Genomic DNA, 72,089 nt, shown 5'->3' with positions numbered 1-72,089 from the left:
CATGTATACACTTTTTAACTCAAAACAAATTCGGTTTAGTCCTAGAATCGACTAAACCTGTAGCTCTGATGCCAATAAATGTAACACCCATAACCCGTATAATTATACCTATACAGATTATAGATATCACCCGAATTTCTAAAATCCATTTATCCAATTTAAAAGCGATTTAAAATTTATTTTCTTAAAATGGTAATTGATATTATAAAAATATCATATCATATAATTTATATTTTGTTATAGCAAATTTAATTCAAAATATTTTTTTTATTTTTTTATGAATAGTGATGAATAGTACCATGAACAGTGATAAACAGTACCGTGAACAGTGATAAACAGTACCGATGCGCTACAATAACCTCAACAGTGCACCGATGCATAAAACATCGAATTATAATTGTGTATCGATGCACTTCTACAGTGCATCGATGCGCTACAGTGCTGCTACAGTAATTTCAGCATTTTACAAAACTCATAAAATTACCATTTTATTTCCAAATTTGTTCAACAAAACAAATAAAACATTAATAATTACATGCCACTAATTAAGTCTACATTACATCTTAGGATGTCTTACTGATATAAAAATATACTTCTTGATACTTGATGTCTCTTTCAACTCCTTATTCCACTGCTGACTTTTTACCTACGCGTGAAAATCATCACACGCTAAGTATATACTAAGTGAGGCAATTATAACAATAACAGTGCAATACAACTCATGCATGAATTTCATTGTCAAAAACAAATGCCATTAAATCATGTTACATACATGTCCAATATTTTACCATACTCAAAATAATATAGACTTTCTTACCATTTATCACATAAAGCTAATAAGCTTATTTTATCAATATACTTGACATTATTCCTTAAGCTCGTAAGCTTATTTACATACTTACCATAAAACCATAAACAATAGCCCAATATATAATAACCCTGAGGACCCTGGGTATTCGAGTAACATTTACACCTTAATGCTACACATAAGGTCGTGCCCACCATATACACTGAAGTGTATTGCACATAAGGTCGTGTCCACCATATACACCAAAGTGTATTACACATAAGGTCATGCCCACCATGTACACTTATTGTCCTTACACACTATAGTGTAATATAAACCTGCATGTGCTATACTCTATGGCATGCCAACTATACCCTGTCCCTCAATGACTTACTTGGGCATATAGTTTATTTTATTTAATCAATCCATGGCAAAGTATATTATCATAATTTAACATTGGGCAGTTCATACCCGAAAACATTCATGGTAAAATATCACATTTTTCATGATCAATGCATTTTAATTTCACACTATGACATATCCATGTCATATTGAAGTTATAAAAATGACATATATCATGCTGATATAAACAAGGTCGACTTATCGCAAGTCTTCCTAATGATGTATACAACATCTATGTATAATATCATGCAAGTATTGCACTCACCTTGACACTTTATATAGTCTACAATATGATCCTCACTAATTGTCCACAATAAACCCTTTTCTAATTTGACTTGCTTCGATCACAAATCAATCACAATCTGTATTAAATCACAAATTCATATCAATACTTATGTTAGTATTGTACTAATATAAACACATCTTATAACAATTCCATAATATACTTGAAACTCATTTTCTACCAAGTATTTAACACTTAATAATTCCTTTTAACATTTGCATCAACTTTTCCAATTTTATAAAATGGTCATTCAACATTTTATCACATACATTCATTTAAATTCCCAATCAACAATTTCCAGCATAGTACATCAATTATACAACACTTATATAACAACCCCTCAATTTTCCATAATTTACGAATTGATCTCCAACTTTTCAAAAATTACAAAATAGTCACCAAATTTTCTAAAGCTTGTAGAATACTTCCTTCATCATTTTCAACCCATAAATAATTTTTTCATAATTATTCTTACTCAAACAATCCATGGCCAAAACTTAAAGAACAAGTTTTAGAAAGATTAAACATGTTCTAATCATCATACATACTTGAATATGAATCTACAACATGTAAATCATCAAGATTTATCATCAATTTCATGAATCCTATCATGAACATAAACCCTTAGATTGGGATCTTTGAAATCCAACAAGATTAGAAAACAATATTGGTACCAAATGATAGCATTTTTCGCTTAGATCACTTTCATATCTCACGACATAACTCCAATTCCAAAGGAATTAGCTCAAAAATTGAAAATAAAATATTTTTCTTACCTTGAAAGCTTTCTCACGTCCATGGAGAAGAGAAGAACACTTTGGCATGATATGTTTATTTGATATCATGCTTATCATCCTTTAAAAAAAATTATTTAAATCATTAACTTGGAAAATAACAAATTACCCTTAATAAAACTTTATAATCACCATTAAACCAAGATACACATCCTTATCATCTTCAAAATCAATTAAATATCAGCCTTGTCATCTTTTAATAGTCAAAGATGAACAAATTAGTTTTCCACTTTACCATTTTGCCCTTGAAATTTCCAAAATTTACAATTTAGTCACTTTAATCAAACAATTCAACTTAAACATGTAATTAAACATAAAATATTATTTTCCAAAATTTTAAAAATGTGAAAATAATATTTTTTATTTCTTATTTTCGTTACCCATTTTTAATTTTTCTAAAATAACATTTTGGTCCCTAAACTTTTCAAATTTTATACTTTGGTCACCAAACTTTACCAAATATATAAATTGATCACTAAATAAATCCATTTATGGAATAACATTGTTTTTGAGAAAATTACCACTTAATTCCTTAACATTTTCCCAAATTTCTACTTTGACCATCAAACTTTCAAACTTTTTATTTTGTTCATTATTTAAATTTTTGGGGTATTACAAGTACAACTAGAAATAATAACATATAGGATAGCATAAAAGTAACCTTGTTTGATGCTCAGGAAACAACCAGGACACCTGAGTTTCTTTAACTAATAAAATCGTATCAGTTAGATATATCTCAGCCAGTGTCAAGGCACTTTAGTTGTCGACTAGGCACAAATGCCCTAAGACTCGACGGAGTAAGTTGGTCAGGTGTATGTTTTTCGATGTAGTTTTGGATCACACCCCAAATACCCAAGGGTGTTTTAAGAGGGTTAGAGGGTTGTATGCTATGAGATGAAGAACCCTTAGCCATACCATGGTGCCTACTTCAACAGTTCATAATAGTATTTTTCTCATGTCTTTATACCTATGCCACTAGCATGTTCATTTAGTGAATGAATATAGTACAATACAATTATTAGTGTGGCATTGAGCTCATAAGCTCAACGTTTGAAATGTGTTTCTTTATGCAGGTTCCTCAGAGACTGGTTGAGGAGCATTATCATCGCCATCAGTTTCATATCATTCGAGGCATCATAGCACATCTTGAGTTATTCTTTGAGGGCATGTACTATTTATAGACCTTTTGTATTCAATCGAAACTCTATTTTGTTAAACTTATTATTGTTATTATTTTGGATATTTTGGGATCCCTCCCGTATTTGTAAAAGTGATTATTTCATTTTTATTTTATATCTTTATGGATGGTTTAAAATGACGCTTTACAGTTGTTTAAAAAGAAAATTTTTAGGGATGTCACTTCTGTTGTCCCGTGTGACACTTTAATACTTCGGTATTCAGGTCGGACATCATTAGTATATTACATTGCTTAAATGTGAATTGGGTGAGTGCTTAATTTTTGCAAACACATTTAGCCTTATGAGATTTTCTCTTCGTTTATTTAATTTGTAATTAATATTTGGGAGAATGTGTATTCAAGGTTTTGATATAAACCTTGAAGTGTTTGTAAGATTACACCTTGTCCTTAAATGTGGATTTGAAAAATTCTTAGTGTAGATGCTAAGGTAGTGTTCATAGATTCGGTTTAAAAGTCAAACCACTCTAAATCATTATGTAAATCTTTCTATTTTTTAATGAATTCTATCAAAATTTTTAAAAGACCAATCCACCCCCTTTTGACATATTTTGATTTATCTATAGAGCTAACAATTAGTATCAGAATGGGTTTCTATCGATGGTTTAATAACCTTGAGAATTTCCTAAGAGGTATCTATCAAATTCTACATTCAACCAAGAAAGTTGACTTCAATCTTCGGGTCCTACTACATTAAGGTTTACAATCGGTTAACAAGCACCATATTTAATATGGAAAATTATGCCTATTGGAAGAATACAATGAAGTTTTTCATTCAAGAAGATGATTTAGGAGCATGGAACTCTATCATGAAAGGTTTTAATACTTCAACCAATTAGATAGAAATTAGAGTGAAGAAGAAAGAAGTTCTAACTAAATTGCAAGGCCATGCACATTTGGCCGAGATGAATATGGAAAAGTCTATTCTTATTCCAATGCCTAGGAAATTTGTGATAAACTTGAAGTCACTCATGAAGGAACCAATGAAGTGAGAGAAACTAAAACTAGTATTATCAATCACAATTACAAAAACTTCAAGATGAGTCTGAATGAATATCAAATCTATGACCAGTAGATTTTTTGTTATCGTCAACTCTCTCAAAAGGTTTTAAATGACGCTTTACAGTTGTTTAAAAAGAAAATTTTTAGGGATGTCACTTCTGTTGTCCAGTGTGTCACTTTAATCCTTTGGTATTCAGGTCTGACAGCATTAGTATGTTACATTGCTTAAATGTGAATTGGGTGAGTGCTTAATATTTGCAAACACATTTAGCCTTATGAGATTTTCTCTTTGTTTATTTAATTTGTAATTAATATTTGGGAGAATGTGTATTCAAGGTTTTGATATAAACCTTGAAGTGTTTGTAAGATTACACCTTGTCCTTAAATGTGGATTTGAAAAATTCTTAGTGTGGATGCTAAGGTAGTGTTCATAGATTCGGTTTAAAAGTCAAACCACTGTAAATCATTATGTAAATCTTTCTATTTTTCAGTGAATTCTATCAAATTTTTTAAAAGACCAATCCACCCCTTCTTGACGTATTTTGATTGATCTATAGAGCTAATAATTGGTATTAGAGTGGGTTTCTATCGATGATATAATAACCTTGAGAATTTCTTAAGAGGTATCTACCAAATTCTACATTCAACCAAGAAAGATGACTTCAACCTTCGGGTCCTACTACATTAAGGTTTACAATCGGTTAACAAGCCACCATATTTAATAGGGAAAATTATGCCTATTGGAAGAATACAATGAAGTTTTTCATTCAAGCAGATGATTTAGGAGCATGGAACTCTATCATGAAAGGTTTTAATACTTCAACCAATTAGATAGACAATTAGAGTGAAGAAGAAAGAAGTTCTAACTAAATTGCAAGGCCATGCACATTTGGCGCAAATGAATATGGAAAAGTCTATTCTTATTCCAATGCCAAGGAAATTTGTGATAATCTTGAAGTCACTCATGAAGGAACCAATGAAGTGAGAGAAACTAAAACTAATATTCTCAATCACAATTACAAAAACTTCAAGATGAGTCTGAATGAATATCAAATCTATGACCGATAGATTTTTGGTTATCGTCAACTCTTTGAAAAGATTTGGAGAGTTCATATCAAATGTGAAGCTTGCTAGAAAGATGGTTTATAATATTCTTAAATCAAGACAATCCAAGAAGACTACCATTGTTGAAGCAAATAATATAATATTCTCATTCTAGATGAGCTCATTAGATGTTTGCTTACTCATGAAATGACAGTGAATGAAAAAGAAGAACAAAATAAGGAAACAAAGAAGAAAAATGAGATTTCCATTACTTTCAATTCCACAAATGATAGTTAAAAAGACTTAAGTCAAGAGGTGAATGAAGATGAAGAGATGACCAAGCTCTTCAAAAGATTCAAGAGATTCATAACATCTAAAGGAAAGGATGCGAATCATGAATCAAAAAAGGATCTCATCATATACTGTAATTATAAAAAAAAAAACGGGATATGTCAATTTGATTGTCCACTATTGAGGAGGAAATAATCAAACATGCAAAAGAAAAAGGCTTTTGTGGCTACATGGAGTGTTGAAGACTCCACTGATGATGATCAAAATGATAAAGTAGCCAACCTTTTCCTCATGGTCATCCAAGAAGATTCAAATGTATCTTCTAAGTCAATGAAACAAATTAAAATTCTTTTTATGAGTTACTAGATGGTTATGATGATTTAATATTGAAATTTGAGACCATGATTTACAAATACAAGAAAATAATTTCTATTTTCAAAAATGAAATGATTTTTTTTTTCAAAACTAAACTGGATTTTGAAAGCAAAAATGAGAATTTGAAAAAGGATTTGGAACTTTTAAAATTGAAAAATGAAAAGTTTGAAAAAATATGATTTGAAAATTAAGCCTAATAGTTTAATAAAAGAAAAATAAATTACTTTTGTTTATCTCTATGATGATAAAAAGCACACATTATCGTTATCATGGTCATAATTCTAACACTTGTCTTATAGAGAAAGAAAAATTTATAAAGTAAGATAAGTATGGGTTTATAAGGGAACTAGAGGCATTGAAATTAACACTCAAGGACCCCAAGTAATTTGGGTATCAAGTAAATGTTGCTTGTAGTTGTGTTAGAGCAATGATGACCAATTATGTTGTAACAAGCAATGTCTCTTGTGGGTATCAAGTAATTTGGGTATCAGGTAAGTGTCTCTTGTAAGGTATCAAGTAAGTGTCTCTTGTAGGGTATTTAGTAATTTGTTGATGCGATTCAAATGGTAAACATTTTTTTATTTCATGCATTTATTTGATTTTATTTGTTTATATGCATGACTAAGTGTCGCCACATAGTGCTTAATTGCAATTAGTTAGGGGAGTTATTATTGCTTGAGTTACATGCCTAATATGCTTATGTTGATGATTTTGGCCTTAAAATTGCAATATTGTTTGTTGATGTGAAATCATGTTCCCATGCCTTAATTTTTCATATATGTTGATTTTGAGAATATGATGGTCAAAGGTATCTAAAATGATAAAAATGCATATTCAGGACTTTTAAAGCCATTGTATGCTTTTGTGACTTGATTTAGACTTTAGTTATAAAAATTATGGACTAAGTTGATCAATTACAAAACTTGCATAATTTGATGTTTCAAGTTGACATTCATTCACATCTAGCATCATCTAAGTCATTAAAATTAATTTTCAATCAATAATATGACTTAGGTTGCATCAATTTCATTTATTGTCTCATCCAATTTAGTCCTTGAATAAAAATGAAAAATTATAGAAAATGATTTTCTTTGAATAAATAATTGATTCCTTGCATTTTGTAGAAAAGGTTCGATGCCTTTTCTAAAAGGATCAATCATTTTTTGTGATAGATCAACCCCTTTAGGACAAATTTGTTGGTGAGATCTATTTTAACTCTATTAAGCGACATATTAACTCTCACACTCCCATTCTTCGAACCTAACACTCCAAATTCTATTTTTTACCAAAAGCCTACAATCTTAATCGATTACAAAGGTGTTTGACATAAATTTCTTCTCTCTTTCATCTTTTTAATGCATCATTCTCATCTTTTGGAAAATCAACACATTTTGGGTAAGATTTATAAAAACCCTAACTTTTTAATTTTTTTTGTACAACAAATCTAGTTGAGTTAGGTTTTAGAGAACGATTATTCATTGCAAATACTATTATTTTCTTGCATGGAGCATTACCCATTTCAAATTTTCCCAAAAATCTAAACCTTTCCTAACACCCATATGGTGTTTGATAAAAGTCCCCAACCATAAGAACCTTCAAAGCCATTCATCCATAGTCCATTTCTTTTCCCAAAAACTCATTTTAATTCTTCATACAAAAATTTTAAGACCTCTTAAACCATCTTTTACCTACAAACTTCATTTATATCAAAATCTTTCAAAATACTTAAATGAATTGCAGAGAATGACGAACGACCAGATTGGAGTAGCTTAATAATTTAACAGCACAAACATATTATTAAACATTCGCATAACTTTTTAGTTTGGTGAACAAACAAGATAGCAACTAGTGAGAGGATGGCCTCACTTAAGTATGTCCAACTATGTTAGGGTGTATTCAGGCTACCTTAGTTATCCTAGAGGGGCTTTTTTAGTTCGTAAGGCACTTTAGTGGCTAACTAGGATTAGAGGTCCAAACACTCATGAGGAGTGGGTTAGTGAGGTCAGTGTTTTGTGGCCTTTGGTCCATTAGATATGCATGTATAGTTGTTAGTACAACAAATATCCTTAAACCTTGGCTCGAAGGCTTTGTGAGATCGAGCCAATTCTTAAGTTGAGCGGGAATTGTATCGATGCTATGTGACACCAGGTTCCCCTCCATAATCTACTTGATGACTATGTGAGGACTAGGAGATCATTCACTAGCTTAGTGGGAATTGCACTAATGTTATGTGACCCCAGGTTCCCTCAGTTAACTAGTGTCTGATGGATATGTAAGACTAGATACTAGTCAATTTTGCATACAAATAATGCACAACAGAATTAGTTTTGCATTCAGATAATGCATAGGAGTATTAAAGGTACATTTAGATAATGTGTATTATTTACAATCATTATGGTTGGAGATTCTTTAGAGGTATACTCATGGATAGGCACTTAACAGATGATTAAGGGAAGCGTGAGACCCCTATTTCAGTAGTTGAACAGAAAAACCAAAAGTAGGTAGAACTTGATATCGAGCAAGCCTGTAACTATTGCTTAGTCTCATTTCTTTAGTATGCTTGTGTTAATGAAACTCTTAATGCAGCTCTGGATTAGTGATACTACTAGGCTTTATAAAATCAGCCTTAAGATGTTTCTGTTCACACGTTTTTAGCTTGGGTCGTTCGTGGAGCACCGTTGCTATAGTACCACAATCATCGGGTCAGTGACAAAAATGTAAGAATTTAAAATTTAGTGGTTTGATTAGAATAATTTGAAAAGTTAAGGATTTAATTGTGGATTTTTGTGTAGGGCTTGATAGCAAATTTGGATTAGTAGAAAGGGCATTATGATCTTTTCATTTTGAAGGATATTTTTATCTCCTTTATTAAGGGGTAAGTATGTGGATAAGGGAAAAAGTCTGAAAATCCTTTTCTTATCTTCTATCGTGCCCGTAAGCTCCACTTCAAAGGTAAGAATTTGATAAGTTGTTCGTTCCTTCAATTTTTGGGTTGGTGTTGAAATTTTGGATGTTATATAAGCTTAAGGAAAGCTTGTAAGGGATTAAAACAATAAGAGGAATAAATTAGAAAAGAATTTGTAAAATGAGTTTTGAAATTAATTATTGATATGGGGTAGTTTTTGGAGTTTTATGGATATATTTGACTTTTTAATGATCTAACTAAAGAGTTAGGAGTCTTAGAAATGATTAAGAATTTGTTTGAAATCATGGTATGATTTTTAGATGTAAGAGTTTCAGTGAGATTTTGTATGTTTAACAATAGTAAATGAAGACAAGTTGGTTTGGATGAATGAAGTTGAGTTTAAAGGTAAAGAATGAGGTAAAAGTATGAGATTAGTTATTTTTTTGCTTAAATTTTGAAATGAAAATGGCAATTCTGGGCATGGGGTATCGGTACTGTAAGAACAATACCGATAATTCAAGGAAAAATCAGTTGAATTCGAAGAGTAGTATCGGTATTGGTTGAGGAAGGTATCGATATTGTTATGGGAGTATCGATAACAAGGGTATAGTATCGATACCATTTCCAAGATAAATTTCCAGAATATCAAAATGGTATCGGTACCGTAGGGGTACCGATACCATAGAAGAGAAGTATCAGTACTGTAGTGGGGGTACTGATACTATTGAGCATTAAATGAGAAATTAAATGTTTTCTTTCAGCTTAATTTATTGTGATTGAATATAAGTGATTTGAATTTCGATATTTATTTTCGATTGTTTTGTGTAGAAATTGAACAAAATCAACTTCCGCTCAACTCGACATTATAAGTTATCGATCAAAAGTGTTAAGACTTCGTTTAGGACTTCAGTGAGGCAAAGGTGAGTGCAACTTCTTGGTTTCTTATTAAAATTGAGGAAGGCTTGTGATAAACTAACTTTAGTGTTTTCGATCAAAAACCTTTCAATTTATTTTATGTTATATTTTTATAATATTTTATTCAATTTATATTATGTAAGCTATGTTTTATGATTATGTGTATATGATTATGGAAATGTGACATGTGAACATGTGTATCGGAAAATACTCAAGGTGAAAGTGGCTATGTGAATAAGAGATACTTCGAATAATGAATGATAAATAATTATGTGGTTAAAAGCCTAAGGTATATGAATGAGGATTAGAGGTATAGTTGGTATGCCAAGAGTCGAGGGTTCTATGTGGTCCTTTGGGACAAAACTATGTGATCCTTCGGGACAAAACCTATATGGTCCTTCGAGACAACCCTATGTGGTACTTCAGGATAATTATGTGGAACTTTGGTGCGAATTACGAGCTGTGGTGACAATATTAGTGCACAACCTCAATGTAATCAAATACCTAGAGTTCTCAGTATTATATATTGGGCATTTGGAAACAAAGTTATATAAAATGAATAATATACAAAAGTATACCTTCTTGTTATGAAAATAATTTGGAATTCTTTATGAAATGTTTTGAATAAATAAATAAAGATTTTGTTTATAAAGTTTAGTACTCTTTAGTATTTGCCTCACTAAGTCATCGACTTAGGGTGAGATTTCCTCACGCATAGGTTTGAAGAAATCTGAACGTTGAAGTTTGTTGAAGATACCATACTCTCTTAAAGATCATATCAAGACAAATTAAATGTAGGTTTTCTGAAATTTTGTTAAGTGTTGGCATCTGCTATACGTTTAAATTAAAATGCTCTGATCTATTTCTGTAAACTCATACTTTTAAATTTATGTAAATTATTAAGGACTTTTATTTAAGTATGAATGAAAGTTTTATGCTATGTTTTAAATTAAAGGATTTCACATTGTTATAATGAATAAAAGTTAAAGGTTTATTTATTTGTTATGAATCAATGTTTTGAAAAGTCAATGTGACACCTCGGACTCGTATTCGGGTCGGGTACGGGTTAGGGGTGTTATATTTAATGATATCAGAGCTATGATTTAATTGGTTTTAAGTTTGAAATAAAGTCATTTTTATTTTAAAAAAAGTATATGCCAAATATTAGTTAAGTCTTTCTGATCTGATAAGGTGATTAGTATGCTATCCTTACTAATATATAGTGAATGAATCTTATTAGATGCCGGATTTTGAGTGCTCTCGAAGTGAAGCGGTAGATAGAAATGAAGGAAGTAGTAATTCACCTGCCCCGAGCAAGTAGGGTGAGAAACATGCATATTAGGAAGTGTCTGTACAAGATCAGGGAACATTCTTCTAGACATTGGACGTGATTCTAATCCCTTAAATCCTAAGATGAATGTGGCTATGGAGCTTAGAAGCTTAGGAGAGCCCAAATTTAGAGGAGAAGCTGAGGAAGGTTCAATTGTTGCCGATATGTGGCTCAATGACCTTAAGATAATGCTAGATAACCTCCATTGTTCTGAAATGGATAAATTGGACGGTGTAGTTTCGTTACTATAAGGGCAAGCCAGAATTTGGTGGTCTAATGTGACGATAAGAGCTGTAAGGGACCAGGTGACATGATTATTTTTCTTGGAAGAGTTTAAGAAAAATACATTGGGGATCAGTTCATTCGTTAGATGAAGCAATAATTCATGAGCTTAAAGCAAAAGTATCACATTGTATATGAGTTTGAGTGTGAATTCAACAAGCTGAGTAGATTTGCAGTAAAGTTAGTCCCTACGGATAAAGAATTCTGTGATTGGTTTGTGGAGGGCTTACGCCCTCGATTGAAAGGGTTACTGTTGGCACTCAACCTCTCTTCATTCCAAGAGGTAGTGAATGGAGCCAAAGCCTTGGAGTGAGCTCAAAATGAGAGATTTATGGAGCAAAGGACACAATGGAATAAGAGAGATGGTACTTCGTGTAGTGCCTCCCAATCAAAGAAGGGTTAAGGTTCAAGTTCTTGACCTTAGAGTAGAGTGGAGTTAGCTTCATCCTCAGGTAGAAGATCAAATCATGGAGGAGCCAGACAAACTCACTTAGTATAGTCAAGAGTGGATAATCCAAATCAATGTTAGCACTGTGGAAAATCTCACAGTGGCATGTGCAGAAGAGTCTCTAGAGCTTATTTTTAGTGCGGAGAGGCAGAACACTTTATTCGAGACTTCCCATTGATGACGGGAGAGCATGCTCAAACAGAAAGATCTACTACTATACCTATGAGAGGTAGAGGTAGAGGTAGAAAAATGAATCAGTATGAGTCGACCACTCAACCTAATGTGCGTTCCACCGCTCGAGTGTACAATCTGAAGACCAGTAAAGATTGTGATGATCCTAAATCATTGCAAGTACTTTTTAGATAACTGGTAAATATGTTTTAGTTATGATTGATCCGTGATCGAATTATTTTATATTAGTAGTAAACTGGTGAAAGACTTGAGAATTCCGTTATAACCTATTCGTAACGAGGTGATTGTGACTAATCTATTAGGACATAGTGCTTGGGTGAGATAAATCTGTCGAGGGTGTTCTATATAGTTCAAGGAATTGAATTCCCTGTTAATCTAATGAAATTACCCTTTAAAAAGTTTGAGGTGATCGTAGGTATGGATTGGCTTTATCATTATCATGCCAATGTGATTGCCGACTTAAGCAAGTTTTGTTGAAAAGTCTTGATGGATTGGAAGTTAGTGTGGTCAGCGATAGAATCAATCCCTTAGCCAATGTGATATTAATGATGTCGGCTCAGAAGTTAATGCTATAAGGATGCCAAGCTTATATCACCAATGTGATCAATACTACAAAGAAAGAAAGTTTGATGATATTCCGACTATTAGAGAGCTTCCAAAAGTGTTTCTGAAAGAATTAACTGGGTTACCTCTAGATAGGGAGGTTGAATTTCAGATTGAAATAATGTCAGGATCAACACCGATTTCAATGGCTTCTTATAGGATGGCCCCAAAGGAATTGAAAGAGTTAAAGATTCAATTACAATAGCTTTTGGATAAAGGATTTATCAGACCTAGTGTGTCACCTTGGGGTGCTCCATTATTGTTTGTAAAGAAGAAAGACGGTTCGATGTGACTTTGTATCGATATCGGTAACTTAACAAGGTGACTATAAAGAACAAGTATTCTCTTCCAAGGATTGACGATTTATTTGATCAACTCAATGGAGCTATAGTATTTTATAAAATAGATTTACGCTCAGGGTATCATCAGTTGAAGATTCAAGAAAAAAGATGTTCCAAAAATGGCGTTTAGGACTAGGTATGGTCATTACGAATTTGTAGTAATACCATTCAGGTTAACTAACGCACTTATAGTGTTTATGAACTTTATGAACAGAGTTTTCCAACCGTACATTGATCAGTTCATGGTCGTTTCCATTGATGATAATTTAGTGTATTCTAAATCAATGGAGGAGCATAATGCCAATCTTTGTGTGATTCTTCAAACGTTACAAGACAAGAAGCTTTATGAAAAATTCTCTAAGTGCGAGTTTTGGCTAAATGAAGTGGCATTCCTTGGACACGTGGTTTATGCGAAGGGAATTCAAGTCTCATAAGGTTAAAGTTATGTTAGATGGAAAATTTCGAAGAATGTGTTAGAGGTTCGGAGTTTCTTGGGTCTCACAGGTTATTATCGAAGGTTTGTCAAGAACTTTTCGATGATAACTCTGCCTTTAACCTGATTGTTAAGAAAATATGTGTCTTTTGATTGGACTCCTGATTGTCAAAAAAGTTTTAAAGTATTGAAGAAAGTTTAACAGAAGCTCCGGTGTTAGTGCCACTGGAATCAAACAAGGATTTCCCGATCTTTAGTATGCTTCCCATAGTGGTTTGGGATGTATTTTAATGTAAGATGAAAAGGTTGTTGCTTATTCTTTAAGAAAACTTAAGCCCAATGAGAATAACTATCCGACACATGACATTGAGTTAGTAGCGGTGGTCTTTGCATTGAAAATTAGGCGACACTATTTATATGGTGAACGTTGCTACATTTTCAATGACCACAAAAGTTTGAAGTATTTGTTGAATCAAAAGGAACTAAATTTGAGGAAAATGAGATGGATTGAATTACTCAAGGATTATGTTGCGATTATAGATTATTATCCCAGAAAAGCCAATGTAGTAGCTGATGCTCTTAGTCGGAAGACTTTTGTTGCTTTGCGTAGGTTAAATGCCCGAATTGTGTTAAATGACAATGGTGCATTGATGGCTGAGTTAATGTTAAGACCATTATTGTTAGAGCAGATTAAAGAGTTGAAAAAGAAGGATGAAAAGTGTTTTGCCTAGTTTAAACAAATTAAAAAGGGTGAACTCAAGGACTTTGAAGTAAAGTCGAATAGTTTTTATACTTCAAAAAATTGAGTTTATGTTCCCAATGATGATGAGTTGAAAATAGATATATTGTATGAAGCACATTATAGTCCATTAACTATGCATCCAGGAGGGAACAAGATGTATCAAGATTTGAAAGATCATTTTTGGTGGCCAGGCATGAAAAGAGACGTTACAAAGTTTGTGTCCAAATGTCTTAATTGTCAACAAGTAAAAGATGGACATCAAGTGCCTTCGGGATTATTGCAACTGATTTTAATTCTTCAGTGGAAATGGCAAAGAGTTACGATGGATTTTGTAACAGGATTGCCGCTATCACCAAACAAAAAGGATTAAATTTGGGTAATTGTCAATTGTCTCACAAAGACTGCACATTTCATTCCAGTGCGAACGGATTACTCAATGGAAAATTATGCGAAATTATATATCAAGGAGATAGTGAGAATGCATGGTATTCCAATTTGAATAGTTTCTGATAGAGATCCTAGATTTACTTCAAGATTTTATAAGTTTTTTCAAGGAGCTTTTGGTACTTGATTGAATTTTAGCACTGCATTTCATCCTCAAACTGATGGCCAATCAGAGTGAAAGATTTAGATTCTGGAAGATATGTTGAAAGCTTAGGTGATCGATTTTTCTGGATAGTGGAAAAAGTATTTCCACTTACGGAATTTGTAGAAAATAATAGTTACCAATCCAACATTAAGATGGCACCTTATAAAGCATTGTATGGAAGAAAGTGCAGAACACCACTTAATTAGTATGAATTAAAAATCGGGAGGTTCATGGCCCATACTTGATTAAAGAAGTTAAAGAAAAGGTTCAGGTGATCCAGCACAACCTTAAAGTGGCATCAAATAGACAAAAGTCATGCGTAGATTTGAAGAGGAAAGAAATTGAATTTCAAGTAGGCGATAGGGTTTTCTTAAAAGTATCACCTTGGAATAAAGTACTTCGTTTTGGATGTAAAGGAAAACTCAATTTTAGGTTCATTATGAAGTTCTGAACAGAGTGGGTCCAGTGGCATATCAGTTAGTGTTGCCACTAGAGATGAAAACTATTTACAATGTCTTCCATGTATTTATGCTTCGGTGATATCGATCAGATCCTGCGCACATCATACTCCAGACAAATAGAAGTTCAAACTGACCTTTCATACGAGAATGAACCGATACAGATTGTAGCATATGAAAACAAGTAGTTAAAGAACAAGACGATTAAACCATAATGTAGAAGAAACTTCTTGGGAGCAAGAAGAAGATATGAGGAAACAATTTCCCCACCTCTTTGTGCAATGAAAATTCGAGGAAGAATTTTCTTAAGGGGAGATTTATAACACCCCAATCATTGGGTCAGTGAGAAAAATGTAAGAATTCAAAATTTAGTGGTTTGATTAGAATATTTGAAAAGTTAAGGATTTAATTGTGAATTTTTGTGTAGGGATTGATAGCAAATTTGGATTAGTAGAAATGGCATTATGGTCTTTTCATTTTGAAGGATATTTTTATCTCTTTTATTAGGGATAAGAATGTGGATAAGGGAAAAATTCTAGATATCATTTTCTTGCATTCTTTCGTGCTCGTGACCTCCACTTCAAAGGTAAGCTTTTGATAAGTTGTTTGTTCCTTCAATTTTTGGGTTTGTGTTGAAAGTTTGGATGTTATATATGCCTAAGGAAAGCTTGTAAGGGATTAAAACAATAAGAGGAGTGAATTAGAAATGAATTTGTTAAATGGGTTTTGAAATGAATTGTTCATATGGGGTAGTTTTTGGAGTTTTATGGATATATTTGACTTGTCAATGCTCTAACTAAAGAGTTAGGGTCTTAGAAATGATTAAAACTTGTTTGAAATCATGGTATGATTTTTAGATGTAAGAGTTTTAGTGAGATTTTGTATGTTTAAGAATAATAAATGAAGACAAGTTGGTTTTGATTAATGAAGTTGAGTTTAAAGGTAAAGAAGGAGGTAAAAGTATGGGATTAGTTAAGTTTTTGGTTAAATTTTGAAATGGAAATGACAATTTTAGGCATGGGGTATTGGAAGAACAATACAGATACTTCAAGACAAAATTAGTTGAAATCGAAGAGTAATATCGGTACTGGTTGAGGAAGGTACCGATATTGTTATGGGAGCATCGATACCAAGGGTACAATATCGATACCATTTCCAAGATAAATTTTCAGATTGTCATAATGGTATCGGTACCGTGGGGGGTATCGATATCATAGAAGAGAAGTATCAGTATTGTAGTGGGAGTACCGATACTATTGAGCATTAAATGAGAAATTAAGCGTTTTCTTTGAGCTTAAGTTATTGTGATTGGATATAAGTGATTTGAATTTCGATTTTTATTTATGATTGTTTTTTGTAGACGTTGAAGAAAATCAACTTCTGGTCAACTTGACATTATAAGTTATCGATCAAAAGTTTTACGGACTTCGTTTAGGACTTCAGTGAGGCAAAGGTGAGTTCAACTTCTTGGTTTTGTATTAGAATTGAGAAGGCTTGTGATAAGCCAACTTCAGTGTTTTTGGTTGAAAATCTTTCAATTTCTTTTATGTTATATTTTTACAATATTTTATTCAATTTATAATATGTAAGCTATGTTTTATGATTTTGTGTACATGATTATGGAAATGTGACATGTGAACATGTGAATCCGAAAATACTCAATGGGAAAGTGCCTATGTGAATAAGAGATACTTCGAATAATGAATGAAAAATAATTATGTGGTTAAAAGCCCAAGGTATATATATGAGGATTAGAGGTATAAGCCAAGAGTCGAGGGTTTTATGTGGTCTTTCGGAACAAAACTATGTGGTCCTTCAGACAAAACCTATGTGGTCCTTCGGGAAAATTATGTGGCACTTTGGTGAAAATTATGAGCTATGGTGATAACATTAGTGCACAACCTCAATGTACTCAAATACCTAGAGTTATCAGTAATATATATTGGTATTTGGAAACAAAGTTATATAAAACGAATAATATACAAAAACATACCTTCTTGTTATAGAAAATAATTTGGAATTCTTTATTAAATGTTTCGAATAAATAAAATAAAGATTTTGTTTATAAATGTTTAGTACTCTTTAGTATTTGCCTCACTAAGTCATCGACTTTCATGTGATTTCCTCAAGCGTAGGTTTGAAGAAATCAAAAGGTTAAAGTTTGTTGAAGATAACATACTCCATTGATGATCAGATCAAGACAAATTAAATGTACGTTTTCTGAAATTTTGTAAAGTGTTAGGATGTACTATACATTTAAATTGAAATGCTCTGAGCTATTTTTGTAAACTAATACTTTTGTAATTATGTAAATTATTAAGGACTTTTATTTAAGTATGAATGAAAGTTTTATGCTTTATTTTAAATTAAAGGGTTTCATATTGTTATAATGAATAAAAGTTAAAGGTTTATTTATTTGTTATGAATCAATGTTTTGAAAAGTCAATGTGATACCTCGGACTCGTATTCGGGTTGGGTACAGGTTAGGGGTGTTACAGTCATAGTAGGACTTCCAACATCCCATTCAGTGTATTGTATTGTAGCTTTAGTGGGCATATGTACTCATAGGACCTTACTCATATATTCAGATTTATAAGAAAAAAGTTTCTAATATTTTGATTTAAACAATATATCATGGAGCTCCGGTTTATAAAATCTTTTAATATCTATTTTGTATGTTGTATGATACCATTTAGTATGTTTCAAAAGAAAATGAACATGTTTTAAAAAATAGGGGTTGTCTCGACAACCCAATGTGGTACTTTAGGCCTATTCGATTTAGGATGCTACATTTAGTGTATTAGAGCTTCAAGTTGAGTTTTTCCTAGGACCCAATGGTTATTTATAACAAGGTGTAGCGAATACATGCCTCTAGGTACTAAAAGTACTCGTGTAAGTTTGGAATCTTGATGGTACTTCCTTTCTTTATTTGTGGTCTCGAGGGTAGGATGAAGAGTTGAGCCTCTCATTTTGATAGTGACAGTAAAGAGTTCCTCCATAGGGCAAACGATCAGGTGTTCCATTGGGTGTGGGAGTCGTAGAGGTGATGTTCTTTAGAGGTTTAACTTCCACTCTTAGGGAGATAGTGGACGTTATTCCTATAGCACATACTATTAAGCTAGGCACCTAGAGTACGCCAGTGTTGATAGAGTCCTCAATACAGAGACTGGGTGGTATAAGACAATCAAATTCTATGGCTCAAGTGATGATGATATGATTTCAGCAGATCAGTGGTTGAGAGACACCATGAGGACTTTGAGGTAGTTTTAGCTTACCCAGAGGGTAAGTTAGAGTATTTTACCACTTTGCTCAAGGAGATACAATCGATTGGTGGAAGACTATAGAGATGGCTATACAACCATAGTTGACTACATTGGATTAATTCCTAAACAACTTTAGAGGTGAGTGTATCGACAAGGAACACATAGTTGATTTGAGGATGCAATTCTCCCAGTTATTTTTGGGAGACCGCTTAGTGTACGAGTACGAGAGATTCCCTTGTGGTGCAAGAGGTTCCTTGAAGACTTATATTGATATACATGAGCAGTTGGTGGTGGACTAGCCTAGGGTATTTCTAGAGTTGACACGGCAAGCTAAGGCCTTGGAGAGTGTATAGAATATGAGGAAGACTTTACTAGACGATTCAGACATGCCAAGTATGAGGACTCATATGCCAATAAACCTATCTCAATCAGTGACAAAGAGGACCAGAAGTTCGTGAGAATAGAGAAGAGTGACTTCAATTTTGTCACTATAATAGAGTCAGAGCTCAAATGTAGGGTCTCGTAGGAGAACACCAACTTCATCGTCTGTCATGAACTCTAGAGGTTCTGGTAGACTTTTAAGGTATCCAGAGTGTGAGCATTGTAGAAAATTAAGGAAAATGCTTCAAGCTTTCTAGTAAGTACTATATATACGGATCCTTGCACATATAGTGAGGTATTTCCCTAGTTCAGATATCGATGTCTTAGCTTGACTTAGGGAGCAACCCAAGTGGTTCAGTAAAGCAGAAAGCTTACCTATAAGGGTGTTGGTTCTATGCTCGAGCTGGAGAGTAGAGGAGAAAACTAACATATTCTTGATTTGATGGTACACGATCTTTTTTGTTAGATTGTAAAGAGGCAGGGTCTAGTCATTGATATCACATATGAGATACCAGGTATGTTTTCAGATGTCTTAGTTTTTTCATGTTGCATCAATAGGCATAAGTGCATGCATTATTTTGTATTGTCAAATGATCTAGCCTGGAAAATTATTTTTATAGAGGATCTTAGCATGAATATCCAAGTGTCGAGTTGGTGGATATTAGCATAATAGGTAAAGTTTACTTTAGAGATTCTTTAAGAGTCGTAGGTTCAGAGGATTATGAATAGATGGTTGTCCCTTATTGAGTTGAGGCCCAACTCTAAGAAAATATTGAGCCACATAATCTAAAATCCTTGTCTATTCCGTTAGGGAGACATTTGTGTGGTTGTTAAGGTTAGAGATTAATATGTCTTGTATTGCTAGAAGAGGGTTTATATGATCGACCCATAGAGATTTAGTAACCCCAAGTTTAACATTAAAGATAATAATTTTCATGAGATTGTTAAGAATACCCAGGTCTCTCTAGCCAGTATGTTGAACACCTTGTTCCTATAAAATTTAGGATATACCTCAGCTAGTGCCAATGTACTTCAGTTGATAACTAGGCGCAGATGCCCCAAATACTCTTAAGAATTAAATTAGCAGGGTGTATGTTCTGATACAGTAGTTTCAGATCTCACCCTGAGTTTTAAGGTACTATAGGTAAGTTAATAAGTTGTAAGTCTCGAGGTACAGTAAACCCTCTAACATCACTAGGTTTTCTTCATACATGAACAATAAGTGAATTATCTAATTGAGCTAAGCCCTGTCAGTAGTGTCTTTATGTTGGGATATGAGCACGAGTTATATATCACACATAGCTATATGCAGCGTAGCGTAATATCACATATTTTAGTGCTTCAGATTAAAGGAAATCAAGTATGTTAAACATCATTGGATTAGCATTAGTCATCATAGGGTAGCTCTATGATGGTAAGCGTTAGCGAGTACGAGAAGTAGAGTATCAAAACCCTTAAGTCAGAGTACGATTTCATGAGATATCTGCTTTGTCATGTAGGCTCTCTAGGAGAGCTAGAAGTTGCTAATTTCGTTGGGTGAGTGGCTGATTTTCTGTTGTGGGTACCTTAGATGTCGTATTACATGGAAGAGCGTACGTGATCCGCAAGAAAAATGAGAAATAGTCAGATAGAGTGCATAAGTATTGAATCATAGTTACGTGATAACTCTCCAAAAGTGTTATTCTTAGTAGCCTTTTTCACCTAAGTTTAGTTTGAACTTGAGCATTTTAGGAGCATTCTAGGATCATATTTGTTTAATTTTACATATTTTGCATATTGAGAATTTTGTGGGTTGTCTAGGCCTAAAGTTAAATTTTGTGCTGCAAAACTGTTACACTAATGTTGTAGCATTGTTGGAGATATTGAGTTGATGTTGCATCAGTCAATGAATCTCTAGATGGTTAAGATAACTTTCTGGATAAGACGACTGGCTTGAGCGGCTGTCATGGGCTAGAAACCACCTGAAACGTGAAGCAATCTATTGGAGGAAGAAAATTTCCGCAAATATATAAATGGGAGTACTTTGCAAGCTAGGAGGATGATTGGAAGCCATTAGAAAAGTACCCATTTTCCACATTACTCCTTTTTACGCCATGAAATCTTAAGTCCTCTTGCTAGGGATTGCTACAACATAAGAAGAGCTCATTGAGCATCGTCGATAGTTAGTAGATCGCCATTCAATGCATTCTATTGACAGAATGAGTGACTTGGATATTCTTTAAACTTTGTGGATGACATTTTGGATTAATTATTTTATGTTTATTTTTTTTCTACTTTTATGTGATTTTTGCTTAATGATTACTAGTAGAAATATTAGTGATTAAATGTATGCTATTTTCAGTTATTTTTTAAAAATATATTTGATTGATTTATTATTCACTTTTGATAGCATTGATATTGCTGAGTAGCAGTGTGTATGTTGAATAGTGTACATCCAATGGTTTAGGTTTGTTAATACTTTGAATCCTTTAATTAATGAAAGTTGATTAGAGTATTTCAAAGGGTTTTAATCATTGCTAATCGCATAGAGGTAGTATGCTTTACTTACCTGAAATATGATTTGCATTTTATTATTCCTTGCTATTGGATTGTCGGGATGCCATTCTTTGTAGTGTTGTAATATGACCTGATGTTTCTTATTTTGATTTTTATATCCTTTAAATAACATCTCTTTATACCCATAATTTCTTTAATACTATATTCTAATGAAAAATATTTTTCTCCATGTGGATATGATATTTGTAGCTCTTTGAGCTACCACTTTATTACTTAGGAATTGGGGTACTTGCACTTAAGCTATAGCATTTAACATAGCATCATTATATAGCAAAAACATAGAGATCAACGTTAGGAAGTTGAGAATCTCCATCGCATCTTCAATAGTCAACAACAAAAACCATGTTGGCAAGTGTCATAAGATCTCGGGTATAAGGTGACGAGCTACTTATGTTTAGTAAGTAAAAAGAGGTTATCGAGTTATGCAATGAGTTAACTCGATTAAGTAAGGTTAGCCAAAGAAGGATTTAGTGATGTAGTTGTTTCGTGGAGTAACATTCTCCTTGCGTAATGTTCTAATTATTTAGTGTTAGGATAACTAGAGTAAGACTTAAAGGTTTTGCGCTTCTCGAAGGTTGTTTTTTAAGGATGGAAAAATTAGTACCCTATAAAAATGGGGTTATTTAGATCATTTTGTGAGTTGCTAAATTTCAAGTCATGTTTCAGGGGCTTCTTCAGTGAGAAGTAGGTTGATATGAGTTTAGGTGCTTAAAGATTTCTAACAGTTTGACCTAAGGATAGTTTGTTGCTTGGAACGAGTAAATTTCGAGGATGAAATTCATGAGAGAGTTGTAACACTCCCAAATTTTGGGCTAGTAATTTCGGGTTTACCCGAGAGGTAAGTGGACCCTGTGAATCCCATAATTTAAGTCGTTTTGATGAGTTGGGCTTAATTGGGTTGGACTTGGGCCCAATTAGCCATAAAAAGAGATTTTTGAATGGTACAAAATAATGAAGTATTAAATGTGCAATTCCACCCTTCTTAAAAGATGATGGCTTTTTGTAATACCCCAAACTTTGGTTAGTGACTAAAATATAATTTTCTAAAAGTTTAGTGTCTAAAATATAAACTTTGAAAAGTTTAAGGTCCAAAATGTAATTTTGAAAAGTTATATATAGTTTAGCACATAAATGAATAGTTTAGCCCAAAACAAGAATTTTCGTGGTAACACTACAAGAAAATATACCTTTAATGACACACGAACAATGACACACGCTAATTTATGACTTGCAAAAAAATTGTGTCATAAAAAATGTCATGTTTTTTAAAATCTGAACAATTTATGACTTACAATAATGTGTGTCATATTTAATAGTCATAATCCAAAAAATTTAGAAAACACATGGAGTACACTTTTCATTGTGAGTCATCTCTAAAAGTCATCTTTTAATTTATTTGAGTTTCTTCAACCCTTTTTGTATTACAGAGCCCACTCGAAGGCTGAAACTATCTCAAACCGACACCATGGGTTTAATAGACACGCCGACGATAACAGAGAATGGTTCAACACAATCCCACATCGCTGTAGAGCCGGTCGGTGATAATAAGAAGCCTCTGGCCTCCTCTAACAGAGCGCTGGAGCCTGAAGCAACGAAAAAGAGGAGGTCGAGTATACTCCCTATAGGGTAGGTACTCGCGTTATGTGCTGCTGGAGGGACGACAAGTATCATCCTGTCGAAGTTATCGAACGCCGCAAGATGTTTTTTTGAGCCTAATGATTATGAATATTACTTTCATTACACCGAGTGTAAGATTTCTGTTCTCTCTAGGGTTTTTAATTAAATCTAATTACTTTAGGTCTCTATTATTGGATTGAAAATTTTAGAATTATTTATGTTGGGAACTTTGGAAATTGTTATGTTTTTTTTTGTTATGGTGATGATAGTTAATAGGAGGCTAGATGAATGGGTGAAACTTGAATAGCTTGATCTAGATTCTGTGGAAACAGTTGTTGATGTTAAGGTTGAAGACAAGGTAAAGTTTCTTTTATAATGCCAAGCATTATATTTTAGTTTCTTCTCTATTGTGTTATGAGGGTGTATTTATGTGAAGATTTTGCTCATGGGGTTCTCAGGTTACAATCTTAAAAATGACTCGCCACCAAAAACGTAAGATTGATGAGACACACGTCGAGGTTGTAAGCAAATGCACACCTTTTGCTCGGTAATGTGTAAAGATCAGAGGCTAATTTGAAATTTCTACTTATTGCTTTTGTGAAATTCTGTTATATGTAACTGTATGTTGCTTTCTTTTCTACAGGGTCATGAAGAACTAGATGCTGCTAGCTTGCGTGAGCATGAGGAATTCACAAAGGTGAAAAATATTTTGACCATAGAACTTGGAAGATATGAAACTGAGACATGGTGCTTTCCCCCCTTTCCACCAGAATATAATGATTCATTGAAGCTGTACTTTTGTGAGTTTTGCCTCAACTTCATGAAATGCAAAGAGAAACTTCAAAGTCATATGGTGAGCTTTGCTTCAATGTAGTAATAAAAATTTCCCCTTATAATACTTAGGGTTGCATTAGTTTATAGTACCTTAATTGTTGACTATATTCTAGTTTCTTTATGGTAACCTTGAATATTGTAATGTGATTTTACTTTTTTTTAATCATGAATATAAGTTTTGTTTACCACATATTTTTGTTTTGTATGTTTTGGCCGAAAGTAACTGAGTGTCAAATGATTTGATAAGTGATGCCTGGCATTTCTTCTCTCCATGTATTTTGTGGATTGAAGTCAATGATATTGTCTTGGCAAGTGATACTTCTCATCTTGTTGCTGCTTTGCTTACTTTGTGCATAAGACAAGAATTATCCTTCTATCGATCCTCTGATACTATACAAATTATGTAGGTGTAGATCTCTGAGTCGAGGTTTTCCTCGTTTTCTTTCCTTTTTGTCCTAATTGGTTAAGATAGAAACAATTATGGGATGTGTAGTTTGCTTGCTAAACTGCAAGTACCTGGTTTTTATATATGATTGATTATCAATATATTTTTTTCTTTAAGTACCTGGAAATCATAAAAACTTAGTTAATGGTGCCAGTGTTATTCTTCATTTGTTTCCCAAATGGTTAAGAACGGAGCTTGTGTTTTAAGATCAGTATATGAAAAGAATAATCTTTATTCTCCATGTCTTCAATTAATATCTTAAATTGCATTCCCTGTAGTGTAATCGCCTATCTTATGACTTGATAGGATGGAATGTTGTACAGATGTAGGATATTGCTGCCTTGAAAAAAAAAAGCTTTTGGAAATTCTTGGTGATATATATTTGCGTGTGTGTGTGTATTGTCTTTGATTTTACCCCCATTTCTAATTGTTGCAAGTTACAAATGGGACAGACATAATCAATATTAACTCTCTGTTTAATTTTTACTCCGTAGAGGAAGTGTGATTTGAAGCATCCCCCTGGGGACGAAATATATCAAATTGGTACACTGTCAATGTTTGAGGTATATTCTTGAAAAGCTTTTACTGCAGCTACTTTCGGTTCCAAATCTCAAAAATGAAAAATGAAAAGTCTTTCCTCATTCTAGTTAAGTAAAATCTATATGATTCTACTTTTCTTTGAACCCACATTATTGCTTTTTCTTTTTGTAAGTTCAATTTTCGCTGTTTTTGGTTTTTACATAAAATCAAATGATCATAAGATTTTCTTGAAAGATATTTTGAAAAAAGGTGGTGTATTCTTTTTTCAACTTCCAATACAAGCATATAAATGTTTTTCACCATTTTTCGTTTTCTTTTTCCTATCCCTTTGTTGTGTTTTCCTGCTTAAACATATCTTGTTATAGAATGCAGCGGATCTTTGCTGAAATTGGTATTCCTTTGTTCAAATATTTTGAGACAGGTTGATGGCAAAAAGAACAAGGTTTATGGGTAGAATCTTTGTTATTTAGCAAAGTTATTCCTTGACCACAAGACCCTTTATTACGACATTGACCTATTTTTATTATATGTTTTGTGTGAATGTGATGATCAAGCTTTCTATATGGTTGGATACTTCTCCAAGGTAGCTTGTATGTTTTTGTTGCATATGATTTAATGCGGTATGGAGTTAAAATAAACCTTATAAGTCTGTGGTTGTTTTAATATTTTTTATTGCAATCTACTAACTATAATAGCATCATATAGGTGATTTGATTTATAGAACTTATTGTCTATCCGTGAATTATAGCATCATTACCGATAGTGTGTTAGTTAAAAACTTTGTAGTTCTAATATCCGGCTTTGCTTAAGATGTTGTGAATCTTTCTTATTTCTTAAATATATATATATATATATATATATGTATTTCATTGTTTACAGTATTTAGATTGCGTTACCCTAACATAAATAAATATATTAGCATTTTGAATCTAATCATACAGGAAAGCATTCAGAGGAATCCTATAATTTGGCATGTATCCTCACCCTTCCTCCATATCAAAGGAAAGGCTATGGAAATTTTTTGATTGCATTTTGTAAGCTCTATGCTTGCTATTTTTTTTATGATTTTCCCCTTGTGATCTATCCTTTGGAATTTCATCCTATCGGTTATTAACTAGAGCTTTATTGCTTATTTGTCTTCGTTTTGGACCACATCATATGAACTCTCAAAGAAAGAAGGTAAAGTTGGCACACCAGAAAGACCACTTTCCGACCTCGATCTGTTGAGCTACAGAGGGTACTGAACAAGAGTTCTTTTAGACATCTTGAACAAACATAAACGAAATATTTCCATCAAGGTATCACTACTGAAGCCATATATCAAGTCTAGTGGGTTGTGATTTATGCAATTTCTTCTACTTTATCAACTGTGAAAACTTTAATTCCATAATAAAGTTAAAAATATTGTCATACATCTCCTTTTTTTTTTCTTTTTCAAATTTTTAAAAATTTATTTTAATATATCCTAGAAGGGTATGCCTAGTAAACCTGCTAGTGGATTTCAAAAATTTGGTTAGCAGTGGATGTGCTGCTGATATGAGTGGTTGAGTAGACTAAAGCCTACACGGTAAATATTCTTGAGTTCAACTCAACTGGACCAAACTATCAGAAAATTAAGTTGCAAGTTTGATTAGGAAGACCTCATCTCCTATTCAATAATATATGAAAAGAGAAATTTTGAGATATTGGATTTGAAAATTAGAACATGCTAAGACTACTCAAACCACTTCAATTTGTCCTGCGGACATTAAATTGAATATGGGTATGTTTTCAGTCAAGCTTGTGTAGATTTTAAAGTGTGTGTGGTTGCTTTCACTTCAAAATGATTGGTGATCAGAGAATAGATAGGCCTACCTAGAAAATATAGACAATCATCCTTGAATAATATTACAACACTAGTGATTTTAGATCATCTTCCCATATCGAAAATATAAAAAAAATTATGAACATGATGCTAAAAACATGCATAAATTGATTGGTTTGATGATGCTTCTGTTTAGTGTGATAAATTATTATTCTTGTTTAGCTGAATGTTTATATCTACTATAAATTCTTGGTAAATTTTGGTTCAATTGGTCACTAAATTATTGACTATTTCCTACATGAACCTATTCACTGTAGGAACTTAATGATATGACAACCATAAAGGCTGAGGATATATTGACTACTCTTCAAAGTGTAGAACTGATACAATACAATAAGGGGCAACATGTTATATGTGTCGATCCAAGGTGTTGGATTGTCATCTAAAAGCTGCAGGTCGTGATCGTCATCTATGTTAGTAACCATGTTTAGAAAGTGTTTGCACGTATGGTTGATATACAACTTAAAAATGTGGAGTCCGTGAAAGTGCAATGTGAGGACGATATGTTTGGGTACGAGAGTTTCACGTACATAACTTGGGAAGATTTTGAAGTGGTTTTTACTGTGGCTGAGATGACTAGTTATGTGATTACTTGTTATATGATGTAAGTTCTTAATTTTAATTTTAGTAAAACATAATATATTTAATCATTTTAGTTTTTTTATGTTAATATATAGGGAACTTGTTTGAGGAAATCAAGAATGGGCCAAAACGAGATCATGGAATTTGCTTTCTGCCATCAGGATGTAAGGCGAAATTCAAAAATAGCGATGAGGCAAGTCGAAGCGTTGCAGATCGATTGTCTCTAATAAAGGAAAATGACATCGTCCTAGTGCCATATAATCCCGGGTTTGTTTTTTCATTTGATTATCAATATATTTTAGTAATTGTTTGTAGTGTCCCCGTTAGTCGGGAGGTACCGAGTGTGGATATTATGTTTTTAAGTTCATGAAAGAGATAGTCGAGAACGGGCTTGAAGTGCTGGTCAATAAGAATGTAAGGAAACTTTTATGATACACATCTGTCATATCATACATGCACATTAGTCATACAACTATCATATGGACTTGAAGTAGGATGCTATTCTAAACAAATTAATGCAAGTACCTGTTAGTAAGACTGAAAAATGTGAATTCGTGCCGTGATAATGTGTTGAAAACATTTTGATGTTTCGATATAACAAATTAAATTAAAAGAATTTTAATTTTGAAAATAATTTTTCTAAGCATATTTGATATATTAAATCGAATATCAAAATATTACTCAAAGTATTTCAAAGTTAATTTTAAATCCTTACTCAAGTGTAAAATTAAGTTTTAATCTTAAAATAATTTCAAAACGATTTTACAAAATATTTCGAACCATTTCAAAGCCAAAAATTACAGATTGCTCAGAGGGAACCAATTCCCCCCAAGAGGGTACCGAATCTCCCTGAATGGTTTGGCTTCGAGAATTTCAGTATGCTCGGAGGGAACCGATTTCCCCCAGGGGGTACCGATTCCCCCCACTATTCAACGGTCGAAATATTTGAATTATACACCTAGGGAACTGATTCCCCATTAGGGGTACCGGTTTCCCCCAAGCTCCAAGCAGAAATATTAATTGTTTTCACACTTAAACGGCTCCAAAAACTTCATTAATGATCCCCAACGTTCACAAGTGATTCAAGGTGTACTTAAGTAAGCTTAGAAGCCATTGATCAATAACAAGAAACATCAAGCAACTAGAACCAAGAGAGAATCAAAGAGAAAGCATCAAACCTCAAGTTTGAGCATTTCAAGCCTATCTTTCATTCAATATTCATTTTGCTTTCAAGAACACTTATTGTGCTCAATTGTATTCTTTCTTGAGTGTTCTTTTCTTTGTTCTAGAATTGTGCAAACAATCTACCTTGTGAGGATTTCCTTGTAAGTTTGCAAATTTGTATTGTTCTCTTTGGGAGAGAGTGTTCTCAAGAATTTGAGGTATAATTCTTGAGGGTTTGTAAGGTTACTCTTTGTCCTCAAAAGAAAGATAAATTAGTGAATTTGTGGAAAATCCTTAGTGTGGATAGCTAAGGTAGTGGACATAGACTTTGGTTGAGAAAGTCGAACCACTCTAAATCGTTGTGCAAATTTCTTTCAATTTTCTGCAAAAGCTTCTACAAAAATTTTAATTGCCAATTCACCCCCCTCTTGGCCATATTCGTCAATCGATTAACTCAACATAATGTATATAATTTATATGGGAAGTTTTACTAATTAAATGTGTAAAATTTATTTTTACATATACTTCAAAGAATGCATATGTAAAATTGGTCATTTTAGTACTCTTTGATAGTTACATACTTCATTTAAATAAGTATAAATTATATACTTATTTCATATTTTTTTCTTAGGTTGGCGATGGGAAGGAAGAATACACGGATGATGACATTGATGATATTCGCAAAGAATGGGTATCATATGTGGTAAACTTTATTATGCCGTGATATTTTGTATCGACATATGATTACAATATTTTTGATAACTTAATGTTAATATATTGTATGCAAATGGATTGCTTCTATATAATATGATATATATATTTAGTATTATGAGGCATTAAATGTGATTTATTTTGATTATTTGTCAATCTACAATATATATATATATATATATATATATAATTTACGACATACAATCACGACACACGAATGTGTGTCATCTTTTTTAACGACGTGTGCTTCAATGACACACAATGTAAGTCGTAAATGTAAGTCATAAATGCGTGTCATAAATTTATGACAAACAAATGTGTGTCATCTTCATTTATGACGGGGGCTTCAATGACGCGCAATGTGCGTCATAAATGCGTGTCATAAATGCACGTCATAGATTTATGACACATAATTGTGTGTCATCTGAGATTTATGACGGTGGCTTCAATGACGCTCATTTGTGTGTCATCTGAACCCATAGATGGCGCGCATTAAAGGGGTTTTTTCTAGTAGTGTAATCAGATTTTTGGTACGAGATTTGGTTTAAAAGCTATAAAGTGTTAAAGTTCGGTATAGAAATCGGATAATCGGATCGAGTTGGAATTTCATGAAAAGTTGAAGGATGTTGGATAAGGGTTGAAAATATTATTTCCATATTTTATATTTGAAAAACTTAGCACAATTGGTGTAATCGTTAAGATTTGGCAGAAGAATGAATTGTAGTGACTAAAATGTAATTTTTGAAAATTGTATGGGCAAAGTACAAACTCAAAGCCAAATTGATTCATCTTTGACTAAGGAATATTTTAATGGAAAATTTTGTAATGGAAATTGGTAGATATCAAGTTCAATTAATGGTATTTTGGGGATTTCTCATTAATAGAATTTTAAATTCAATTAAATTAGTTTAAATGCCATGTGTAATAGGAAAATTATTAGAAAAATCAAGACTTCGTCTTCCCCATTAGCTTGCTACCGTGAACCCCTAAAAGGTGAGAAAAAAATTTCTTTTCATTTTTTGAGCTATTTTAGTAGGATTTTAGATTAAGTTGTGTAATAAAAAATGTTCTCCATTGAAATCTCTATCATTTGGTATAAGAAATTCATGCCAAGCGTGCTTGGATGTTGAGATTTGGTGAATAGGGTTTATGTGTTTTGAAGATTTTATGAAGGATTATTATGCTTTTGGTATTGGAAATTAATTATAAGGAAAGAATGATTATTAAAATCATGTGTAGAAGTTTATATTAATTTAGGCCAATTTAGGGTTTATGGAGAATTGATGGATTTTGATTTAATTGGTTGTTGTGGTGATTAGAAATGCATGAATTTGATGTAAGGAAGATAAATTCATGCTTGAAATTTAAGGAAAAGTTTGTTCCATGTATATAGTGATGTTCGACCATAGAAAAGCAATTAGGGGAAATGTTGAAAATTTTCCTATGGTCTAGAATGATATTAGAAGAGTTCTATGTGAGTTCGAGATCAATTTGGAAGCTTGAAATAGAAAAAGAGTTAGTTTACATGTTATGAGAATTATGGGACTTAAATATGTAAATGTAATACCCCAAATATTAGTTCAGTGACTATATTGAAAGGATTTATAATTTGGGGGATTAAATTCAATAAATGGTAAATTATAAGAAAATGATTTAGAAATTGTGTTTAAGACCAATTAGCAAGAATGAAAGAATGAATGGGGTATTTTGGCCCTTTAGAGAGAAATGAATTTAAAATTCATTTTTAATTAGGGTATTAAAGAAAAAGGGGAAAGTTGAAACATACACTAAACAATCTTCTCATCTCATTCTTTCTAGTGACCGTACTCTCTCTATAGCCAAAGGTAAGACTTCATTTAACTAGTTTTTCCATTAGTTTTTGATTTGGTTTTGAAACCTTAAGTGATGTGGACGCTTAAGGAAGGGTAAGAGAGAATTAAAACTAAGAGATGAAGGATTTATTTAAGATTGAAGAAAATGGGTTTTTGAATGATATGTTGAAATATGAGTTTTTATTGGGGTTTACAAGTATATTTGACTTGTTAAATAAGTAAATAAGAGATTAAAAACATGTTAGCAAAAGTAGTATGATTCTTAGTTTGAGATGTTCTTTGCAGAATTTAAATGTTATAAGAAGCTAAATGGAGGAAAGTTAGCTGGGTTAAGTGATGTTAAGTTTAATGGTATTGTTTAAGGTAAAAGTAAGAGATTTGATTGAAAATTTGGTAAAAATCGAACTGAAAAATGGAAAAATATGGTAGGGCTATCGGTACTAGAAGAACAGTATTGATACTATAGGTTTAAATTTGAAGAATTACGATGAACAATATCAATATTGATGTAATTAGTATCGATACTGATGTGGATATCAATACTAAGAGAAAGGTATCGATACCATGGATTCCAGAATACAGAAATAGTATCGATACTAGAAGGGAGTATCAATACCATAGTATAGAAGTATCGCGGTAGGAGTACCGATACTATTGAGCCTAAAATTGTAAGATAGGCTAAAATTCTAATAGAAATTGAAAATAATAGTACTTTTGAGTATTATTAAAGTATAAATGTTAGAGAGTATACTAACATTGGTATGGTATGTGTACTTAATGGATGCTTGTGTAGATCATAACCAAGCTCCCGAGTCAAGCAAGAAAAAGGGCAAGGATAAAGTTGCTGAGTAATTGGGTGTCATTACAGCATACTAAGAGGGTATATCCGGTGAGTGCATTTATTGTATTTATATGAGATGAGAAGGACTCGTAATGAGCCAACTTAGAATGTTTTGATTTAATGTATGTTTTACAATATTTAATATACTTTCATTACACGTATGGAAATGATATTATGAATAAGTTTTAGAGTATGAACTCCTCTAAAATGAATGAATAAATGAAAATGCATAACGGTGTATTATTGACATAAAGGTTCCATAAATGAAAATGCAAAATGGTGCATTATTGGCAGAAAGGTGCATGTAATAAAAATTAAATGCATAACGGTGCATTTTGGCATAAATGTGCCACTCCTGGTTTAACTAAAAAGGTTTTAAATGATTTTAATGGAGTATACAAATTATTTCATATTTGATAGTCATGATATGCTTATGTATGAACTGTAGTTCATTTACAGTATTATGGCTCACTAAGTAAATATTGTGTGTTGATTTCACGCATAGGTAAAGCAAAGACTAGCCGAGTAAGGAGTGCAGCAGTAAGTATATCATCAATTTAAGGTTGACTCGTCAGTAACAATAGGACAATCATGTTTATTTTGAAAAGTAACTGGCATGTAATTAAATTCAATAAAAATGCTTTGGAATGTAATTAAAGTTATAAATTTTTGGTAATATGTTACAAAGAATGTTTTATTTTTATATTAATTGTTTTGTTTTGTTTTTGAAACAAAATTTTATAGTTTTATAAATAAGAAAATGTTTTTTGAAAGTCATGTGACACTTGTGACTTGTGTACAGAAACGTGTACATGAAATGGGTGTTACATTTATTGGTATCAGAGTCAGGTTTAGCCGATTCTCGGCCAAAATGGTTTTATTTAAAATTAGGAAAAGGAATTACATGCCATTAAGATTGTCAAGGTTACTAATATGGTGTCATTAAAGTGTGAGTGATAACACTCCTTACTAACTGTAGTGTTACTATTATGTATGTTCTAATAGATGTCAGAATCTTCAAACTCGTGAAGAGCGGGGGGGGAACAAGAAATTAGAGAAGGAATTGGTAGCGAAAGTTACGGGGCTAATAGTGAACAACCGATTCCATCTGAAAATGCTAGTGCACCTGTACAGCAAGGGATGTTGGTGCCTAAGTTTAGAGCTTTTTTACAAGCTCTCGACACCATATTGACCCGATTGTAACCTCCTGCACCTCCTCTGCTTCTCTAGCATCGAGGATGTTGATCCCAAAAGAGCTGAAGATTTTTGGAACTCTAAAGTTTCAGGGAAAAGAGGATGAGAGTCCTATAGAGGCTGACTTATGGCTAAATGATGTTATAATAATGCTTGAAAGTATTCACTGCTCGAATTCTGAAAAGATGGGTGGAGTTGTATATGTACTTAGGAGATCAGCTCGAGTACGGTGGTTAAATAATACAATGTATTCATCACCGGAACAAGTGACCTGGCAGTTCTTCCTGGAGGAATTTTAGAACAAGTATGTTGGTGAACAGTTTAGACGGGTGATGCTACTGAAGTTCCTTAATTTAAAACATGGTGAGCGAGCCGTACATGAGTACGAGGCGGAATACAATAAGTTGCCATTTTGCTACTGAGGTAGTTACCAATGAGGCTTGATGTGATTGGTTCATAGAAGGTTTGAGGCCAAAGTTGAAAGAGATGATGTTGGCTTTGAACTTGCCTAGTTTGCTAGAAGTTATAAATAGAGCCAAGGCTATTGAAAGAGATCAAGAGGAGACTGTGGTAGCGGAGCAGAGTATATAGAGGGAAAAGAGTTAGAACATCTTCCACTCCCCATCATGCTAAGAGGTAAGGGCTCGAGTTCCCGATATATTGATAGAGATGTTTCTGCTGTAGCTTCGCAGAAAACTAAATAATCCAGTCTTTTGCTGGTAGCTCGGGTAGAGCACTTGGAGAAAGAACTGCATGTCAAACATGTGGTAAATTGCATCGTGAAGTATGCAGTCTTCTCAGTGGATCTTGATTCCAATGTGGCGAGACTTGTCATTTTGCCCGAGGAGTTACTGGGATTACCTCTAGATCACGAGGTTAAGATTGAGGTTTACTCGGGTACCAAACCTATTTCAATGGCTCTATATCGAATGGCTCCAACGAAGTTAAGAGAATTAAAATCCCAATTGCAAGAGTTACTCAATAAGAGATTTGTAAGATCCAATGTTTCTCCTTAGGGAGAACCTGTGCTATTTGTGAAAAAAAAGAACGGGACACCAGTGTTCTCTAAGATAGATTTGAGATTGGGATACCACCAATTAAAGCTAAAAGATGATGATATTTCAATGATAACTTTTCGGACATGGTATGGACACTATAAGTTTGTGGTGATGCCATTTGGATTGGCTAATGTTCCTGCAGTATTTATGTACTTGATGAACCGAGTATTCCAACCTTATTTGGATCAATACGTGGCGGTATTATAGATGATATTTGGTGTATTCAAAGTAAAGAGAGGAACATGATGTTCATCTTCGAGTGGTTCTTCAGATACTTCGAGAAAAGAAGTTGTATGCTAAATTGTCCAAGTTTGAATTTTGGTTAGCTAAGATTGCTTTCCTTGGTCATATAGTCTCCGAAGAAGGCATAAGAGTAGATCCTAAAAAGATCCACGCTATACTGGACTGGTAACCCCCAAAGAATTTTTATTAAGTTCAGAGTTTCTTGGGCTTTAATGGTTATTATAGACAGTTCTTGAAGAACTTCTCAATGTTAGCTTTGCCGCAATCTAAGTTATTACCGAAATATGTGCCTTTGATTGGATGAAGAAATGACAAGAAGTTTTGAAATGTTAAAAAGAATGTAACAGAGGCCCAGTGCTCGTACAACCTGAGTAAGGTAAAGACTATGTAGTCTTTAGTGATGCATCTCATAATAGGTTGGGATGTGTGCTCAAGCAAGATGGAAAAGTCGTGGCTTATGCCTCAAAACAGTTGAAAACTCACAAGAGAAATCACCCGACATGACTTGAAATTAGTAACGGTTGTTTTGCTTTGAAAATTTGGCGTCATTATTTGTATGGTGAGCGTTGCCATGTTTATACGAATCATAAGAGTCTAAAGTACTTGTTGAATAAAAAAGAACTGAACTTCAGACAGAGAATATGGATTGCACTTTTAAAAGATTATGATTTGATAATTGATTATCATCCCGGTAAGGCTAATGTAGTAGCAGATGCGCTTAGCCGAAAGACTTTTCTCACTCTACGGGCTTTGGAAGCACGTATGTATTTAAAAAATGGTGTCTTGATTACTGAACTTAAATTAAAGTCGATGCTTTTGGATTGGAAAAAGAGCTGCAAGGTCAAGATGAGAAATGCTTGGCGATGATGGCACAAGTAGAAAAAGAAGATTTCAAAGACTTCGAAATGAGTGTTGATGGATGTTTAATTATTGTGGAAGACTTTAGGGCATGATTTTAACTTTGATTCATACATGTGATGATAAAAATCATCTAGAAATGGATATGTACAATTCGCATAGCTAGGGTTTATGGAAAATTGTTGAATTTGGATTGATTTTAATATGAGAATGATTGGAATTGCATGAAATTGATGTTAGGATCTTGAATTCATGCTTGGATTTGGATGAAATCGTGCCCTAATGCTTTAATTAGGTTCGATCAAAGAGGAATAAAAAGGGTAAATTATACAAAAATTCCTAAGATCTAGAATTGATATTATAATGTTTCTACATACTTGGAATGTGAATTGGATCAATTTGGAACTTTGTGAAAGAATATGAACCATTTCATAGATTTTGAGAATTTTAGGGGTCAAACTATAAATGTTTAATAATTGATGTACTATGCTAGATTTTAAGATTAAAATATTGATTTTGAAGTTAAAATGTTGTTTGGACCAATTTGCAAATTTAGAAAAGTTTGGAACTAAGTCACGAATATTAGAAATTTTAGGAGTTGAATGGCAATTATGTAAATGTGAATGTAGTAGATTGACTATATTGTTATAATGTTGGAATCTGGAGTATTGGATTTAAATTCAGTAAAATGGCAAAGAACCATTTTGAATAAATTGGGAAGTTGGGATGAATTATAAAGAAATCATAAATTGTGGTTGAAATGTAAAGTTGGTGAAAGTTATGTGATTTAGGGATAAATATCAATATATGGAACTGAAATATCATTTTGAAAATGTTAAGGATGATATTGAGTTGTGAAGTGATTTTTATATCGAAAAGTATCAAATATAATTTTATTGATGTTTTAATATTGGATTTTACTTATGTTGGTACGATACTAACATATGCTTTGAATATATGTGTTGTGTATATTATTTTATATAGACTGTGATAAATCTGATCAAAACAAATTGAAAGTAAAGGATGAAGTACGAAAGTAAAGGATATACACGTTAAAGGTTTGATAGTGAGGCTAATAAGGTGAGTGCATTCTTACTTAATTTTATATTATATGATTGAGGAAGACTTACGATGAGTCAACCTCAGATAATTTTAAGGGAAAACGATTTGAATTAAATTATGGAATATTTTCATATTGTTTATTGAAAATAATTTATGGATGATTTCGGGTATGAACAACCCAATGTACTAATTTTTGATAAATAATATTTGAACATGTCGATATTGTAACACCCATAACCCGTATAATTATACCTATACAGATTATAGATGTCACCTGAATTTCTAAAACCATTACCAATTATAAGCGATTTAAAATTTATTTTCTTAAAATAGTAATTGATATTATAAAAATATCATATCATACAAATTATGTTTCGTTATAAAAAATTTAATTCAAAAGATTTTTTGAATAGTGAATAATGAACAGTAACAGTGAACAATACCCGTGAACAGGCGGTATTTTCAAACAAGACGGCATTACTACAAACTCGTAGTGTCTATAACGTGTCCTGAAAACTATCTTGGGAACATCTTCCTCTTTAAAATTTAACTAGTGGTATCCCATTCGAATATCAATTTTAGAAAACATTACTGCTCCTTTTAAGCTGATCGAACAAATCAACAATCCTTAAAATAGGATTTGTTCTTGATAGTTACTCTGTTTAACTATCGATCATTTATGCAAAATCGCACATATCCATTTTTTTATAAACAACACCGGTTCACCCCAATGTGAACTACTCGGGCTAATGCATCCTCAATCTATCAATTCTTACAATTAGTTCTTTATTCTCATAACTCACAACCATTCGATACGAACCCATAAATACAGGATTAATGCCTTGATAACCATCAATATTAAATTCCACCTCTCAATCTGGTGGTAACCCATAATAATAAATCTAAAAAGACTTATGGAAATTCCCAAGTAATGAAATATCATACGATCTTACTTCAGATACTTGAGTATCTATCACCTTATCTAGAAAAGTTATGCATCCTTTTAATATCATCTTAAATGCAACCATTGCTGATATCACGTTGTGATGATTTCACTTTTTCATCAATCATTAAAATTCTTAACTTCTCCGCATTTTTCTAAATTAATCGCTTCTTGCGACCATTAATCCAACCGTAATGCAGAAACAACCAAATCATGATCAAAATGATCTAAAACTCGTTAATGATAATCCCATAATATTCACCATTAACATAAACTCCTGAATCTTTATCGAACATTTACTATTTCTCCGACTAACACTTGTATCATGACCGTGACCTACGGGTCTTCCGCTATAATATCACTCGATATCAAGTAGAATTGAATATTTCTACTTTGGAATTCCTTCTTTCATTCAAAGAAAATATGTATAATTTTTTCCAAATCCAAAATAATGTTTTCGAATAGTTGAAACATTTTCCATCTCAAATGAAAGTCTAAATGTCCACATTGTTCAATAAGAAAACTTGATAAATTTGTAGCAATAGCTTCATAGCAGTTAATGCTAAAATTACAGTATCAAGCAAATTTACTATTTTTTCCTCTCCCTAGGAATCTGACACTTTTCAAGTTCTTGAGAATCCATCTCAATCTAAACACTATTTCATTGCAGCATGGAAGGTTAAACAATAAAATTTCGCATATTTACCTTCACAAGGTAACTCTATCCAGTTTTATGGACTTGATATCAATTCTCTATCTAACTCATAACCATTTGATTCACTAAAAACTCAACTTTCTGTAAACTTTTAGCGGACAACTTATTACCGCTTATTCATTTCCTCTTACTCAATCAACAATGATTTAAACAATTTAATGCTTTGCTTAAATATTTCTCACTTATTTAAGCTTACCAGGAGAACCTTAGAATCATCAATAGATTCAGAAATCTCCTATGGATCCTCATCCGATTCAACTTTTCTTGTAATCCATTCAAACTTTTTAATCGATTCTTCCCATTCAAAATCTTCATTAAAACTAGAGCATTTCTTCCACACAATGGAGAAAAATCCCTTACAACATCGACTCTTCTAAGGTGTTTTACATAGGTCATATCGGTCCCTTTTTGGTCGATTTCAATATCGACTTTCTTTCAACAATTTCGACTTTCTTCCTTTATCTATCATTTCCAACTTCTGAACATAGTCAGAATCATCATACATTAATAAAGAATAACTTACTCCCTATAGGCATCACAATATATATTCAACTATCAGTAACTTTTGACATCCTAGTGGCAGTATACACTTTAACTCAAAACAACCTCGGTTTAGTCCTAGAATCGGCTAAACCTGTAGATGATGCTAATAAATGTAACACCCATAACCCGTATAATTATACCTATACAAATTATAGATGTCACCCGAATTTCTAAAACCATTCCCAATTATAAGTGATTTAAAATTTATTTTCTTAAAATAGTAATTGATATTATAAAAATATCATATCATAAAAATTATGTTTCTTTATAACAAATTTAATTCAAAATATTTTTATAAATAATGAACAGTAACAGTGAACAATACCCGTGAACAGACAAATTTTTTAAACCAGACGACATTACTACAAACTCGTAGTGTCTATAACTTGTCCTGAAAACTATTTGGAACATCTTCCCTATTAAAATTTAACTGGTGATATCCCATTCGAATATCAATTTTAGAAAACATTACTACTCCTTTTAAGCTGATCGAACAAATCATCAATCCTTAAAATAGGATATTTGTTCTTGATAGTTACTCTATTTAACTATCAATCATTATGCAAAATCGCACATATCCATTTTTTTATAAACAACATCGGTTCACCCCAATGTGAACTACTCAGTCTAATGCATCCTCAATCTATCAATTCTTGTAATTGGTTCTTTATTCTCTAAACTGAATCACAACCATTCGATACGAACCCATAAGTACAGGATTAATGCCTTGATAACCATCAATATTAAATTCCACCTCTCAATCTGGAGGTAACCTATAATAAATCTAAAAAGACTTATGGAAATTCCCAAGTTATGAAATATCATACGATCTTACTTCAGATACTTGAGTATCTATCACCTTAGCTAGAAAAGCTATGCATCCTTTTAATATCATCTTAATCGTAACCATTGCTGATATCACGTTAGTGATGATTTCACTTTTTCATCATCATTGAAATTCTTAACTTCTACGCATTTTTCTAAATTAATTGCTTCTTGCGACCATTAATCCAACCATAATGCAGAGACAACCAAATCATGATCAAAATGATCTAAAACTCGTTAATGATAATCCCATAATATTCACCATTACATAAACTCCTGAATCTTTATCGAACATTTACTATTTTTTCGACTAACACTTGTATCATGACCGTGACCTACGGGTCTTCCGCTATAATATCACTCGATATCAAGTAGAATTGAATATTTCTACTTTGGAATTCCTTTTCATTCAAAGAAAATCTGTATAATTTTTTTCCAAATCCAAAATAATGTTTTCGAACAGTTGAAACATTTTCCATCTCAAATGTAATTCTAAATGTCCACATTGTTCAATAAGAAAACTTGATAAATTTGTAGCAATAACTTCATAGCAGTTAATGTTAAAATCACACTATCAAGCAAATTTACTATTTTTTCCTCTCACTAGGAATCTGACACTTTACAAGTTCTTGAGAATCCATCTCAATCACTATTTCATTGCAGCATAGAAGGTTAAACAATCCATTTTCGCATATTTACCTTCACAAGGCAACTCTATCCAATTTTATGGACTTGATATCAATTCTCTATCCAACTCATAACTATTTGATTCACTAATAACTCAACTTTCTGTAAACTTTTAGCGGACAACTTATTACTGCTTATCCATTTCCTTACTCAATCAACAATGATTTAAACAATTTAATGTTTAGCTTAAATATTTTTAACTTATTTAAGCTTACCTGGAGAACCTTGAATCATCACTAGATTCAGAAATCTCCTATGGATACTCATCCGATTCACTTTTCTTGTAATCAATTTAAACTTTTTAATCGATTCCCCCATTCAAAATCTTCATTAAAAACTAGAGCATTTCTTCAACACATTGGAGAAAAATCCCTTACAACATCCACCCTTCTAAGGTGTTTTACATAAGTCATGTCGGTCCTTTTTTTGTTGATTTCAATATCGACCTTCTTTTCAACCATTTCGACTTTATTTCCTTTATCTATCATTACTGGCATCTGAACATAGTCAGAATCATCATACATTAATAAAGAGTAACTTTACTCCCTATAGCCATCATCACAGTATATATACAACTATCAGTAACTTTTGACATCCTATTGGCATATATACACTTTTTAACTCAAAACAATCTCGGTTTAGTCCTAGAATCGGCTAAACCTGTAGCTCTGATGCTAATAAATGTAACACCCATAACCCGTATAATTATACCTATACAGATTATAAATGTCACCCAAATTTCTAAAACCATTACAAATTATAAGCGATTTAAAATTTATTTTCCTAAAATAGTAAACGGTATTATAAAAATATCATATCATACAAATTATATTTCTTTATAAAAAATTTAATTTAAAAGATTTTTTATGAATAGTGAACAGTAACAGTGACAAGTGCCCGTGAACAGACGGCATTTTTCAAACCACACGGCATTACTACAAACTCGTAGTGTCTATAACAAGTCTTGAAAACTATCTTTGGAACATCTTCCTCTTTAAAATTTAACTGGTGATATCCCATTCGAATATCAATTTTAGAAAACATTACTACTCCTTTTCAGTTGATCGAACAAATCATCAATCCTTAAAATAGGATATTTGTTCTTGATAGTTACTCTATTTAACTATCGATTATTTATGCAAAATCGCACATATCCATTTTTTTATAAACAACACCGATTCACCCCAATGTGAACTACTCGGTCTAATACTCCTCAATCTATCAATTCTGGCAATTGGTTCTTTATTCTCTTAACTCAATCACAACCATTCAATACAAACCCATATAGGATTAATGCCTTGATAACCATAAATATTAAATTCCAACTCTCAATCTTGAGGTAACCCATAATAATAAATCTTGAGTATCTATCACCTTAACTAGTAAAGCTATGTATCCTTTTAATATCATCTTAATCGCAACCATTGCTGATATCACGTTAGTGCTGATTTCACTTTTTCATCAATCATTAAAATTCTTAACTTCTCCAAATTTTTCTAAATTAATCGCTTCTTGCGAATATTAATCCAACCTTAATGCAGAGACAACCAAATCATGAGCAAAAGGATCAAAAACTATTTAATCATAATCCCATAATATTCACCATTAACATAAACTCCTGAATCTTTATCGAATATTTACTATTTTTCTGACTAACACTTGTATCATGACCATGACCTATGGGTCTTCCGCTATAATATCACTCGATATCAAGTAGAATTGAATATTTCTACTTTGGAATTCCTTATTTCATCTTAAGGAAATCTGTATAATTTTTCCAAATCCAAAATAATGTTTTCAAACAGTTGAAACATTTTCCATCTCAAATGAAAGTCTAAATGTCCACATTGTTCAATAATCTTTCCTTTATCTATCATTTCCGACATCTGAACATAGTCAGAATCATCATATATTAATAAAGAGTAACTTTACTCCCTATAAGCATCATCATAGTATATATACAACTATCAGTAACTTTTGACATCCTAGTGGCATGTATACACTTTTTAACTCAAAACAAACTCGGTTTAGTCCAAGAATCGGCTAAACCTGTAGCTCTGATGCCAATAAATGTAACACCCATAACTCGTATAATTATACTTATAAGATTATAGCTGTCACCAGAATTTCTAAAACCATTCCCAATTATAAGCGATTTAAAATTTATTTTCTTAAAATAGTAATTGATATTAAAAGTATCGTATCATACAAATTATGTTTCTTTATAACAAATTTAATTCAAAATATTTTTTATGAATAGTGAATAGTGAACAGTAACAGTGAACAATACCCGTGAACAGACGGCATTTTTCAAACCAGACGGCATTACTACAAACTCGTAGTGTCTATAACGTGTCCTGAAAACTATCTTTGGAACATCTTCCTCTTTAAAATTTAACTGGTGATATCCCATTCGAATATCAATTTTAGAAAACATTACTACTCCTTTTAAACTGATCAAACAAATCATCAATCTACAAAATAAGATATTTGTTCTTGATAGTTACTCTGTTTAACTATCGATCATTTATGCAAAATCGCACATATCCATTTTTTTATAAACAACACCAGTTTACCCCAATGTGAACTACTCAGTCTAATGCATCCTCAATCTATCAATTCTTGTAATTGGATCTTTAGTCTCTTAACTCGATCACAATCATTCGATACGAACCCATAAATACAGGATTAATGCCTTGATAACCATCAATATTAAATTCCACCTCTCAATCTGTAGGTAACCCATAATAATAAATGTAAAAAGACTAATGAAATTCCCAAGTTATGAAAATATCATACGATCTTACTTAAGATACTTGAGTATCTATCACCTTAGCTAGAAAGCTATGCATCCTTTTAATATCATCCTAATCGAACCATTGATGATATCACGTTAGTGATGATTTCACTTTTCATCAATCATTAAAATTCTTAATTTCTCCGCATTTTTCTAAATTAATCTTCTTGCGACCATTAATCCACCCTTAATGCAGAGACAACCAAATCATGATAAAAATGATCTTAAAATCGTTAATGATAACTCCATAATATTCACCATTAACATAAACTCCTGAATCTTTATCGAACATTTACTATTTATCCGACTAACACTTGTATCATGACCGTGACCTATAGGTCTTTCGCTATAATATCATCGATATCAAGTAGAATTGAATATTTCTACTTTGGAATTCCTTATTTCATCTTAAGGAAATCTGTATAATTTTTTCCAAATCCAAAATAATGTTTTCGAACAGTGAAACATTTTCCATCTCAAATGAAAGTCTAAATATCCACATTGTTCAATAAGAAAACTTGATAATTTTGTAGCAATAACTTCATAACAGTTAATGGTAAAATTACACTATCAATAAAATTTACTATTTTTTCCTCTCACTAGGAATCTGACACTTTTCAAGTTCTTGAGAATCCATCTCAATCTAAAACTATTTCATTGCAGCGTGGAAGCTTAGACAATCCATTTTCGCATATTTACCTTCACAAGGTAACTCTATCCAGTTTTATGGACTTGATATTGATTCTCCATCAACCGTTTGATTCATTAATAACTCAACTTTCTGTAAAATTTTAGCGGACAACTTATTACCTCTTATTCATTCCTCATACTCAATCAACAATGATTTAAACATTTAATGCTTAGCTTAAAATTTTCACTTATTTAAGCTTACATGGAGAACCTCAGAATCATCACTAGATTCAGAAATCTTCTGGATCCTCATCCAATTCAACTTTTCTTGTAATGCATTCAAACTTTTTAATCGATCCTTCCCATTCAGAATCTTCATTAAAAACTAGAGCATTTCTTCCAAACAATGGAGAAAAATCCCTTACAACATCCACCCTTCTAAGGTGTTTACATAGGTCATGTCTGTCCCTTTTTGGTCGATTTCAATATCGACTTTCTTTCCTTTATCTATCACTTCCGACAACTGAACATAGTCAGAATCATCATACATTAATAAAGAGTAACTTTACCCTATGAGCATCATCACAGTAATATACAACTATCAGTAACTTTTGACATCCTAGTTGAATGTATACAGTTTTTAACTCAAAACAACCTCAGTTTAGTCCTAGAATCGACTAAACCTGTAGCTCTGATACCAAATGTAACACCCATAACTCGTATAATTATACCTATATAGATTATAGATGTCACCTGAATTTCTAAAACCATTCCCAATTATAAGCGATTTAAAATTTATTTTCTTAACATAATTGATATTATAAAAATATTAGATCATACAAATTATGTGTCTTTATAACAAATTTAATTCAAAAGATTTTTATGAATAGTGAACAATATCCGTGAACAGACGGTAATTTTCAAACCAGATGGCATTACTCCAAACTCGTAGTGTCTATAACGTATCCTCAAAATATCTTTGGAACATCTTTCTCTTTAAAATTTAACTAGTGATACCCCATTCGAATATCAATTTTAGAAAAATTTCTACTCCTTTTAAGCTGATCGAACAATCATCAATCCTCAAAATAGGATATTTGTTCTTGATAGCTACTCTGTTTAATTATCGATCATTTATGCAAAATTTCACATATCCATTTTTTTATAAACAACACAGGTTCACCCTAATGTGAACTACTCGATCTAATGCATTCTCAATCTATCAATTCTTGCAATTGATTCTTTATTCTCTTACTCAATCACAACCATTCGATACGAACCCATAAATACAGGATTAATGCCTTGATAACCATCAATATTAAATTCCACCTCTCAATCTGGAGGTAACCCATAATAATAAATCTAAAAAGACTTATGGAAATTCCCAAGTAATGGAAATATCATACGATCTTACTTAATATACTTGATTATCTATAACCTTTTAATATCATCTTAATCGCAACCATTGCTGATATCACATTAGTGATGATTTCACTTTTTCATCAATCATTAAATTCTTAACTTCTCTGCATTTTTCTAAATTAAGCGCTTCTTGCGACCATTAATCCAACCATAATGCAGAGACAACCAAATCATGATAAAAATGATCTAAAACTCGTTAATGATAATCCTATAATATTCACCATTAACATAAACTCTTGAATCTTTATCGAACATTTACTATTTCTGACTAACACTTGTATCATGACCGTGACCTATGGGTCTTCCGCTATAATATCACTCGATATCAAGTAGAATTGAATACTTCTACTTTGGAATTCCTTATTTCATCTTAAGGAAATCTCTATAATTTTTTCCAAATCCAAAATAATGTTTTCGAACAGTTGAAACATTTTCCATCTCAAATGAAAGTCTAAATGTCCACATTGTTCAATAAGAAAACTTGATAAATTTGTAGCAATAACTACATAACAGTTAATGCTAAAATTACTATCAAGCAAATTTACTATTTTTTTCCTCTCACTAGGAATCTGACACTTTTCAAGTTCTTGAGAATCCATCTCAATCTAAACATTCAAACTTTCTGTAAAATTTTAGCGGACAACTTATTACCACTTATTCATTTCCTCTTACTCAATCAACAATGATTTAAACAACTTAATGCTTAGCTTAAATATTTCTCACTTATTTAAGCTTACCTGGAGAACCTCATAATCATCACTAGATTTAGTAATCTCCTATTGATCCTCATCCGATTCAACTTTCTTGTAATCCATTCAAACTTTTTAATTGATTCTTCCCATTCAGAATTTTCATTAAAAACTAGAAATTTCTTCCACACAATGGAGAAAAATCCCTTATACATCCACCCATCTTTAGTGTTTTACGTAGCTCATGTCGGTCCTTTTTTGGTCGATTTCAATCTCGACTTTCTTTTCAATAATTTCAACTTTCTTTACTTTATCTATCATTGCTGACATCTGAACATTGTCAAAATCATCATACATAATAAAGAGTAACCATACTCGCTATAAGCATCATCGCAATATATACAACTATCAATAACTTTGACATCCTAGTGGCATGTATACATTTCTTAACTCAAAACAACATCAGTTTAGGTCTAGAATCGGCTAAACCTATAGCTCTGATGCCAATAAATGTAACACCCATAACCCGTATAATTATACCTATACAGATTATTGATGTCACATGAATTTCTAAAACCATTCCCAATTATAAGCGATTTAAAATTTATTTTCTTAAAATAGTAATTGATATTATAAAAATCATATCATACAAAATATGTTTCTTTATAACAAATTTAATTCAAAAGATTTTTTATGAATAGTGAATAGTGAACAATAACAGTGAACAATACCCGTGAACAGACGACATTTTTGAAACCAGACGACATTACTACAAACTCGTAGTGCCTATACCGTGTCCTCAAAACTATCTTTGGAACATCTTCCTCTTTAAAATTTAACTGTGATATCCCTTTCGAATATCAATTTTAGAAAACATTACTGCTCCTTTTAAGCTGATCGAACAAATCATCAATCCTCAAATAGGATTTTTGTTCTTGTTAGTTACTCTGTTAACTATCGATCATTTATGCAAAATCGCACATATTCATTTTATTTTATAAACAACACCGGTTCACCCCAATGTACACTACTCGGTCTAATGCATCCTCAATCTATCAATTCTTGCAATTGGTTATTTATTCTCTTAACTCAATCACAACTATTCGATACGAACCCATAAATACAAGATTAATGCCTTGATAACCATCAATATTAAATTCCACCTCTCAATCTGAAGGTAACCCATAATAATAAATCTAAAAAGACTTATGGAAATTCCCAAGTTATGGAAATATCATACGATCTTACTTCAGATACTTTAGTATCTATCACCTTAGCTAGAAAAGCTATGCATCCTTTTTTCATCTTAATCGCAACCATTGCTGATATCACGTTAGTGATGATTTCACTTTTTCATCAGTCATTAAAATTCTTAACTTCTCCGCATTTTTCTAAATTAATCGCTTCTTGCGACTAATAATCCAACCTTAATGCAGAGACAACCAAATCATGATCAAATTGATCTAAAACTCATTAATGATAATCCCATAATATTCACCATTAACTTAACTCCTGAATCTTTATCGAACATTTACTATTTGTTCGACTAACACTTGTATCATGACCGGGACCTATGGGTCTTCCGCTATAATATCACTCGATATCAAGTAGAATTGAATATTTCTACTTTGGAATTCCTTATTTCATCTAAAGGAAATATGTATAATTTTTCCAAATCCAAAATGATGTTTTCGAACAGTTGAAACATTTTTCATCTCAAATGAAAGTCTAAATGTCCACATTGTTCAATAAGAAAACTTGATAATTTTGTAGCAATAACTTCATAGCAGTTAATGCTAAAATTACACTATCAAGCAAATTTACTATTTTTTTCCTCTCACTAGGAATCTGACACTTTTCAAGTTCTTGAGAATCCATCTCAATCTAAACACTATTTCATTGCAGCATGGAAGCTTAGACAATCCATTTTTGCATATTTACCTTCACAAGGTAACTCTATCCAATTTTATGGACTTTATATCAATTCTCCATCCAACTCATAACCGTTTGATTCATTAATAGCTCAACTTTCTGTAAACTTTTAGCGGACAACCTATTACCGCTTATTCATTTCCTCTTACTCAATCAACAATGATTTAAACAATTTAATTCTTAGCTTAAATATTTCTCACTTATTTAACCTTACCTGGAGAACCTCAAAATCATCATTATATTCAAAAATCTCCTATGGGACCTTATCCGATTCAACTTTTCTTGTAATCCATTCAAACTTTTTAATCGATTCTTCCCATTCAGAATCTTCATTAAAAACTAGAGCATTCTTCCACACAATGGAGAAAAATCCCTTACAACATCCACATTCTAAGGTGTTTTACGTAGCTCATGTCGGTCCTTTTTTGGTCGATTTCAATCTCGACTTTCTTTTCAACAATTTCAACTTTCTTTCCTTTATCTATCATTTCCGACATCTGAACATAGTCAGAATCATCATAAATTAATAAGAGTAACTTTACTCCCTATAAGCATCACAGTATATATACAACTATCAGAAGCTTTTGACATCCTAGTGGCATGTATACACTTTTTAACTCAAAACAACCTTGGTTCAGTCCTAGAATATGCTAACTTGTAGCTCTGATGCCAAATGTTTATTTTCTTAAAATAGTAATTGATATTATAAAAATATCTGTCATACAAATTATGTTTCTTTATAACAAATTTAATTCAAAAGATTTTTTATTAGTAGTTAATAGTGAACAATAACAGAGAACAATACCCATGAACATACGACATTTTTGAAACCAGATGGCATTACTACAAACTCTAGTGCCTATAATGTGTCCTGAAAACTATCTTTGGAACATCTTCCTCTTTAAAATTAACTGGATATATCCCATTCGAATATCAATTTTAGAAAACATTACTGCTCCTTTTAAGTTGATCGAACAAATCTTCAATCCTCAAAATAGGATTTTGTTCTTGATAGTTACTCTGTTTAACTATCGATCATTTATGCAAAATCGCACATATCCATTTTTTTTATAAACAACACCGGTTCACCCCAATATAAATTACTCGGTCTAATGCATCCTCAATATATCAATTCTTGCAATTGGTTCTTTATTCTCTTAACTCAATCACAACTATTCGATACGAACAAATAAATACAGGATTAATGTCTTGATAACCATCAATATTAAATTCCACCTCTCAATCTGGAGGTAACCAATAATAATAAATCTAAAAAGACTTATGGAAATTCCCAAGTTATGGAAATCATACGATCTTACTTCAGATACTTGAGTATCTATCACCTTAGCTAGAAAAGCTATGCATCCTTTTAAATCATCTTAATCCCAACCATTGATGATATCATGTTAGTGATGATTTCACTTTTTCATCAATCATTAAAATTCTTAACTTCTCCGTATTTTTCTAAATTAATCGCTTCTTGCGACCATTAATCCAACCTTAATGCAAAGACAACCAAATCACCCTTAAAATGATCTAAAACTCGTTAATGGTAATCCCATAATGTTCACCATTAACATAAACTCCTGAATCTTTATTGAACATTTACTATTTGTCCGACTAACACTTGTATCATGACCGTGACCTATGGGTATTCTGCTATAATATCACTCGATATCAATAGAATTGAATATTTCTACTTTGGAATTCCTTATTTCTTCTTAAGGAAATATGTACAATTTTTTCCAAATCGAAAATATGTTTTCAAATAGTTGAAACATTTTTCATCTCAAATGAAAGTCTAATATTCATATTGTTCAATAAAAAAATTGATAAATATGTAGCAATAACTTCATAGTAGTTAATGTAAAATCACACAATCAAGCAAATATACTATTTTTTCCACTCACTAGGAATCTGACACTTTTCAAGTTCTTGAGAATCCATCTCAATCTAAACACTATTTCATTACAGCATGGAAGGTTAGACAATCCATTTTCGCATATTTACCTTCACAAGGTTACTCTATCTAGTTTTTATGGACTCGATATCAATTCTCCATCCAACTCATAACCATTTGATTCACTATAACTCAACTTTCTGTAAACTTTTAGCGGACAAATTATTACCGCTTATTCATTTCCTCTTACTCAATCAACAATGATTAAACAATTTATTGCTAAGCTTAAATATTTCTCACTTATTTAAGCTTACCTGGAGAACTTCAAAATCATCACTAGATTCAGAAATCTCCTATGGATCCTCACCCGATTCAACTTTTCATGTATCAATTCAAACTTTTTAATTGATTCTTCCCATTCAGAATCTCATTAAAACTAGAGCATTTATTCCACACAATGGAGAAAAATCCCTTACATCCACCCTTCTAAGGTGTGTTACATAGTTCATGTCGGTCCTTTTGTCGATTTCAATGTCGACTTTCTTTTCAACAATTTCAACTTTCTTTCCTTTATCTATCATTTCCGACATAGTTAGAATCATCATACATTAATAAAGAGTAACTTTACTCCCTATGAGAATCATCAAAGTATATATACAACTATAAGTAACTTTTGACATCCTAGTGGCATGTATACACTTTTTAACTCAAAAAAACCTCGGTTTAGTCCTCGAATCGGCTAAACCTATAGCTATGATGCCAATAAATGTAACACCCATAACCCGTATATATACCTATACAGATTATAGATGTCATCCGAATTTCTAAAACCATTCCCAATTATAAGTGATTTAAAATTATTTTCTTAAATAGTAATTGATATTATAAAAATATCATATCATACAAATTATGTTTCTTTATAACAAATTTAATTCAAAATTATGAACAGTATCTGTGAACAGACGGCATTTTACAAATAAGACGGAATTACTATAAACTCGTAGTGTCTATAACGTTTCCTGAAAACTATCTTTGGAACATCTTCCTCTTAAATTTAACTGGATATATCCCATTCGAATATCAATTTTAGAAAACATTACTGCTCCTTTTAAGTTGATCGAACAAATCTTCAATCCTCAAAATAGGATTTTTGTTCTTGATAGTTACCTTGTTTAACTATCGATCATTTATGCAAATCGCACATATCCATTTTTTTTATAAACAACACCGGTTCACCCCATATAAATTACTCGGTCTAATGCATCCTCAATATCATTTTCTTGCAATTGGTTCTTTATTCTCTTAACTTAATCACACTATTCGATACGAACAAATAAATACATGATTAATGCCTTGATAACCATCAATATTAAATTCCACCTCTCAATCTGGAGGTAACCCATAATAATAAATCTAAAAGACTTATGGAAATTCCCAAGTTATGGAAATATCATACGATCTTACTTCAGATACTTGAGTATCTATCACCTTAGCTAGAAAAGCTATGCATCCTTTTAATATCATCTTAATCCCAACCATTGATGATATCATGTTAGTGATGATTTCACTTTTTCATCAATCATTAAAATTCTTAACTTCTCCGTATTTTTCTAAATTAATCGCTTCTTGCGACCATTAATCCAACCTTAATGCAAAGACAACCAAATTACACTTAAAATGATCTAAAACTCGTTAATGGTAATCCCATAATGTTCACCATTAACATAAACTCCTGAATCTTTATTGAACATTTACTATTTGTCCGACTAAACTTGTATCATGACCGTGACCTATGGGTATTCCGCTATAATATCACTCGATATCAAGTAGAATTGAATTTTTACTTTGGAATTCCTTTTTCTTCTTAGGAATATGTACAATTTTTTCCAAATCGAAAATAATGTTTTCGAATAGTTGAAACATTTTTCATCTCAATAAAAGTCTAAATGTCCACATTGTTCAATAAGAAAACTTGATAAATTTGTAGCAATAACTTCATAGTAGTTAATGTAAAATCACACAATCAAGCAATATACTATTTTTTTCCACTCACTAGGAATCTGACACTTTTCAAGTTCTTGAGAATCCATCTCAATCTAAACACTATTTCATTACAGCATGGAAGGTTAGACAATCCATTTTCGCATATTTACCTTCACAAGGTTACTCTATCCAGTTTTATGGACTCGATATCAATTCTCCATCCAACTCATAACCATTTGATTCACTAATAACTCAACTTTCTGTAAACTTTTAGCGGACAATTATTACCGCTTATTCATTTCCTCTTACTCAATCAACAATGATTTAAACAATTTAATGCTAAGCTTAAATATTTCTCACTTATTTAAGCTTACCTGGAAAACCTCAGAATCATCACTAGATTCAAAAATCTCCTATGGATCCTCATCTGATTCAACTTTTCTTGTAATCCATTCAGATCTTCATTAAAAACTAGAGCATTTCTTCCACATAATGGAGAAAAATCCCTTCCAACATCCACTGTTCTAAGGTGTTTTACATAGGTCATGTCGGTCCTTTTTGGTCGATTTCAATCTTGACTTTCTTTTCAACAATTTCGACTTTCTTTCCTTTATCTATCATTTCCGACATCTGACATAGTCAGAATCATCATACATTAATAAATAGTAATTTTACTCCCTATAAGCATCATCACAGTATATATACAACTCAGTAACTTTTGGCATCCTAGTGGCATGTATACACTTTCTAACTCAAAACAACCTCGGTTTAGTCCTAGAATTCCTAAACTTGTAGCTCTAATGCTAATAAATGTAACACCAATAACCCGTATAATTATACCTATACCGATTGTAGATGTCACCCGAATTTCTAAAACCATTCCCAATTATAAGCGATTTAAAATTTATTTTCTTAAAATAGTAATTGATATTATAAAATATCATATCATACAATTTTGTTTCTTTATAAAAAATTAATTCAAAAGATTTTTTATGAATAGTGAATAGTGAACAATACCCGTGAACAGGGGGTATCGGTACCCCTGTAGTAGGGAATCGGTTCCCCTTTAACATACTGGAAAAATTTTGTTAAAATGGGTTATTGTTCATTACTATCAATTTACCAATTTGTTTCCAAATTAATTCAACAAAACAAATAGAACATTATCAAATTACATGCCACTATCTAAGTCAAATTCCATCATAGGATGTCTTACTGATTTACCTATGCTTGAAAATCATCACATGCTAAGTATAGACTTAGTGAGGCAATTAAAACATTATACAGTGCAATACAATTCATGCAGGAATTTCAATGACAAATTCAAAATGCCATAAAATCATGTTACCAACATAATTATATTTTCCATGATAAAATAATATAAAATTTCTCACCATTTACACCTAAGTGTATTACACATAAGGTCGTGCCCACCATATACACCGAACTGTATTATAAACCTGCAGTTGCTATACTCTATGGCATGCCAACTATACCCTGTCACTCAATGACTTACTTGGGCATATAGTCTATTTTATTCGATTCATCCATGGCAAAATATATTATCAATATTTAACATTGGGCAGTCCATACCCGAAATAATATTCATGGTAAAATATCATGCATTATTAATGTCATGTCAATTTATAAAAATGACAATATCATAATTTATCATTGGGCAATTCATACCCAAAAACATTCATGGTAAATATAACATTTTCCATGATCAATGCATTATAATTTCATATTGTGACATATCAATGTCATATCAATTTATTAAAAAAAATATGACATAATATCATGCTGATATAACCAAGGTAGACTTATCGCACGTCTTCATGATGATGTATAAAACATCCATGTATAATTTCATGCATGTATTGCACTCACCTTGACAATTTATAAAATCCATAATATTGTGCCTCACTATGTTCCACAATAAACCCTTTTTATACTTGACTTGCTTCAATCGCAAATCAATCATGATCTGTATATAAATCACAAATTCATAATGATACATATGTTAGTATTATACTAACATAACATATCCCATAACACTCCATTTCTACCAAATATTAAACACTTAATATTCCTTTTAACATTGGAACCAACTTTTCCAATTTACACAAAATGGTCCTTCACCATTTTATCACTTAGATTCTTAATACCAAAATTCCAGCATTGAAATTACTATCATTCAAATGCTTTACAAAGGCATAATTACATTTAAGTACCCCAACTATACAAGTGTGGTACTTAAATCATCAATCTTTTAAAACTTCCAAAATAGTCATTTTTCACATATAACACTCATTTAAATTCCCAAACACAATTTCCAGCATAGTACATCAATTTACAACACTATACAACAACCCCTCAATTTTCCAAATTTATGAATTGATCTCAACTTTTCAAAAATTACGAAATGGTCCCTAATTTTTCCAATTCTTGTAGAATATTTCCAACCCATATATAATTTTTCCATAATTTTTCTCACTCAAACCGTTCATGGCCGAAATTTAAAGAACAAGTTCTAGAAAGATTTAACATGTTCTAATCATCAATCAAGCTTGAAAATGAATCTACAACCTCTAAATCATCAAGATTAATCATCAGTTTCATGATTCCTTATATGAACACAAACCCTTAGATTTGGGATCATTGAAATCCAGCAAAATTATAAAGCAATATTGGTACCAAATGATAGAGTTTTTCGCGTAGATCACTTTCTTATTTCACGACATAACCCGAATCCCAAAGGAATTAACTTAAAAATTGAAAATAAAATTTTCTTACCTTCAAGCTTTCTCACGTGAAGATGTTGGAGAAGATGAACATTTAGCATGATATTTTAAATTCATATCATGCTTATCATCTTTTAAAATAATATTTAATCATTAACTTGAGAAAATACCAATATACCCTTAATATAACTTCATAATTACCATTAAACCAAGATACATATCCTTATCATCTTCAAAATCAGATAAATATCAACCTTGTCATCTTTTAATAGTCAAAGATAAACAAATTAGTTTTCCACTTTATCGTTTTGCCCTTGCAATTTCCAAAAATTGCAATTCAGTCACTTTAAAACAATTCAAATTAAACATGGAATTATACAATTAAATATTATTTCTCACATTTTAAAATGTGAAATATTTTATTACTTATTTTCGTGACCCATGTGTAACTTTCTAAAATTAAATTTTGGTCCCTAAACTTTTTAAAGTTATACTTTGTTCACCAAACTTTACCAAATTTATAACTTGGTCACTAAATAAATCCATTTATGAAATAAAATTCTTTTGGGAAAATCACCACTTAATTCCCTAAACTTTTTCCCAATTTTCTACTTTGACCATCAAACTTTCCAAATTTTCATTTTGGTCATCGTCTAAATTTTTGGGTATTACAGATATTGTATCTATTGGATGTACTTGATATACGAATGAATATGATTTATTATAAGACCACCGTTTGTTGCATTGAGAGTCTTAGGTACAATTGGCATGCCATGAGGTGGAGTGATTATTGTTTACTGATACTGATATTTACATTCGTGTACATTACATGTATCACCTATGGTGTTAGTTATATGAGCTCATTCGAGTGTAGAATTATTGATGAGGCACTTTTGAGTGCGACTAATATAGAAGACACTTGCAAGTGCATGTTGTGCACACTCAATTGACTAATGTATCTTGTATTCTCTTTTTATATACATTGGGCTATGAATCTTAAATGTGAAAGTACATGTTATGAGAATTGGATATGTGACTGAATGGAAGTGAATATTTTATAGATACTGTGAATTGTCATTGGTTGTTTTGATATTTATAAATATGTGAGACATTGGTTTTACATGTTTTATGATAAGGAAATGACTTTTTTAAGTCGATTTATAAGTTCAAATATTTTATATGTTAAATTATATTTTTTTATTATTTTAAATCACCTTATTTTATTTATAATGCCTCACTAACTTATACTTAGCGTGTGATCATTTCACGCACATGTAGAGGAAAGGAAAGTTTACAGAGAGGAATCACGTGTAACACCCATAACCCGTATACTTATACCTATACAGATTATAGATGTCACCCGTATAAAACAACATTTCAAAATTCAAAGCTATTTAAAATTTATTTTCTTAAAATAATAAATGATAATATAAAATTATCATATCATAAAAATTTGTTTCGTTGTAACCAATTTAATTTAAATATTTTTAATTATGAATAGTGAATAGTACCCGAATAGTAAACAGTGAACAGTGGGGAATCGATTCCCTATAGCAGGGGAATCGGTACCCCTTTTTCATACTGGAAATTTTGGTTTAAAACGGGGTTACTGTTCATGCTACAGTAACTTCCGAAAATTTACATATAAAACTCATAAAAATTAACCTTTCATCACTATAAAAATTCCCAAAAATTTACTCAATAATTAAATTAAACATTTCCAATTACATGCCACTATCTAAAATCAAATTTCACAATAGGATGTCTTACTGATATTGAAATATACCTCTCGATGCTTGATGTCGTTCTGAACTCTTTATTCTTATTCTTTGCTTTTACCTACGCGTGAAAATCATCACACGCTAAGTTAAACTTAGTGAGGCAATTAAACAATATATAGTGCAATACAATTCATGCATGAATTTAGATTTCAAATCCAATGCCATAAAACCATGCTAATAGCATCCTCAATATTTTACCATGATCAATATAATATAAATTTCTTACCTTTTATCCCATAAGCTCATAAGCTTATTTTTACCAAAATACTTACCATTTAAAATTCCATAAGCTCGTAAGCTTTTTTTTTTCAATATACTTGCCATTATTCCGTAAGCTCATAAGCTTATTTGCATGGTTACTGTTATTAACCAATAAAACATAATCCATAGTCAATAAACCGTAGACAATAGCCCAATATAACACCTGAGGACCCTGGGTATACGAGTAAATACCTGCACCGTAGTGCTAAACCTGCACTAAGCTTACGCCATAGTGCTAATCCGGACAATACACATAAGTAGTGCCCACCACCTATACTAAGCTTACGCTATAGTGCTAATCCGATATAAACCTGCACTTAGTGTCCTTACACACTATAGTGCTAATAAAACCTGTAGCTGCTATACTCTATGGCATGCCAACTATACCCTGTCCCTCAATGACTTACTTGGGCATATAGTCTATTTTATTCAATCCATCCCTGGCAAAGTGTATTATCAAATTTAACATTGGGCAGTTCATACCCGAAAACATTCATGGTAAAATATCATATTTTTCATGATCAATGCATTTTGATTTCATACCATGACATTTCAATGTCATGTCAAAGTTATAAAAATGACATATATCATGCTGATAAACAAGGTCGACTTATCGCAAGTCTTCCCGATGATGTATAAAACATCCATGTATAATTTCATGCATGTATTGCACTCACCTTGACACTTTATGTCTTTCAAAATATTTGTGCCTCACTATTGTCCACAATATACCCTTTTATACTTGACTTGCTTCAATTGCAAATCAACCATGATCTGTATAAATCATCAATTCATAATAATCCATATGTTAGTATTTTTACTAACATAAATACATTCCATCATAACTCCATATATTTGAAATTCATCATCTATCAAAATATTTAACTCTTATAATTCTTATAACATTGGAACCAACTTTTCCCATTTACTCAAAATGGTCTTCACCATTTTACCTCTTAAATTCTTAATACCAATAATTCCAACATTGAAATTATTTCCATTCAAATGCTTTTACAAAAGCATAAATACATTTAAGTACCCCACTATGCAATTATTGTACTTAAATCACCAATCATTTCAATCTTCCCAAATAATCAATTTCACATTTAACACTCTTTTCAATTCTCAAACAACAATTCCAGCATAGTACATCAATTATACAACACTTATACAATAACCCATCAATTTTCCAGAATTCAGACAACTCGTACTACCCTTAAAGAATCATTATTCTGTATTGATATAGACACTGGAATTCAATTCCGTCTCTCCGTTAAAAACTATACTCGAATAAGAATCTATCCATATAAAGAACTCCTTCTAATTCATTCTGTACAATTTATGGTGAATTTTCAAAGTTCACCAACAGAATCTGTTTTGTACAGAATTCTGCTGTCCGACTTTTCTGACCTTTCCTCAGTTAAAAATTCTTATATATTTGTATACAACTTGAAATTGATCCCCGTTTGTTTTAAACAAAACTAGATCCATATATGAACACAATATAAAATTCACCTCCAAATTATTTTTATATTTTCTGGTGAATTTTGAAACCTACTGTAATTCTCAAAATCTAACTGTTTTTCTTTAACCTCATCCTTATGTTCTTCATCAATTCATACAACCTCAAAATCATCAATAATCATCATCAATTTAACAACCATAGTATAAACCTAAATTTTCAGATTTGGGGATTTTGAAATCAAGCAAGATAATCATGCAATATTAGTACCAAATGATAGTGTTTTTCTCTTATATCACTTTCCTATCTCACAACATAACTCCAATTCCAAAGGAATTAGCTCAAAATTGAAAATGAAATATTTTCTTACCTTCAAGCTTTCTCACGTTCTTGTGCTGGAAGAAGAACACTTTGGCATGATATGTTTGATTGATATCATGCTTTTATCCTTTAGTTAATTATTTAATGAATATTAAATTCATTAAATTGGTTAAATACCAATCTAACCTTAATGAAACTTTATAATTACCAAAGAACCTAAATACTTATTCTTATCTCCTTCCAAATCATAGAAATATCAGTTTTATCATCTTATAATAGTCAAAGATGAACAATTAGTCTTGCACTCTACCGTTTTGCCCATGAATTTTCAAAACTTGCGTTTTAGTCACTAAATTTCACAGTTTCGATTAAATCTGAAAATTTGCACATTTCCAGACCAAATTTCTCTGATATAAAATATTAAAATAATATTTCCAACCATTTTATAACATCCTTCAAATTTTTGTAAATTCCAATTCGATCGGAATTTACCGATTTCTTACCGGCTTTAACTCTTTCTTTACTAAATTCCAAATCCAACAATATGATTTCTATAAAACTCCACTCTCAAGAGTAAACCATCTATTTATGGAATAAAATTCTTTTTAGGAAATTATCACTTAATTCCCTAAACTTTTTCCCAAATTTTATACTTTGGCCATCAAACTTCCAAAATTTACATTTTGGTCATTATCTAAATTTTTGGGGTATTACATCACGAGTATCACCTTGCAAAGTCAAATCAACCTCCAGAAATCAGTATGAACATTCTTTGATGTTTCTTTTGACTTATTAGTGGCATGTATATTAAATATTTTTTATATTGTTTGGATATCATAGTTACAAATTAGTTTGTATCTTATAAGTTATATGGACATAGTATTAAAAATATTAGGATAAAACTAGTATTTTGCATGAATATTAGATTATTGAATTATATTTTAAATGCTATCAGAATGAGTTTTAAATTAGACCGTTGTTAGGCAGTTTTTTTTATGATATGAAACAACATTGAACTACTAAATTGCTACCTGATACTGGACTTGAATTGAATGTTTAAATATTATATTTTAATTTTATTCGATTAGATTAATTTGTTAAAAATATTAAATTAGAAAAAAATTAAAGAAACAATTTTTACCGGTTTTCAATTGTAGACTGTTTTTAAGTGTCGTGTGACATTTCTGGCTCATATTGGGGGAAAGTACGAAAAAAGGTTGTTACAATTTTTCTCATGGGAATAATTTCATTGATGATATCTCTATCAATGTTTTTCTTTTTCTTGGATTAGTCTTACACGTGAAGAAGCCACTGACCACTACGAATAGTTGGTTCGCCTCCATCTTTTTTTCCAAATTCTTCACCCTCTCGTGACACTTTTCTTCATCATGAGAATAAGAAATTAAAAAAATAAGAAATTTTGCAGAAATATCGCATAAGATATTATGATGGACTAGAAACCAAATGCAAAAGAAAATGGAATTAGAGATTTTGCCCTGAATTTTCCCTTAAATATCCAAAGAACACAATAACTTACCAATGATCAATATTACATTTCTTGACTACGAAAATCATAGAGCAACAGGAATACAAGTCTCCTACCATCAAAAGGCAATCATCCTCTGAAAAACATCTCATTAAATGTAATAAACGACTTCACATGGAAGTCTCATCTCAAGCCACTATATGGCTTTCCCTCAATTAAAGTTGGACAAGTGTTGTACCTCCTTTGAATCTTTTATACAAGTCACATCTTTGTTATCAATTCTTTGTATATCGAAGTATACGGAGGAACTCATCCGCTTATTAAAGCCCTAGAGACCAATATCCTTCAATCAATGACAATTCATTGATATGATCTTTCGTATGCCCTTGTGATCTACCAGAACCAAATATACTATCAACCAGCCATATCTAATCGCCATGTCAACATTCGAGTAGTCATCATGACCATTGGTCCGTCAGTAGCACTAATATTCATTATATAGATCCATCATACAAGACTGGGGAGGGATGGGAACTCTATCTTGGCCACATTCATCATCTTTAGCTCATCACTCTCTATAGAACTACCAACTGCAGCCCTTCACCAAAATTAGAGCAGTGATCTACCCAAAGTTGTCATAACCTTAATTTTACCATCAATAATAATTATATATAATATTATGGTACACAATTGGGGTGAATCCACGAGATAATGTTCTCGAACTTTTTTATTCACGAGATAATGCACATCCCAGATTAATTGCTGAAATGGGGTGAATTCGACAGTGGCATCCGAGCGACCTTGGAGGTCGCCATGGCATCCGAGCGACCTTGGAGGTCGCCATGGCATCCGGGCGACCTTGGAGGTTGCCATGGCATCCGAGCGACCTATGTGGTGTTTTGCAAAGGAGCAGGTATAGGTCGCCATGGAATCAAATAGTATTGGAGCATGCATGGGGGAGTTGTGGGAGCTGTGCATGGGACGTGGGAACTGTGCATGGGCCATGCACGTCGAACGGTGTAGGTCGCCATGGAGTCACGGCGTGGTAGGTAGGTCGCCATGGAGTCTCGGCGACCAAGCTCTGGGAGATTCCTGCTGCATGCGTTGCATCATAGCTGGGAGATTCCTGCATCCGTAGCTGCATGTGTTGCATCCATAGTTGCGTTATTGCAGCGTTAATTTAGCTGCCAAATGCTGCAAATATTATTGTTCAATTGCAGCCTTTCAATGCTCAATAGTTATACGATGCAATACTAATATTATTTGCTTCAACAGTCAAATTTAATGACTCTGTCCAACGCTCAGTTGCTTTATATAAAGGATATGGGGTTTAGGGTAGAAGCACAAGCAGAACCAGAAGCATAAGCAATATAAACTTTGCCGAGAGAAAGAAAAGGAAGAAGAAGAAAAGAAGATAAAGGCTCAAACATAGTTCGTGAGGTAATTTTTTATTGTTTAATTTAGTTTATTATATGAAATTATTAGTTTGTTAGTTTCGGGTTTAGGGTAAAACTAAAATTTAGTTAATTAGTTTGTTAGTATAAATTATTAGTTTGTTAGTTTAAGTTATATTATATTAGTTTATTAGTTTAAGTTATATATTATATATATAAAAAATTAGTTAATTAGTTCTTAGTTTAAGTTATTAAATATAAAAAAATATTAATTAATTTGTTAGTGTCTTTAAACGTATATTAGGTTGTTCGTTGAAGTTGAAGTTATATTATAAAAAAATTAATTAGTGCTTAATTAGTTTGTTATTTTAACTAGTTATATTATAATAAGAAATAGTTTATTAGTTTAAGGTATATTATAATATTAGATTATATAAAATTAATTTGTGGGAGCTATTGTTGTTTAAATAAATATTTTGTTTACACTACAGGACATTATTTCACAACATTTGCCCACGTACAGATTGATTCGAAGAAAGAAACAAGGCAGGAAAAGAAAGTAAAGGAAGAAGGCATAAAGACGTGAGTAATTTATTATTTTTTGTTGTCCATTTTTTTGTTGTGTATGTGTAAATTAGTTAGTTAGTAAGTTTATATTAGATTATATAAACTAATTTGTGCGAGATAATTTCCGTTTTAAAAAATATTGTGTTTAAAAATATTTAGTGTTGTTTTAAAAATATTTTGTTTAATTTACATTGTATGTGTATATTAGTAAGGAGTAAAAATTAATTGAATGAAATAATCCGAACAACGCATTATCTCGCGAAATAATTATTTCGAGAACATTATCTCGACAGTTTTGCCTAACAAATTTGTTTGATATTTTTAAAAAATAAAAAATATTATCAAACTAATCATTATTATTAGTAATAATTACTAAATGATTAGTATCAAATCTAAATCATTAAATATTTATAAATAATTATTATGATTATGACTAAATCATATTATTAATCATTAAATATCAAATCATTAGATTAATAGTAATTATCAAATCATTATTAGGTTTATTAGTAAGCAATCAATCAAGTTAAATAATAAATTTTATTTGATCATTAATATTTAATAATTTTATTTGATCAAGTTAATAGTATATTATATTATATTTAATAATTTATGAAATTATCTTATCTAATTTTTTAATCTAAATTAATTTATTTTTTTATTTGTAGAGAAAATGAGCAACAACTTTTTCACGATTGTCCATTATAATGGACAGATTATGGAAAATGAGGTCGGAGTAGTTTTTCAGTCTGAAAAACCAATAAATATAATGTTCAAAAAAGACATCACATTTATAGAAATGAAGCATAAGATAGAAAGAAAAATTCGAGCTGCAGTTGATGGTTTGAGGTATAGGTTTATGATATGCTCTAACCCAGTCAGATATGCTGCAGTTCCACTTGAAGAAGATGATGATATTGGAACCATGGTTGGATTACATGAGTTAACCAATATAGCAGTTATTGAATTATTTGTTGATGTGCGTAACATATGTGATGTTCCTGGGTCATCAAGAGGTGTGGCTAAAAATCCATCTGAAATGGCTTTATATAGTCAATTTGAGGAGCCGACATACAGGTTCCCGAACAGTTTTATGGCACTATTGGAAAGTGTAAATGAAGTCGGGGGGACATCTACAGCAGCAGAGTATGAGACGAGAAACATACCGGAATTGGTTGTTGATATTGACGCTGAAATCGATGGGGAGAAATTCATGATGATTCAAGCGAAGATGAAGAAACTGAAGAACCCGTTTTGGGCGGCGACGAAAATATTTTTGGTGGAGGTGCAATTGATGAAGTTCCGACACCGTATGAAGCTACTCCTCACATGTACGAGATAGACTATGATGCAATGAGGGCACCTGAATTCCCAGACATGCCACATTTACCTCCGTACCAAATGACTGAATCATTCGATAATTCTGGTGAATTTTCAGTTGGGGTGCAATTCAGAGGAAAAAATGAAGCTACGCTGGCGATTAAAGAGTACTGCATCAAATTCCATGTTGACGTCCATGTTGCAGAGTCCAACCAGAAAACCCTATACCCAAAGTGTGTAAAATATGGCCCAGAGTGCAAGTGGAAGATCAGAGTGTCGAAAAATCAAAGGCACGATGTTTGGGTCATCACGAGGTACAATGGTTCGCACACATGTTTGTGAAACTCCATCGAACAAGACCACCGACTATTGGACTCCGATGTAATATGTGAATACGTGAAGGCGATGGTTGAAAAGGATCCAAGGATATCTTGTTCAGTGTTAGCTGCATCTATTCGAAGCCAATTTGGATATCAAGTAAAATATGGCAAGGTGTGGAATGCGAAAATGAAGGCAATGAAGTTGACGTATGGAGATTGGGATACATCGTACAATGAGCTACCACATTTGCTACAAGCAATGAAGCGATTTATCCCAGGAACTATAGTGAAGTCTCAAAACATGCCCGCATATGACGAAGAAGGTCAACTTCTGCCAGGGAAGAAAATATTTCATAGACTATTTTGGGCATTCAAGGCATGTATTGAAGGATTTCCATTTTGCAAACGTATGATCCAAGTAGATGGTACGTGGTTGTATGGTCAATATAGGCATGTACTTTTGATGGCAGTTGCTCAAGATGGTGAGCGAAATATCTTCCCAATTGCATTCGCCATTGTTGAGGGAGAGGCAACAGAGGCTTGGGATTTCTTTCTGACCAATCTACGTCAATATGTCGTTCGTGAAGATGGAGTTTGCTTGATATCCGATAGAGGAACGGGTATTTTGGCGGCAATTGAACGACCAGGAAGTCGTTGGATATCTCTGTATGCATATCCGACATTTTGTATCCGTCATATTGGCAAGAATAGTATCGACCAGTTTCATAACGCACATATTCGTAGCGAGATAGTCAGCATGGGTAAGTTTTATTTTCAATATTTGTGTATTTTTTACGTGGTTTTTTTAATTGCGGTTTAACACAATATATTATGGAACAGGATACGAACTACGTCGACCAAATTTTGACAAGAGATTGGAGAATTTGAAGGTATTTTACGATGATCAGCGTGTTTGGAAGTGGGCTTCAAAAATACCGCGGGAAAAATGGTCGCAAGCATACGATGAAGGTCGGAGATACGGACATATGACCACAAACCTTGTTGAGGCCATTAATTCGGTACTAAAAGGTACACGCCATCTCCCAATAGCGAGTGTGGTGAAAGAGACGTACTTTAGACTGGGTAAAGTTTGGTCGGACAAAGGCAAGGAAATTGAGAGTCTCATAAATAGAGGTAAAACTTGGGCTCCTACAGTGGTGGAATCAATGGAAGCAAATGAGCGATTGGCAACATCAATGGTTGTTCATAATTTCGACCGAGTTGGTCATACTTTTGTCGTGTCGTGCATACGTCGTAACGTCAGATGAGAAGACCAAACATTTAGAGTTGATTTACGACACAAATGGTGTGATTGTGGTCGTTTTCAGGCATGGAAATATCCATGTGCTCATGCAGTCGCTACATGTATGTATGCTGGTGTAAGCGCATACACTTATGTTGATGAATGCTTCCACCTACGTAGGATATTAAATGTCTACAGCTATGTGTTCAGACAGATCCCGAATGAATCATATTGGCCCAAAAAGGATCATGATGAATGGCTACCAAATCCAATGCTTCGCAGAAGTCCAAAGGGTCGACCTGAGTCCACTCGAATTCATACCAGTATGGATTTCCATGCTATAGAGAGAGGTCAAGCAAAGAGATGCGGATTATGTAGGGGTGAAGGCCATTCAAAAAACAATTGTCCTAATTTACCAAGATATAGGCCTCATCATTAGTAATCATATATGTATTTCTATGTATTTATTAATCATAAAAATTATTTAATAATGATTTAAATATTTAATGATTTGATGATTTAGTAATGATTTGATAATAATCATTATAGTAATGATTTGATAATAATCATTATAATAATGATTAGTAATAATCATTATAAAAATGATTTAATAATGATTTAAATATTTAATGATTTGATGATTTAGTAATGATTTGATAATAATCATTATAGTAATGATTTGATAATAATCATTATAATAATGATTTAGTAATAATCATTATAAAAATGATTTAATAATGATTTAAATATTTAATGATTTGATGATTTAGTAATGATTTGATAATAATCATTATAGTAATGATTTGATAATAATCATTATAATAATGATTTAGTAATAATCATTATAAAAATGATTTAATAATAATTTAAATATTTAATGATTTGATGATTTAGTAATGATTTGATAATAATCATTATAGTAATGATTTGATAATAATCATTATAATAATGATTTAGTAATAATCATTATAAAAATGATTTAATAATGATTTAAATATTTAATGATTTGATGATTTAGTAATGATTGATAATAATCATTATAATAATGATTTTATAATATTTAGTTATTATTTAGTAATTATTTATAATAATGATTTAATACTAATGATTTAATAATTATTACTAATAATTATAGAATACTAACAAATGAGTGTACAAGTGTGGATTACTGAGTTTAAATTTATACATAGTCGAATTTATTAATGATTTTTAAATATTTAATGATTTGATTCTAATGATTTACTAATTATTATAATAAGGATTTATTGTTAATATTTAATTATTTGATACTAATGATTTAAAATAGTTGATTTAAATATTTAATTATTTGATACTAGTAATGATTTGATACTAAAAATCATTGTTAAGGTTAAAAAACTAGTCTAATTTCAATAAATAATTTGTAATAAATAGCAAACGAGTTTACAATTGTTGTCGATGCCGGGGTGTTGTTGAATGATAATGTCGGGGAGGACGTCTGATACGTTGTGGCCGTTGTGGCTCAGGAGTATTGTACCCATCCCCCTCATTCATTGGGGGTATTTGAACTGTCATGTGTTCAAAGTCATACGTCGACGAAAACGTAGGAGAATAGATGGGTGCCTCAGGCTGCACAAACTCTGGTATGTATGCCAGGACAGTAGAATCATCAACTGCGTGATGCAACGATTGTGGTGCGCTATTATCCACATCGGTCATTTCCGCTTCAGGTTGTAGAGATGAACTCCCACTCCCACTCGGTAGAGAGTATTCAGCTTTACCAAATCTTTTCTTAAACCTCAAAAAAATTGTCGCCTCTCTACTATTGTTGTGAGGAACGGCTTTCCATTATCCAAAAAATAAGCAAGGTAAGCCGAAGTCTCAAAATTAAAGTCGTCTTGAATGGCGTTAAGAGTTGGCATGAATGAAGCCCTATTGTTCCAAGCATTAATGTAGGTTGCATGCTTCTCAACCCAATTAACGCTTTCTTTACGACGACCATCAAATCTGTGCAGGTCGTCATGCGTCTCAACCCAATTCACTGGACGACGACCATCTAAGTTTTGGAGGAGGTCATGATCCCATGGACTCCGCGGAATAGGTTGGTGGAAGTGGAATTGCCTCAGCACTCTATCCCCAAATTGGATCTCAACAAAAGCAAAATTTATCAATGGTGGAACAGCACACCAATATTGAACCCATCTAAATATCGTGCGGTATCAACGCAATAATTCTTCATTCATGTATGGTCTCCAATTAAACTGTAAAATTACAAAAACAATAAATTGATTTAAATCAAATAATATAGTTAATTTAAATAATAATTAAAAAATACAGATTATGCATACCTCCTTTTTGGCCTTAATGTCGATCTTCAACCTGAACTCTTTAATGTTGTTGTGCACCAACCCTGTGCCTTCAATTTTATGCCTCCATCTGTATATCAATCAAAACAAAAATAGAGACATTTTGTTCAATAATTTTAATCAAAAAATATTTTTAATTAATATTTTATATTAAAATAGAGGATTCATATTACCTTCCGGCAAGTGGAAAGTCAACCGCAGTCCGACTAATCGGTGTCAAAACGGAAGTCTATGCCAAGCCCATGATTGTAGCAGCAACAGACATCCACCGATTTCTACTGTATTATTATCATTCATGACTAATGACGCCTTGCACATCTCACGATACAAGAACGCCAATATCGCTGAACCCCAGCTATATTGCCTACAATTCTCAAAATTTGTTAAAAAAAGAAGATACTGAGTGTGAACATAACTACCGGATTTATCAGCATCAAAATTCCCCCAATCAATTGTAATATATGCTCGTGTTGCATATAATTTCGTGCTCCGTACTATTTGGTTGAAGTTGAAATTCATTCTTCAACCATGACAACCTCACCCGCCACCCTTTACACTCTGGTGGTACGGGCGCTTTCCCAAGAAACAAGTTGCAAAGTTGTTCCACCTTATTAAACTCATGTGACATTACCACCGGCATCCCATTAGTTTGGACCCCGAGTTGCATTGCCACATCCTCCAAAGTTATCGTACATTCGCCACACGGCAAATGAAACGTGTGCGTTTCTGGTCTCCAACGTTCAATCAACGCACTGATCAAACCTGGGACCAACTTGTAATCTCGCACAAATGTTATATACCAAAATCTAGCCTCTTGCAAATTTTCTTCTATCAGTGGGTGTGGCTTGGGCACTTTATGTAGTCGAAGATGAAGGACTCGCTGCTCGTCCTCCTAAATATTTCAAAATATTATCACAATCATAAATAATATTCAAATATTTATTAATTATAATTCATTAAACAAATATTTATTCACCATTATTCCCAAATGACTTGAAATATGTTCATTGTCAAGCCTCAATAGTGGAATTTGGTCAGCCATTGGAATGAATCTGTAAAAAAAATTAAACAACAATATTTAAAAAATCATTTAATATAATCTAATATAAACTAACTAACTAATTTACAACTAAACTTTAATATAATAACTTATAATATAATAAACTAATAAACTAACAAACTAAACTTTTTAAAATATAAGTTAAACGTAAACGCTAAACCCTTAAACAACTAATAAAATATTCTTTTATATAACTAAAACTAACTAATAAACTATTTTTTCATTATAATTATACTATAAACTTACTAACTAATTTTTATATAATAAATTCAACAAACAAATATAACTTAACTATTTAACTAACACAAACTAATTAAATAATTTTTTTATATAACTAACTATTAACAAAACAAACTAATTAATTATTTTTTAACTATATAACTATCAAACATATACTAATTAATAATTTTTAATTTATGTATACTATAACTTAAACTAACAATCATATAACCCTAAACTAACAAACTAATTAACTGCTTTTTGTTTTACCCTAAACCCTAAACTAACAAATTAAACATTTATAATAATAAACTAATTTAAATATAAAAAAATTTACCTTATCTCCCTTTCTTCTTCTTACTTTCCTTTCTCCCTTTCTTTATTTCTCGGCTGCAATCTCTTCTCCCTTTCTTCGGCTGCAATCTCGGCGACCAAGCTCTGGCTGCAATCTCTTCTCCCTTTCTTTCTTTCTTTTATGTTCTCACGATAATGCACACCCCATATATAACCGGCTGCCTCAATTATTTCACCAATAATTGTGCAATTGCAGCTATGATAGCAGCTGATTTCACGCAGCAATGGTTCAATAATTGTACCAATAATTCACGGCTCAAATGGTTCACATGCATGCATCAATAGCTGTAGGCATGCAGCGGGGAGCAGGAGGGGAGCACGTGAAGGAATCTCAGTTGTGGCTGCATGTGCATGCATGAGGTCTCGTGAGCTAGGACTACATGGCGACCTACTTGGTCGCCGGGACTACATGGCAACCTACAAGGTCGCCGGGACTACATGGCGACCTACAAGGTCGCCCAGACTGCATGGCGACCTCTCCATTGGCTCGTATGGCTCGTATATGGCTTGTATGGCTCGTATTCGTATGTCACCCCCGTATGTATGTCGCCAGGATTGCATGGCGTCCTACAAGATCGCCTGGATTGCATGGCGACCTATGGCCATCACTGTAGAATTCACCCCATTTCAGCAATTAATCTGGGATGTGCATTATCTCGTGAATAAAAAAGTTCGAGAACATTATCTCGTGAATTCACCCATATATCATCTACAATTCTAAAATATAATTATAATATTATTTTTTAAAGAACTTATTTTGAGGAGAAAGTATATACAAGATTATAAAAGAGTCAATGAATTAATGGGAAGAAGAATTTTGGAAAAAAAAGTCAAAAGATCGACTTAAGTAAAATATAAAGTTGATGGACGAAATTGAAAAAAATAATTTTTTCTCGTTAAAAAATAATAATTTAATTTACATAAATTTGGTCAAAATGATCTTAAAATGAAGAGGGCTTTAAAACTGATAAAATCATACAAAGTTGAGTGACAAAATTGAAAAAAGAAAAAAAATCAAAAAGATGAATTGGAGTTACATAAACATTCTAAAACAGTTTAGGAACATGTGTTTTAAATTTAGTAAAAAAAATACACTTAAAGTGACCAATGAATTGAAGAAATAAAAAAATAGGAATCAAATCAAGAAACTATCAAATCACTTAGAAAAATATTTCATTTTTTAGTTGATAGAACATTAAAAATTCAAAATCAAATCAAACTTAGAATCTTAACTCAAAATTTAAATTGACTCAGATAATTTAACTCGAATAACTAACAGTTCAAGAAAAAAAAAATTAGTCGAATTAAATTTTATTCAATTTATGACAAGCTCTTCAACAAAACTACAAAGTACACTTTTATTAAATTTTGTATGGGGAATTCTGTCTTGGTACTGTTGTGGAATGACTTTCTGACTTAAATAATAGAGAAATAATTAATCGAAAAAACATAGAATTAATTTACATATTGTTTTAGACTACATTGAATAAATTCAATTAATCCCTTCGCTAGCTCAGATTATCTCATTAACGAATTATTCGGTCAAATTGTGAACCAACAAGAAAATTATGATTGAGAAATAGATTGTAAAAAATCGCTTTAAATCATTTTCTCATAGATGGAGGAATCAAACAATTTAAAAATTAATTTAATATGTTTAGATTATTTTTTTGAAAAATATATGTTTATATTATTTTAATATGAAATTTTTAATTAATTACTTATTATTAAATTTAAATGATTTAAAAAATTAGTTTAATAATTTCTATCGCTATCTAATATATTCTAAATTAAATATTAAATTAATGAATTATCATTTAGTCCAACAGAGTTGATAAATTTAAATTTAATCATGTCAACAGTTTAAATATATATTATTGCATGGATGTACATCTAAGTCCTAAAATTTTTGTACTTTTTCCATATTGACATCTAAATTTTTCTAAATTTTATATTTTATATTTAAAAAAAACTTGCCCACGTTGACATATTTTTTTGATTAATTTTTTTTATTAATCCCACGTTGATATTTTTTAATTTATGTACTTTTCTCAAACATATCTTTTTTAAAGGGAATGATGGGATTTTATTACAATATCATTTAGAAATAAAGTAAACATAATAATTGAAGGGAAAATTCAACGATGAACACCGATAAATTAATTTATAAAGCGATAAAATTATATGGTAAACAATGTGTAATTATATGGTACACAATGTGTAATTATATTTTAGTTGAAAAAGTAATTGTAATTTTAAATAAATCACAATATTAATTATATTTTATCTTTTTTGTTATAATTAGATCAAATAATAACCCCAAATTAGAAAACATTATTTTCTAAAGCTTTGATTTTCTCATCGTCGTCGCCGGTTTCATCTTACTCCGTCAACTGAATCTTTTCCGTTCATCCCGCTCGACGTGGATGTCATTCACTGCTGTTCGGACAACCAACCCGTTAAGTTATTCTATATTAATTTTATTTTCTTTCGAACTTGATCTTAGGTCCAAGCCGTTACCAGCGAATGGTGTCTTACCGACTGTCGGTTCCTTCACTGGCAGTGGTCGTGGTTCCTAGTGTGGGACTGTTCCCTCTCATCCTTTTCCTCCAATCCCCTATTTCCTATACATTAACCCTAAACATAACCCTAATTTTATAATTATTCCAACTATATAACCCGAATTCCCGAATTGATTTCCACAATTCTCTATTCAGAACCCCAATTATAACTATTGTATCGTAATTCTTACGTTCAAATCGGATTTTTTCAATCCATTTCTGATTCCTGATTTCGAATCAAGAAGGGCATATCGGTACGCTGGCCCATGTGTATTGGTACTCGGGTGTGCTTATATATGTACTTATAGTGTACTGTTACCTTAATTATATTCTAGTTTTTTAGTTCCATTTAGTGTACCGGTACACTAATTTAGGGTATATGTACAATAAGGTTGGTTTGTACATTTTAATTATACAGTCTTTTATTTTATATTTTTAACGTAGATGAGCGATTTAAACTTAACACTGTCAAAACAAATTAAGATAATGGAGTGTAAGCGCCATATCGACATGAGTTCGGAGAAGACCAAGAACGAGGTATATTCATTATAATTAACTGAAATTTTAATACTAGTGATTCATTTTTTTGTCGGTATATTTTTTATGTTTAATTTTTATTTATTTTATATACATGTGGAAAAAATGAAGTTGTACTTGGGGAAAAGATTAGAACTTCTTATCTGAGTGATCAAAAGTTTGAGACACTCATTTAATCGATGCAAAAAATAGAAAAGGATTTTGCTATAATGCATGGCCAATTCGAAAATTTAAAATAAAAATTTGAAATATTAAATGGCCAATTTATGAAATTAGTGAGCATATTAGCACCTAGTAATGTTAAAAGTTTAATACAGGATGGTGATTCAGTAAAAGGAGAAGGTATACATAGTCATTCATTAAAGGAGAATGCTTTAAATAATAATTAAGAAGAGACGAATTTACATAGCATTCCATTAAAAGATGAGAGTTTAGAAAATAAATCACACATGGAAGAAGGATTGAGTGTCACACCTTGAAGGATGAAACTGAAAATGGTTCTAAAAAACCGAGTTTGTCTCCTTTTATTAATTTTGATTGTGATTGTGATTATCCTTCTCCTTCATTAGAACGTAGTGGCAAAAGAAAATTT

General features: G+C 31.8%; 1 pseudogene; it reads left to right on the top strand.

The window, feature by feature from the left end:
- Positions 1-23,076: 23,076 nt before the first annotated feature.
- Positions 23,077-33,534, top strand: LOC120129946 (annotated as a pseudogene).
- Positions 33,535-72,089: the final 38,555 nt, after the last annotated feature.

This window comes from Hibiscus syriacus, unplaced genomic scaffold, assembly GCF_006381635.1.
Source record: "Hibiscus syriacus cultivar Baekdansim isolate YM2019G1 unplaced genomic scaffold, ASM638163v2 tig00001644_pilon, whole genome shotgun sequence".
Taxonomy (NCBI): Eukaryota; Viridiplantae; Streptophyta; class Magnoliopsida; order Malvales; family Malvaceae; genus Hibiscus; species Hibiscus syriacus.
This window is presented reverse-complemented; position numbering and strand designations above follow the sequence as displayed.